Consider the following 72,089-nt stretch of genomic DNA (forward strand, 5'->3'; position numbering starts at 1 on the left):
GCCAGACCTAGCTATGCGACAGACTATGAAAGTTGTAGACTACCAAAAGCTCAACCAAGTAATAGTCCCAATCATGTCCACTCACCCTAACTCCCAATAATTCACTTGGGAAGCTTAATTTATGGTTTCTTTCTCTTCCAGTCCTTGAAAAGTTGCAGCAGGGAAAGGTCCTGATGCCCAAAGTACTAACACTTTAACAGAAAATAGCAAATATCTCATTGAATTTTAAGCTATAATTGGATCAAGGGCACTTTGACCTACTTGTATCCAGGAATTAAAAAGTAAGAAATAAGTCACAATCTTGGTAGAGGAACTTGACCCTGATCATCAGGAGAAAAACTGCTTTTACACAGGTGTCCCACTTCAATACTTCTTGGGACTCAGTTGCCCAATTATCACTATAAATGGAAAGATTCCTACAACCCTAGCCAGAGAAGGGCATGGTAACCATGGGCTCAGTCACTCCAGAGTAAGATCTCTGAGGAGCTTAATAGCTACCCCTGACTTAAATTGCTGCTTGATATGGTTTCTATGTATTCTAGAACCTAGAACATAGTTTATATTGGTTCCTGGGTATCTTTATTTTCCATGATATAATGGTAAAAGCATAAACATGGCTTTATTGATTTGCAAAATGTATGACTTTCCACAACACGGCACCTCATTCATAAAGGTAGCCTGTAGGATTTTGTTGTTTAGAAATACAGTCCCTCTGAAGTAGGGAGAACCAAAAAGTGAGCTTATGTACTTGGTTATTTCTGTCTCCTCTCTTTAAACACAACTGGAAACTCGAACTGTGATATCTGTATAAACACTGACCAGCAATTTATTTTCTCTCTAGGATCAGAAGCGGGAGGCAGTGCACCTTGAGGAAGAAGGTCTTTAAATAAACAGCATACATTCAAGTGAGGCCCCCTAGTGGCTGAGGAAATGTTAGTCAGATACTTTTCCAGACTAATTTCTACCAATTTCGATGGTGGAAACTCTTGGGGCAACCACCCGACATTTCGTTCCATAGATCTTTACCATTTGTTTTCTCATTTCTACCCTTGCAACGCAGATCTGCACATTTCTGGGGCATTACGTCTTAGACTTACTAAATATTGAGTCTAGGATCATCTCCCATTGGTACTGGAGGCAACACAAATAGTGTTCTCTCCACATTTATTTCCCCAGGCTCTTTCTACAGGTTTAATAGACAAGGATGATATACACATTTAATACTATTTAAAAATCACCTCCTGACCACACTTCTACGTACTTGAAAATGGATTCTCAACTTCTTTTGCATGATTTCTATTACATTTTTGTCATTCTGGGCTTCAATACACTCTATATATTCACTAGAGCATTGTAACACAGTAATTTTATCTTTAGTGTACTGTTTTGGACTTTAATAGCCAGATTTCTAGTTCAAACAAGAATTCGACAGAACTTGTGGTTCAAGTTGAATGGAGTTTGACTGAATAACCCTAGTTCACCATGCGGAAAAAATGTTGGTTACTATAGCTTCAAATGGTAGCATATGTAGACAATGAGATTTCTTGTGCAAATGGTTTGTCTCCAAAACTTCACCATCTTCTTAAGAGCAAAGTTCAAGGGACAAAGTAATTTTTAAGATGCTGATCTTTAAGAAACATTTCCTGTATTTTAAACTAAGCAAATATATAGTCTGAACATCTAAAATGTACATCCTATAAATACTAAGTTATTACGTTACAGCATGATTAAAGACACAATCCGTGTCAGTGATTTCTGGATTTTGCAAAGGCAGAGGGGGCCATAAGAGGGGAATGGAGCAATATAGACTCCTATATTCTAATACTTCTCAGATTCCTACCACACAGTAATCAACAGTAAGGATACCATGATAATGTTACCATGACAACCCTAGGAACAGACAGAATGGAAATGGAAGAGACTCTAGATACTGGTAATAGGTCAGCTATTACTCCCACAAGTCCTGTTTGATCAGCAAACCAGTAACCTCACGTCATTACCACATGTTTAGCATAATGGTTAGTACAGGTAAACATTGGTGAGTTATGATCCTTCTAAGTATTCATCAACGTCAACCAACTAAGAGCAACACTATAATACTTCAAATTTAGATGTGTTTTTTAAAATTAAGGAATAAAGTTTCAATCTGATGTTGTTTTGTAGATCAAGCTAAAATATAAGGATGTTGTAGGTTCTCTGAGAATTATCGTAAATGACTAACCTGTAAGTGTTTAACACCCTTTCCCTACCATTCTAAGCAAATATTTGAATCCTTATTAGCATATGTGAGTGACTGGTTAATAGCAGATAAAAAAGAACTTACTTTATTTATAATTTGTTAATGAATCCAAATCATTTTGAGCATCAATAGATGATTAGGAAAGTGCTCCTTCCTGAACTACAGGTATTTATTCACTCAACATTCAAATGTTATCAACCTTTTAGTATCGTTCAAAATCCATCTCAAAACTTGCCAAACCACCATAGCCCCTAGGGTTTATGCTCTCCCTGAACCATCACTTATGTGTCATGACAGAGTACATATTACAACTAAAGCTCCTTGTGGATCCCAGCATCTAAACTGTAAAGAAAAACAAATATCTAAGTGAAATTTGTCAATTAATATTTTTGGACTCACATAAAATCACATTATGTTAAACCTGAGTGGATCTGAGGTCATCTAGTTTTACCCTCTTCACATAAAGCTTCTTTGCATAGAAAGTGATTTTCCTGAAGTCAAAAGATCACTGCACAGCAAATGTATGCCAGAAATATAGACTCTTGGCCCTGAATAGATAGCAAATACTTTGTTGTTTCTGGATGAGATCTTCTGGAATCCTCTAAGACGATGCCCTCTGTGTTACCTGGTTTTTATAATCCATGACTATGTCAACATGCTACAGAGATGAAAAACAAATTGCTTTGATTTTATACACTATTTCTGGCACAGAGATCGGTCACCTGCTTTTCCCAGCCCAGTCTGTAATGCCAGATTTATGGCATTTTTAAATTCTGCCTGCTAATCCCTTGCTACTCTGCTTTTCCAAATCAAATTCAGTCAGACTTACCTAGCTCTGTCTGAATGTGTCCCTTGATTGAGTGATGTTAGTTCAAGAAAAAACACTCAAATCAATTTAATGCAAATTCCCATTCACAGCCTGGTTGACCCATCAGGATACTGACAATAATGGATTGGAGTACTTAATTCCTAAGGCATGTGACTCATCGAAGGCTTAGTAATCAATTTCCATTGCTGCGACTGCATAATGTGTCTTTGGTGCTCTTTAGCTCTGGAATACCAAGTGCCTGTTCATTTTCTTAAGGCCTACACATTCCTTTCCAAACAGAAAAGCCCTGTTCCTGTCTCTGCAATCATTTCCTTATCTCAATTTCCATATGCCACCCTGGCAAGGTGTCCCACCTATGAAGGCTTTAGATCAATAAAAATAATTGGCATGTTTTTTCTCCAGTTGCAGATGCCTGAAGTAGATTATGTGCTGCTCTGGCACACAACAGAAAGATGAAATGGAGGCTGGTCACTGCCTCTATCCACATTAGCTATTAACTCTCTATAGGACAGCCAATAGGCATTCTTATAGTTTGAACCCTGTTTCCCAAGATCCCCAATCTGTTTTATTCTCTAAGCATTAAACTGAATGGGAAGCATAAAGAAATAGGCAACAAGCAGATGTCCTTTCCATTTGAAGAAAGGCATACTGTGTTCCACCCAGACTGTGTCTGCATTTGCCATGTTTTGTGTCTCTTCTCCTGCGACCAAAGCCTTATGTTGAGATCAGATTATGCCCTGGGAATTTTCTTTGGCAAGCAGGTAAGGTTTTGTCTCAATTTTTAACTCTACAGGCATGAAAACTGGTAAGAAGTTAAGTCAAATAAGTCTGCAGAAGAGAAGCCATCGTTGTACTAACTTTTGTCTACAGGAGCCAAGTGCTTAACCATAACTTTGTTTTTCCTGAGGTAGGAAACTAAACAAGTCATATTTCCTCTATGTACTTGTATTCCCCAGGTGTGGAACACTGTATGTGTCACCAAGTCGTTCATGAGAGCTGCAGTGGGCATTCCATTCAGGATGGTGTTCCTGTCACTTTATGAACAATTAACGAAAGTATTAAAGGAGCTAATCATGCCTCTGAAAATATAATATTTCCCTTGTCTTTATCTCTTCTGATTTAAATTTGTGTCCTCTCATTTTATAGAGTTAAAAATCATTTATGAGAAAACAACGCCTAAACAAGAATTAGAGTAAGATAAGGATATTAGTAAATCTGTAAGGTTACACTCTATTCTGAGTCAGTCAGAATCTAAGAAGCTTGAAAAAAGTACTTGTAAAAGTGTAGGGAATAAAAGTACTTCCCAAAATTATGTGGATGCCATTAGCAGGAAATATTCTTGCAGTGGTAACCCAGTGTTGTCTTAAATTTATATATTTATATTAATATATATGTGTCCATAATATATAATATATACATTTATATATTTATATACAGATATATTTAAATATATTTTGTGTGTTAAATGTATGAGACATAATACTCTACAATTTAGCTAGGAGCAAACTCCTTCCTCATAAAGCTTACAATATAATGAGTATTCAGTGATAAAGCAGTCTCCTATACATATACATATACATATGTATATCCTACATATACATTATTAATTATATTAAAATGTTTCTCTTGCCTTTTTGGTTCTTTGGAATTGAGTATAATAGACCCTTTTTTCCATTTTTAAGGAAAAATAACAATACATGCATTTTAATACTACATATGGAGTACATTGTACACTCAGTACTTTAAAACAGGCGGCCCCAAACTACGGCCCGTGGGCCGCATGCAGCCCCCTGAGGCCATTTATCTGGCCCCCCTCCACACTTCAGGAAGGGGCACCTCTTTCATTGGTGGTCAGTGAGAGGAGCACAGTATGTGGTGGCCCTCCAACGGTCTGAGGGACAGTGAACTGGCCCCCTGTGTAAAAAGTTTGGGGACACCTGCTTTAAAACATCACAAGTTTGTACGTATAAACTTGTGGGGTTAACTTGTAAATGTAAGGTTAAACCAACAAGTTTGTAAATATAGGGTTGAACCAACATGTCTGTTTGAATATGACTGTATACACAGGTTCATTCTTTTGTGCATCAAAACTGATATTCTGTCCTGAAAATGTCTTTAATCTTAGCAAGGGAAAAGCACACATAGTCAGCTACCTTCTAAAATCAAAACTACAAAAGACTCAAAGTTCTATCACTAAACAACAGAGACTATATAAGCCCCTAAAATTTTCCAGAGGGGAGAAATAAGTCACCCAAAAAAAAAAAAAAAAAGGAATGAGAATCAGAATGTCTTTGGAACTCTTAACATCAACACTAGCCATTTGAAGGCTATATATAGCACAATGTCTTCAAAATTCTGACCAAAAAAAGGGCTGTTCTACCCACACACTTGATTGGTGGTTTACAGAAGCAGAGGAATCAAAGTTGAAAAAGACATTTTCAGACCTGAAACTAAAATATACCTCTCATGCACTTTGTCTCAGTTACTAATGAAGGATGCACTCCATCAAACCAAGTTTGCAAACAATGATGACAATAATAAAATATATGATTCATGAAAGAGGAGCTTGAACATTGGAGAGCAGAGAAATTAAGTCTCAGATGAGTAATAAGTCATGTCCAGAGAAAAATCAATCCTTACAATGCTACAGAATAGAAGGCTGCCAGGGGGGTGACTTATCTAAGAAATAAAAGGTGCAATAGATTTAAATTTTTGATTTAGAAAAATCAATTGGTGTTTCACAGCTCATCTGAAAATTTTAGAAAATAGGCACATGGAAAACTAAACATTGAACAATAAGAGAATCTTAATTATAGTATACTACCTGGCTCAGCAGAGAGCAATATTTCTATAGTCAAACTGCAAATGCCAACTACATTTGAGAAAAATAAATTATAATAAAGATGTTGAAAAACTTATACGATTGTGTAGACCAAGGTCAGGGATAGGCAGTTGGACTAATTCATCAACATCCACAATAGGATGTAATATCCCAACTAAAAAAATCAAGAAATAAAACACATATTATTTACACACAAGGAGGTAAATTTCAGATGCAATGCCAAGAGTTGGAAGTGGTTTCCTCTAGGGTGCACTAGTAATGTGGGAGAGAGAGGGTAGAGAAAGGGTTCATTGTTTTTTCTTGAATCTTTTAGCACTACTTGACTTTTTAACTCCATGAATGTATTACTTCGGTTAATGCTTCATTAATTAATTTTAAGACATTTTGATTGAAAGGATCCCCCAAGTACTGAGTAGGAAGAAAAAATTTTTACTCATACTTACACCAAAAACTTTATCATTGTTGGAATTTCTTAATTATACCAACTTTCAAAAAGAAATTTCTTAAGTAATAATCCTACTTAATGTCAGATTTTTTGCAACAATGCTTCTCCATTGTATTTTGTCTTGTTGCTGTCTCTGCATTCAGTGCATCAAGTTCTGAGAGAAAATTTTGAACTGATGATACCTTCACATGTGAGTGATAGTTTGGCTGTACATATGTGGATGTATATAGTAGGTGTATATATTTATGGTGTACATGAGATGTTTTGATACAGGCATGCAATGTGAAATAAGCACATCATGGAGAATAGGGTATTCATCCCCTCAAGAATTTATCCTCTGATTACAAACAATCCAATTAAACTCTAAGTTATTCTAAAATGTTCAATTCAGTTATTACTGACTATAGTCACCCTATTATACTATCAAATAGGTCTTATTCATTCTAACTATTTTTTGTGCCATTTATATTTCTACCTTTCACCTACCCCACTCTTCACTACCCTTCACAGCTTATGGTAATCATTTTTCTACTCTATATAGTCTGTCTGTTTACAGATTTGAAAGTCAAAGTCCTAATACAAAGAAGCTGGCACACCCAATGAGATATTTTATAAACAATCCCCTTTATTGGACTTTCCTTAAAATGTGAATGGGATATAATGGTGAAAATGCAGGGGAAGGGGCATGCAGTATTCTCTGGGTTTAACAACAGAGGAAAACATTCCACCCCCAGGCACAAAAAATCCTAGAAGAGGATAGTTATGAGAGCCCAGAAAAGTTAGACAGAAGAAAATTAATAGGCTGTATCAGATCTTAACACTTGGAAAATTCTCCTTTCAAGCAGCAATGTTTCAATAATCTAGGATTGTCTGCTCCTGAAAGAATCCATTCATATTAATTGATGTTAAAAGAGCATTTACATAATATGATAAATGTCATTCATTATCTATGGGTTGAATCTACAAACCAAAGCATGGAAGACTTAGTTGTAATTTATTTTTAAATCAAGTTTTGACATTTACAATCTTTTCTGTAACTATAATTAACAGATTAGTAGAAGAGGTAAGAGGTTGGGTAAATTTAGTAAATTCTTCATTTTTTTCCAGCAGAGACAATAAATTCTGTCTAAATTCTCACTCTTTTACTTCTTGACTTAGCAACTTTAAAATTATGATGCAAACAGAAAATCAGTATTACATGATTGCCTCTTGGTACTAGTACTGGAGCTGGGGAAGTCTTGAAATTCATATTTTATATATTTCTCTAGTGTTTGAATAGTAAGCCAATGTATACAACATGGTAAAAACAGTATGGAAATACCAGTAAGGACAGCATTGCAGTTGTCCAGGAAAAAGATATAGGAGGCAGAGGATTACTGTAGAGCAAGTGAGGCACAACTTCATCTGATGTCTCCCAGCACTGCTAGGTTTTTAAAGTTTTGTTAGTAACTTGGTCATCAGCATGAGAAATGTCAGGGAGTAGGAATAGAAAGAAGATAAAAATCCTAAATTTATCCTTGTTTAAGCCTGAAATGATCAATTTATTCAATGATTTCAGTTTGAAGTGTTTAGAATATTTTATATTCATACCTAATGGGGACTCATTAAGTTCAGTTCTAAAGAGAGAGAGAAAGAGAGAGAGAGAGAGAGAGAGAGTGTGTGTGTGTGTGTGTGTGTGTGTGTGTGTGTGTGTGTGTGTCTGTTTATGTATAACAGGTATGAATTCCACAGGCCACAACAAATGTGAAAACATGCAGTCATATATATACATGGTAGAAAGCACTGGATTTCAGTTCCAAAAGCACTGTGCTGGCAATGGAGAATAAACTGTGGCCTGAGAATGCGAATGCCTGTAAGTTACTATATTACCTAGAAATGCTTCCTGCTACAAGAAAATCCAATGTGGAGGTGACTTTTAAAATACAAGTTTATTTTTCTCACACAATAAAAATTCTAGAGCTTAGCTCAACATTGATGTTAGAAGCCCAGGAATTTTACTGATCCATCTTTAAAATGTTGGATTTTGTCCACAAGCTTTTCAAGGCGGTCTCCAAGCTTCCCATTTGAGTTCCAGACAGAGGAATGGGGAAGGAGCAAAAGATCTATTGCTCCTAAGGTTTTGCCAAGGATGGCATCTCTTTCTGAATGAAAAGAACAGTGTTTCCCTATAACTCATTTGCCCTGACTCATGTTCCCCATCCCACATGCCCACATTTATGTCAATCTGAGGAAGCAGATCAATGAGTGGTTTAGACAAATCATGATTTATCAGCTGAGTAAGCGCCTAACCTCCCCAAAGTCATAGAGGAGCCCCTACCTGCTCCTTAGAAACTAGGAGTTTCTTAGGCGTCAAAAAGACATTGGTATAGAAGCGATATATCCCCTATACCTATCTTTTCTAACTCAGGCCTACTGGAAAAAATACTTCATATTCTATTAAGGTGACTTAAATTTCTATGTAGGATTTTCCCCATTCAGTTTTCTTTTCCACTTATGGATCCCAAAATGAATCTCTAATCATAATTCATCTTAAGTTATTTATTGAAACAGAGTGACATCTGAGACAGCCAATCGTATGGTTGACAGCTAGATAAGAGTGATGTGGGTTCCTGGAGTGAAATGAGATGGTCTGAGGCAGAAAATCACAGGAAGGAGAGCTAGTGGAATCAATATAGGTAGATGCCAGGGAATCATCTTCTTTCCAAAGTCAGATGAACAGCTATTGTACCCTATCAATATTCCTTTATATACCCTGCAGGAAGGAGGGTAATGGTTATACCACGTAAAGCGCTAAAAACTAGTATTGCTTTGGCAAAGTTATACATTTTTTAAAAAGGTAAATATGGCCATTGATAGAACGTCCCAATATATCTACAGCTAAACCAATAGCATTTTGCTGACAGTGAATCTCTTTCAAAAAATCTAATAGCCACCTGCTATAACTTTATACACGATGTCAATGAGCTTCAGGATTTGAATTGTGAACTTTCAGAAACTCCATATGTACTATTTTTCATTACATTCAGTTGTATGCAGAGAGATATAGGAGTTTTTATAACGCTGCATAAGTGCAGTCTTGCTTTTTGATGGAGTTTCAACAAAAGAACTAGTTTATTACACCCTCGAGCTACATCCCTATTTGATATGGTACAGTAATGAGATTTTTAATACTTATTAACCTCATGAATTTTGCAAACTGCTAAAATTGAAGAAAGGAACATCTATTGCATTGCTGACACTTTATTCAATGACTCTGTCTAATGTGTTAATATTACTGTTATCTCCTTTTGAAAGCTAAAATAATATTGAGCTATTCTTGATTTTTTGACACAAATCCTTCTGACCATAAAGAATCATTATTTGCATTCAACTTGGATACAAGTCTTAAAACAAAGCCTCACATTCCTTCAGCTAAAATACACCTTCCTCTTTTCATGACTAACAAATTCCTAGCTGGTGCCAAAATAACGGCTTTTAAAAAAGTATTTTATATAAAATATTTTGCATAAAATATTAACTTGATCTTCTCCTTCCATATCCCAATTAAAACTTTTACAATTAAAGAAACAAGACTTAGACTAGATAACATCCAATATTTAAGTACTTATGATATACCAAAGTCGTAAGTGATTTACATAAACAAAATGTTCACAGTGATCCTAACATGCAGATATTTTTTAACTCTTAAGCTTCAGTTTCTGTATCTGTAAAATGAAAACAGGTAATATTACCATATCATACAGTACCACATAATAAATGACGGAGCTTTCCTTGTTCAAAAGCTCAGCCTTCCCAAACTCTCCAATTGCTCTGGGCTCACACTGTGGAAAGAAGACCCTTCCCTCCATCTGTTCCTTCCTAAAGACTTAAAAATGGAACTTTGCTTCTTAGGTTTCAGAGTTACATCCAGGAAACCAAAAAATCTGTAAGCAATGAGAACCAGTACAAATTTATTTGGCCTGGGGTAATCAAGAAAGGAGTCACAGAGAGTACCACACTAAAAGAGCTTTAAAAACGAGTATGAGTACAAGTTAGTCTGAAATACTCTCCATACTACCTATGCTATTGAGATCCTGGCTGTGAAAACTGTTTATAATTTTTGTTCCAAGAAGTGTGAATTCTCTAAAGCAGCACTACCTAGTAGAACTTTCTGTGATAACAGAAATGCTCTATATTTGTCCTGTTCCAAAATGGCAGCCACTAGCCATATGTGGATTTTGAGTCCTGGAAATGTGGCTACTGACTGAGGAATTTTTAATTCTACTTAATATTAATTAATTTAAGCATAAATAACCATATGTGGCTAGCGGTTCCCGTGTTGGGCAGCACATATCTAGAGTTATTCAAATATGGCCTGTTTTAATGCCTTGAACCTTAGACTCTGTAGGAGAGACAGAGGGATACTCAGGTGGAAAATAATGTATATGAAGCAGAAGGCTTAAACAAAAAGATATTACATGCTTGCTATTATCCTCTAATTATTATCCTGAAGGCAGTAATGACTAGTAGAGAATATCATTATTCCTTTTGAGATCCCTTTAGAAACCTTCTGTGTATTATATGTGTAGATAGATGACAGACAGACACAAAGATAAAAAGAACTTGGTTTAAGCAACATGTTATGTTGGGAAGATGTTTCATTTATTCAACATTTGTATCAGAAGAGAGTGTTCCTCTATCTATTCTTGCTAAGTATTAAAGAAAAAAATTACTGACACTTGTTTAAACAGTACTATTGCAATAGGTGTCAAGATTATCCCAATGGAAGGGAAAAATTGGGCTCAATCTGAATATAGTAGACAACTGAGGACTTATAGCCAAGAAGCTGGGAGGAAGGGAGGCACAGGATGGAAAATAAAAGGACATGTCAAGGGTAAAAGATTCTTGCTAAACCAACTTAACAAGATTCTTGGCTTAAGGCAGGCCAGGATGATCAATTATCACCTAGGGGATGATGGGAGATGAAGAATTTGATCAGTTATCCAGGGTGATCAGTATCCTTATCCTCTCCATCAATGACTGATTGCCAGCTTGCTGACCGTTTTGTCACTAGAGCACCTAGCACATAGTGCTAATGAAAAATGCTGTGAGTGGTGAAAAGCTTATTTTTAAGAAAAGTTGAAACAAAGAACCTGTGATTCTCCACCCATGCTGTGTTGACATACCTACCTTTTAGGGTCGCCTGTGGAAAAGCAGCATTTTAAGAATGACTATCAGAAAGACCTATCCCCTTTTGCTCCAACCTCTGAGCAAACCTCCCATTTCTTTTTTGGGTTTTGTTTTTTGAGATAGGGTCTCACTCTGTCACCCGGGTTGGAGTGCAGTGGCGCCATCTCGGCTCGCTGCAACCTCTGCCTCCCCAGTTCAAGCAATTCTCCTGCCTCAGTCTCCTGAGTAGCTGGGATTACAGGCACACACCACCACATTCAGATATTTTTTGTATTTTTAGTAGAGATGGGGATTTCACCATGTTGGCCAGGCTGGTCACAAACTCCTGACCTCAGGTGATCTGCCAGTCTCAGCTTCCCAAAGTGCTGGGATTATGGGCATAAGCCACCGCACCTGGCCAAACTTCCCATATCTGATTCCTCCTCTGTTACCAGCTCAGCAACTATAGACTTTATTAGTGACTGCTCATCTCAGCTGCTATGTTGTCTCTAATATTAAGTTCCCAAAAACTTCCTGGCCACTAGAATTGGCTCATTTTAAAGAAGGAAACAGGCTATTTTTATTTTGCATTCCCTTGCAGAATCAGCTGAGTGTACAAGGTAAGAAATTAATGGATGAAATATTCATTTTCTATAGCAGATATTCATAAACATGAACTCTCATAGGATACACAGGGCTTTTCAGAAGCTGTTGAGAACACTTTGTGGTAAATAGTTTACACCGAAGCCAAGCTGTTGAGGATAAATAAAATATTTGAGGTCACATTAAAACCTAAAATCTTCAGAGGGTGATACATAAACTTACAGTGGATTTAAAAAAATAGCTTGGCTTAATCGTGAATAATGGCTTGGTAGTATTGTAATTTGGAGTAAGGGAGGAAACGGCTGTAGTTTAGAACCAGACCTATAATGAAATATCTCTGTATCCTCCTTTTGCTCAAACACTAAAACGTGCGGTGAGAAAAAATGCAGAAGCCCTGAGCAAGATAATGGGATTTCTCTTAATTTGATTTGCTATGGAGAATGCTGGCCTATTTAATAGATCCATGTGGAGTTGCTGTTTATATTTCAGTTTCTAATTAGCATAGTCATTCTGAAGCCTCTAGCTGACTTCCCCTTCCATCTAAATCTAATTTGGCCTTGAGGAGGGTTATTAGAGCAGCACAAGGAGCACAAACAAAGGAAAATGTCTGCCAAACAGCAGGCAGGCTTAATGCATCCGGGGCCAGCGCTGAGGCCAGCAGCCAGAGTGGCGTGCAGGACTGCGAACAGCAGGAGGCGTAGTGCCTGGACAACAAATCAATCACCAGTCTCCCCTCGACCCGGCCAAGCCTGTCTCACCCCAGCCTGTGCTGCCTGGCCAAGGCAATTTCATAATGAAAAAGGGATGATACTGAGGGATGTGAAAGCTATAAAGAAAAGATTTAAAATTGATTTGAAAGTTTCTAAACTAGGCCACAGAATGGATGGTCTGTATTGAAGTAAATGCTTAGTCTCTCTCCTAAAACTCCTTGTAAAGAGTGACATTTCAATTTTCCCTGGCTTTGGGTAGCTTGATTTTTTTTTTTTTTTAGCTCTACAACTCAGCCTTTGAGAAGCACCTTCTAGCATTGATAATAAAGTATACTGAGTGGGGATATGGACAACATTGATAAAGAGGCACTAATCCTAATACTCTGTGAAAAATAGTCTGAAAGCAGATTCTGTCCCAAAGGGGAAGAAAGAAGAATGCTAAACATGACTAGCAGTGACCTATTTTTCACCAAGCAATTGGACCTGACGTACATTTTGACTAACACGTTGTTCATGGAAAAGAGCAAAGGACTTCAACTCTTTCCAAAGGACTTCAACTCTTGAACTCTTCACAAACTTACAGTTCTATGATGATTCCAAAGAAGAGAGACATAAAGTTATTTGGAGAAGATTTAGGGGGCCAAATGGCACTGATCTGGCAGGTCCCCTATAGGATCTACTGTTATAGTTAGTGATTTATCTTAACAGGTTTCTACAACCTTTATAAAGTTGGTGGAAGTAGTGTTTAAGGGCTTAGAGAGCCTTGTTCATAAAGGTCTACAGGAGCTCTGATGAGCCTAACATATTGCAAAACTTTCCCCTACTGTGAGGAACAGAATGCTAATGTTCTGAATCCGTCCTTTAGCCAGAACAGTGAGAATTACAGCTCACCCTAAAACACATGGAAAAGCCTCTAGGATGAAAGTCTGAAAAATGTATCTTCTCTTTAAATACATGTCCATCAAGAATTTACTGCATTCTGACACTGTTAAGAGCTGCAGACACATGAGCTTCACATATCCCTGTGAAAAAGAGAAATCAGATAATTTTTCATATAAAAGAAGGTTTGCAACTCATCGGAAAACTTCTGCAGTCACGAGAGAGCAGAGGGGAGGTTGGTTAAAAAAAAAACCAGATGGAAGCATCTTTTCTAGACATTTATTAGTGAAGGTAGACGTAGACTTCAGATAGAAGGTGAAAACGTTCAAGATCCTTTGTTCACAACAATAGTGGTGATATGAACTAAGCACTCTACTTAACGTTCAAAAACCTCTTCTACTTTTGAACTGTTTACTCTTTCTACTCTCCCCTACTTCAAAAAGACTTTGCTTCAATCTCATGACCCAGCTGCCCAAAAGAAAACGTCGGTTTCCTCACTACCCTCAGCACCCGTTTCTTCATCAGTCAAAAATTGATTGAATGAATGTCTAAGTGACTTGTGGTGATTTCTTTTCCTCTTGATCTCTGTGAGGAGTTAAAATATATCAGGAGTCAGGCCTAGGCTCTCATCTGCTTGCCTGCTTCTCACACATTTGCTTACAAGATCTCTCCAGCAAGTTCAAATACTATCTACTAAGCTTTGAGATGCCTGTAACTATGCGTAGAAATGCCAAGTAGATGATTAGATAAATAGGTCTGTCAGAAGGCGCCTCTATACCTAAAGAAAGTAAATCTAAAATGGAAACCATAATTGGCTCTGCCATCTCCAAGGGTCAATACCCATAACCTACTCCTCTAGATTCCCAGGCTCAGCAAGACAGCAGCAGCCACTGTTGCTTATGTCAGGAATCTCCACTTGCTCTCTGAGAGAAAGTCTTGACAGTTTACCCCAGCACATCTGTTCTTGATTATGGAGGCTTTCTAAACACCGCCTTCCCCCACCCTACCTCACCAATCCTAGCTACCTCACCTCCCAACCAGACCACTGCACTGGGCTCTAAAATTGCCATTTCCCAGCCCATTCTCTGCACAAAATCAGAGAGGCCTGTGTACATGAATCATCACTCTTCTGTTTTAAGACTTTCAGTGACTCTTGGGGATGAGAGCCTTTATCCTACTTGGTCCTCATTGGACCTTATTTTGTCCTGTCAATGCTTTTCTTCCTTTTCCATCTTCCCTTGCCTCAGTATGCTTTTTTCACAGCAGCCTTCTTTCAACTCCTCCAACAAGCAAAGGTCTTTTCCACATTGTTCAGTTGTTTGTCTCTAAGGAAGTTCCCAACATACCCCCAAGTCCTTCCACCTTTCATTAATGCAACAATTAGCACCCAGTATATAATAGTTGCTCAATAAAGGTCTGTTTATGAATTTTTAATAAATGCAAGTTCTTACTTTCATTGCACTTAGAATAACAAATTAAGTGAAAGCTTTGTCAGATGTGACAAGTTCTATATAAAATATTAACCCAGTCTGAGAGAGACAAGGAATGACTGAGAGGAGGGTGTTGTCATTTTACACTGGGTGATTGGAGAAGGCCTTGCAAAGGTCTCTGACAGAGACGTAGAAAGCATGACAGTGAGCCAATCAGCCATCTTGGTAAAACATTTCAGACAGAGGGAACAGGAAATGTAAAGATTCGCAGTGGATATGCAACACAGCAAGGCGGCCACTGTGGTGGAACAGAGGCAGAAGGCAGCAGGAGACAAGGTCAGCAAGGTGGCGTATTGATCAAGTCGGGAACAATGATGGCTGCAGAACTCTGAAAAGCAGGTCTCTTGCCTCCAAGTTAGGACAAACCCTGAGTAATAATTTATATTCCAAGCACTTACTAAGCAGAACACCTCATAAGGGAAAGGGAGTAAACTCTCAGGCACTTTTGGCTTTCTACACCCGCATTCTGAGCATCAGCAAATAGCTATTTCTGAATGAGAATTGCAGGCACAGGCTGTTAGAAGAGCACACCAAAGCTAATCAAGAGGTGCACAGAAACAGCAAACTATAGTAAAATGAATCCAAGGGGACCCAGGTGGAGCACTAACAGTTTCCACTACAGATACGGTTTCTTTGCTTGCTGGTGTGACAAGAGGTTTCTCACTTAAAGAACCAAGGTTCTGGACAGAAATCACTGAATGCATTTCTTTGACAGAAACTCAAGCTTTTCTTGGGGTATGAAAAAGGACCCAAAATACTTAGTTGCCATAGTCCAGGCAATGGGGATGCTTATTACTACTGTACTGTCAATGTGCAGTCATTTTAGAGGTAGGGAACAATTTTAAGAGACAATACATTCTGTTTCCAATTCAACTGCTAGGAGAGACACATCATCACACCCAAAATTGCAAGGTGCCTCTAGTCTGACATTCCATATCAAAGTCTACCCATCTCCCTCAGTGAAGCTGCTTTTTCACTGCCTCTCTTTTCTAGGCCCTCAAACAAAAAAGAGCCCATTATGCACTCTCTTCTCTGCAAGTAAACAGAATTTAACTATATCTCAAAGGTCTGGGTCCTCATAGAAGGAAATGCCTTCCATGCCTCAAACTTTCCTGATTCTCCCAAGGGAGACTGAGGTGACCTTGGCCTGCTCTCATGATCTCAAGGTGAAGTAGTCACAGGTGGATCAGGACCTCAAAGATGATGAAGTCTGCTTTGCTGAGATGAAATATTTAAGATTTAGCATTGGGCTTAAATGCACAATAGTCACAAAATCTGGGTCAAGGGGAAAGAAGACTAATTAAATGATTCATAGTTTCTCCTGGAATTTCCCTCTGGAGAGAAGTTACGAAAAGAGTTATATGTTGTCTTTGTGGATGTGTGTCACCATGCAACTTCATTCAGTAAACGGGCTTGAGACAAAAAGATAACCAACTGTTCTCTACTTACAGTCAGTATAAAGCTGAATGTTCTTCTTGCTTCAGTGTGGGTTGAAACCTGGGGATGAAAACAGGTATTCATAAGCTTTGAAAGTTGAAGGAGAAAAGAGTTTCATATAAGCAGCATTTCAACATGAATGAGATTGTCCTGAGAAATGCCTCAGTTCCATTACCAGGAAATGAGTGTTAGTCTGTTTCCCGTAGCCAGTCAAAGGGGAACTAGACCCGTAGAGGAAGAAAAACTATTCTACTCACACTGACATCCCTGGAATTAGCCAACTCACTCTGAGCAAGTTTACATGTTGGAAAACACCACAATCCTAAAGGTTATCTTTCAGAGGGCCCCAGTTTTCTAAATTAGACTCAGAAGTCATATGTTGCCTTACAGTCTGCCTCCCAGGGAATGTAACCTGCAACAAAGATTAGCAGGCAGCAGGCCTATTAGTGAGTGCTGTTGGGACCCACGCCCATGGGAAAAAATAAACAGATTGAGCTAAAGTAGAAGTTGACCAGCAATGCCAGGAAATGAAGCCTGGCCTAAAACTGTGGGGCTTTCTGAAATTGGCATGATATTTCAAGGCTTTCCTGAATTGGATAGAGCAGTCCAGGCCTTTATAGCTCTACACTGGTAAACTGTTGGATACAAGCAACTTCAGGAAGAGAGAATGAGCTTCAATAAAGAGGCTGTCTTCAGCTAAGAAAATTCTGATGGGGTCGACAGTTGAAGACTGTGTTTTCACAACACTTCCAGCAGCTGGAAGTTTTTTGCTCCTACATGGGAATTTGGATCCATTTTCCCCCTTATTAACTAGTCTCATAACCATGGCTGGTCTCCAGGGCACCCAGCCTCTTATTTAAGATTTAGCTTATGGGAATACTTTAGGTATAAGGTGTGAACAAGCCAGATTAGTCACTTCCAAAGACAGGTTAGATTTACATGGTTGATTTAGGAAGCCTCCTAAGTCCTACATCATGCCTAGCCCTTTCAGCCTGAGTCTTAACCTGACAAATCCTTCCTCTAAATATGTGAATGTCAACTGCATGGATGACCACACAGAAAAACTGCTTTTTTCATAGTGCTGATATCTGCTGTACTCTGCTTCCCCGCTTCTCATTCTGCTCTTTGTCCCTTCCTAGATCCCCTTTTAGAACCCCCTCCCTGCATAAAGAAACTCAGTAAACCTGAAAAATTTATAAGGAGTAAACCTAATTCTCAAAAGTAACCTAATTTCTTATTTAATTAGAGTATTTTAGGAAGGATATTACCCTGACCCAGTTTCTAACAAAGCCACAACAATGAGAAATTAGCAGATTCAGAGTAGGTGGGAAGAACACTAAATCCTATTCAATTTTATTCATCAGATAAAGAATGATGAGACACAGAATAAAAGGGAGAAGCCCTTGGCACATTTCTCCAGCCTCCCTGCTACCCTCAGGTCCACATTTGCTGTTTGCTGTCATGTCCTCCTGGGTTCGTGGTACACTCTAGTGATAATTTGTTTGCATCCTAAGAGGATGGTTTCCAGAACCTGGCTAAGTAATTGGATATGACACTCCAGCAGCATCATATGGAAAAGTAGACTAAGTACTTATCTTTTCAAACATTAATTAGGTGTCCTTAAGGGATCTCAAGGAGAACAAGAACCTCCCTGGGCAGAAAAGCAAAGGTTGAAGACTTGCAGAGTTAATTTTTATTTTTTTAGCTATATTAAGGTTTACTTAAATAAAAATTATATGTATTTATATAGAGTACAAGACAATGTTTGGTGTATGTATATATTGAGCAACAATTAAATCAAGTTAATCAACATATCCATGATCTCACGTATTTATTTTTTTCCACGGTGAGAATGTTAAAGACCTATTATCTTTAGTTTTCAAATATACATTACATTATTAACTACAGTCACTATCCTGCACAACAGATCGGCAGAACTTATTATCCTGTCTAACTGAAACTTACATCATGTGGCCAACATCTCCCCATTTCTCTTTCCTTCTCCCGCCCTGGTATCCACCATTCTATCACCTGCTCATATGAATTCAGCATTTTTGGATTCCACATCTAAGTGGAATCATGCAGTATCTGCCTTACTGTGTCTCGCTTATTTTACTTAGCATAATGTCCTTCAGGTTCATCTGTGTTACTGTAAATTACAGGATTTCCTTTTTTAATGCTGATTGGTGATCCATTCTATTCTCATAGTATATGTACAATACGGATAATGCAATGTACTTCTATAAACTCAACTAAATTTCTCCTGAGAATGCCTTCATATTCAAATTCTTACATAACAAACTGCAACCTTAGTACATAAACTGAAAATCTAACATAGAAGTATACTCTTACAACCAACAGCTTAGTGTCAGTCACAGCAGCCAGACATCAATCACATATGGCCAACTGATTTAAATAAGGCAAAATGCCAAGCTGTAACCAGTTAAGCTGTCTCCATATCTCACTTCTGTTTTCCTCCTATAAATGCTACTTAATCATGTTACAGGCTAGAATTCTTAGAAACTTGTTCTGGTTCTAAGGGCTTCCCAATTCACTAATTGGTCTTTGCTGAATTAAACCATTAAATTTAACCTTTCTAAGACTTCTTTTAACCGACTGGCAACCCAGAGAGGACCCAAATCAAAACTCCAACGACCTCCAGGAGCACCCAGTGACGCAGTGAAGGTACCCACTGGGACCCATTATGTTCATTTATCCTTTGCAGCAACTGGAGGTCATGGGTGAGCTTTCTCTTGGATTTCGGGCTCTACTAATTTGTGTTTTAAGCTGAGTATTTTTTTCTTACTTCACTGCACAGGGTCTAGGATTGTATCAAATTTGATAATTAATTTGATTTCATCTAGTTAGGAGGTCTTAGGCAGGTGTTTTTGATAATGGGTTTGTCAAAATCCAAGGAGTCTGGGACTCCACCTTCTGGGACTTCAGCTAATTTTTTATAAATATATTTAAGTTATTAGTCCAAAATCTGCATAGTTTTTAATAAATGGGCTAGCCTTACTAAGAACAACTTAGAACTACAGTGGCCACAGTGGTAAAGTCTTAATTTGTATAAAATTGTTTACTTGTGGGGCACATTAGAAAGCATCAGAAACCCTGAAAAAAAAATGGTATGCATTTCTTAAACAGTGAGCAAAGGTATCTAAAAATTATGTAATTCAAAAATTACCTCCCTAAAGGTTTTCTCTCAGAAAGCCAATGAAAAGCTTAAGCAACAAACTGAGACCATGCCAAAAGAGAACTGTACTCTGACGGAATTAACCCCAACTACTCCATATTGCAATAGCCTACGTCCACAACCTTTTTGCTGAATTACCCTTTTATCTTGAGAAAAAAAAAGAGGGGGAAGTTAGACAAGTGCCTTACAAAGTGAAACCTTCTTATCAACCGTAATGACTTCTACCCGATGGAAGGCTGAGCTAAGAATCATCATAAGACATTTTCTTAATGCAAAAGAAAATCCTTAAAAATTTACTGACGACTTTAGGATCCTCATAGGAGCTCATGATCCAGGACTCTCGGACCTTTACTTCTTTATTCACTGATACTGGGACTTGGTTAAGCTCAAAAATGGATGGCAGCAGCAGAAGGGAAGAAGCTGAGGATATTAAAGATCCTTTCAAAACCTCCTCAAGAGATGGCCCAGGGCCAGATGCGGTGGCTCGTGCCTGTCATCCCAGCACTTTGGGATGCCAGTTGATCACCTGAGGTCAAGAATTCGAGAACAGCCTAGCCAACATGGCTAAATCCCATCTCTACTAAAAATAAAAATACAAAATTAGCCAGGCGTGGTAGCATGTGTCTGTAATTCCAGCTACTCAGGAGGCTAAGGCACAAGAACTGCTTGAACCTAGGAGGAAGAAGTTGCAGTGAGCCAAGACTGTGCTGCTGCACTCCAGCCTGGGTTACAAAGCAAGACTGTCTTAAAAAAAAGAGAAGGCCTAAAAGCAGCTAGAAGACTTGCTGAAACCTTTTGAATTCAATCCCTAAGGTTTTCCACACACACACAAAAAATGGATTGTCCCATCATACAAGCTGACAGACAGAAAGAGATGACAAACCAGTTGCTTAAAAAAACTGACAGTTCATCTGTATTATAATACTACAGGGGTTTATGGAAGCCCCTTCTTATTTTTCTCAGCATTACATCAGGACTCGACAACCATGCAAGTTTCCAGAAAGTCTACCCTTATTCAGTACGTAGATGATCTGTAGCTATGCTGTCCCACTGAAGAATATTCTGAAATTCACTTGACTTCTTACAGCAATTCACACATAAAGCTTACAAAGTTTTGACAGAAAAACTATCCTTTTCAAGGGAAATAGTCCACTGTTTAGGACATGATCTACCTGCTGAAGGAATTTTTCTCTCACCTGAGAGAATACAATCTATTCAGGTTTCTTCCAGGCCTACACCTACAAGACAGTTCAAGTGGTTTTATCAGACTTGCAGCATACCACAAATCTGGAGTCCCAAATTATTCCCTGATAGCCTCACCAGTGCATGAGCTCACTGAGAATGCAGTACAAGAGGCTTTACCTTGGGAATGTAAGTCATTAGCAGACTTTTGGCCAAATAAAACTGGCCTTACAACAGCTCCCAATTTTAGGACTTCTAAATTATACTAAATCTTTCATCTTGATCGTTCACGAGTGTACCAATCAGGCATTAGGAGTTCTTATCCAACAATGTGGGGGAAAACACAAACCTATCACACATCATAGCCTGCAGTTAAACCCAGTAGGCATATTCTAAAAGTTTAAAAGCAGCAATACAGCCAGGTCTCCTCTGGGCTGGTTTTAAGGGGAATAAACGTTCTTCACAAGTTCCACGTGCTATGGAAAGTTTATTTAATTCCAGTCAAATTGAACATCTTTTAGTAAGGAGGCTAACATCTTATGAAATTCTTTTGTCTCCTAATCATTATCTAAAATGCTGCAACTTGCTTACTCCTGCTACTCTACTACCTCTACCTGAAGACAGGAAAGACCACAATTGTGTGAGTGATATAGTATCAGAATTAATGGCCCTTCATATTTATTTATAAAATATACCATTAGACAATCCTGTGGGAATACTGTTTGTTGATGGGTCTTCTGCCAAAAACTCAGAAGAAAAATATAAAGCAGCTGATGCTGTTACAACCCAAAATGAATTAACAGTGAAAAGAACTCCTCAATTTAACTGAGTCCAACTTGCAGAGCTTTTTGTACTTATCCAATCTTATCATATAGTTAAATTAGTAAATATTTAAGCTTTGAAGTAGGTCGTGTTTTAGCATGTTACGGAAACAGAGAGATTTCCACTTATAATGGGATCCCACACACACAAAGTGGACTCTAAAAAGATGAACTCCTTTCTGCTATCCTGTTTCCTTCACAAAATGCCCTTATTAAGATTAAATCCCCTATCTCTAAAACCAAACCTGAGTATCAAGGGAATGCCCTAACAGGTTTTTATGCTAAATCATCTAGTGCTGAAATGGTTATGATGTACAATAAACTGTCTAAGACTGATCCAAGTCAACTTCCCTATGACTCATTTAATAAACAGTGCAGCACATCAGATTTGGAAAAATAAAATTGCTATCTCAAAGGAGGCAAATTCAATGTCAACTGTGAACTCACAGACGGCCCAGATGGTTGCCTGGTCCTCCCCAAGTCCCTAAAACTTTCATTCTTAAGAGCTTTGCACTCCACAACTAATCATGGATCAGACAACATAACCCAAATTATTTAAAAATACTTGCGTGGTGATCATTCTAAAATTGCAAAATGGTTTACAACCAATGTCTGGCTTGCCAAACCCATAATCCTGGAAAAACAATAAAAACTTCAGGTGGTGTATTTCTAGCACCTGATAAATGATTTAAACATTTATAGATGATCATTTGATTGCACCACAAATGGGATAACAGTATTTTTTCATAGTGAGTTACGTGTTTCTGGTTTGATAAATGCTTTCCCATGTAGGAAAGCTCATGCTATGATAGTAGCTAAGAACTTATTAGAAAATGAGAACTGGTTTCTTTTATTGGAATCCCTAAAGAAATCTCCAGCAACAGAAGAACCCATTTTTATTGGATAAATTATTGTTGGATACAGTGAGTTCTAAAACCTTATACCCTTTACAAAATTAATTCAAAGTGGATCACAGATCTAAGTGCAAAATGCAAAACTATGAAACTCCTAAAAGAGTTTAGGATAAAATGTAGATGACCTTAGGTTTAACAATGACTTTTTAGATACATCAAAGGAATGATTCATTAAAGAAAGAATTGATAAGCTGGGCTTCATTAAAATTTAAAACTTCTGTTCTGTAAAATACATTGTGAAGAGAATAAAAACACAAGCCACAAAGTAGGACAAACTCTTTGCAGAAGACATGTCTGAATTAAAAACCAATTGTTATCCAAAATATACAAATAACTCTTTTTATAAATAGTACTTTAGGTTCTAGGGTACATGTGCAGATCATGCAGGATTGTTGCATAGGTACATATATGGCAAGGTGGTTTGCTGCCTCCATCCCCCCCAATCACCAATATCTGGCATTTCTCCCCATGTTATCCCTCCCTAACCTCCCTCCCCCTGCTGCCCCTCCCCTAGTTCCTCCTAACAGACCCCAGTGTGTGATGCTCCTCTCCGTGTCCATGTGTTATTGTTCAACACCCACCTATGAGTGAGAACATGTGGTGTTTGATTTTCTGTTCTTGTGCTAGTTTGCTGAGAATTATGTTTTTCAGATTCATCCATTTCCCTACAAAGGACATGAACTCATCATTTTTTTTGGCTGCATAGTAGTCCATGGTGTATATGTGCCACATTTTCCTTGTCCAGTCTGTCACTGATGGACATTTGGGTTGTTTCCAGGTCTTTGCTATTGTAAACAGTGCCGCAATGAACATGTGTGTGCATGTGTCTTTATAATACAACAATTTCCAATCCTTTCGGTATATACCCAGTAATGGGACAGCTGGGTCAAATGGAATTTCTATTTCTATATGCTTGAGGAATCGCCACACTATCTTCCACAATGGCAGAACTAATTTACCCTCCCACTAACTGTGTAAAAATGTTCCTATCTCTCCACATCCTCTCCAGCATCTGTTGACTCCAGATTGTTTAATAATCAGTTTGTCAAAGAGTATTTTATTCTCTTTGTAGCAACTGTGAATGGGAGTTTGCTTTTTATTTGGCTCTAAGTCTGTTATTCTAACTAGCCTGAGATGTATCACAATGTGTTTTTGATTTGCATTTCTCTAATGACCAGAGATGAACATTTTTTCATATGTTTTTTGACCTCATATCTTCTTTTGAAAAGTGTTCATATCCTTTGCCCACTTTTGAATGGGTTTGTTTTTTTCTTGTAAATCTGTTTTAGCACTTTGTAGGTTCTGGATATCAGCGCTTTGTCAGGTGGGTAGATTGCCAGTTCACTTTAATGATAGTTTCTTTTGCTGTACAGAAGCTCTAGAGTTTAATTAGATCCAATTTGTCTATTTTGGCTTTTGTTACCAATGCCTTTGGTGTGTTAGTCATGAAGTACTTGTCCATGCATATGTCCTGAATGGTTTTGCCTAGGTTTTCTTCTAGGGTTTTCATGATGTTAAGCCCTTAATCTATCTGGAGTTAATTTTAGCATAAGGTGTCAGGAAGGGGTCCAGTTTCTGCTTTCTGCACATGGTTAGCCAGTTTTCCCAACACCATTTATTAAACAAGGAATCCTTTCCCATTGCTTGTGTTTGTCAGATTTGTCAAAGATCAGGTGGTTGTAGATGTATGGTATTGCTTCCAAGGCTTCTGTTTGGTTCCATTGATCTATATCTCTGTTTTGATACCAGTACTGTGCTGTTTTGATTACTATAGCCTTGTAGTATAGTTTGAAGTCAGGTAGCGTGATGCCTCCAACTTTGTTCTTTTTGTTTAGGACTGTCTTGGCTATGCAGGCTCTCTTTTGGCTCCATATGAAGTTTAAGGTGTTTTTTTTTTCCAGTTCTGTGAAGAAGATCAAAGGTAGCTTGATGGGGATAGCATTGAGTCTATAAATTACTTTGGGCAGTATGGCCATTTTCATGATATTTATTCTACCTAACCACGAGCATGGAATGGTTTTCCATCTGTTTATGTTCTCTCTTATTTCCTTGAGCAGTGGTTTGCAGTTCTCCTTGAAGAGGTCCTTCACATCCTTTGTTAGTTGTATTCCTAGGTATTTTATTCTCTTTGTAGCAATTGTGAATGGGAGTTTGCTTTTTATTTGGCGCTAAGTCTGTTATTGATGTATAGGAATGCTTGTAATTTCTGCAAATTGATTTTGTATCCTGAGTCTTTGCTGAAGTTGCTTATCAGTTTAAAGAGATTTTGGGCTGAGATGATGGGGTCCTCTAAATATACAAAAGAGGCTGAACAGTCAAAGCAATCCTGACCAAAAAGCAGTTGAAGGCATCACACTACCCCACTTCAAACTAGATTATAAAGCTACAGTAAACAAAGCAGTATGGTACTTTTTTACAAACTCAGACACATAGACCAATGGAACAGAATCGAAAACTGAGACATAAACCCACACACTTACAATCCTCTGATCTTTGACAAGGTTGACAAAAGCAAGCAATAGGGCAAGGATTCTTTATTCAATAAATGCTGCTGGGATAATTGGCTATTCATATGCAGAAGAATGCCACTGGATTCTTACCTTGCTTTTCTCCATATACAAACATTAACTCAAGATGGATTAAAGATTTAAATGTAAGATCTCAAGCTATAAATATGCTAGAAGAAAACCTAGGAAACACCCTTCTTGACATTGGCTTTGGCAAAGAATTTTTGGCTAGGTCCCCAGAATCAGTTGCAATAAAAACAAAAATTGACAAGTGAGATCTATTTAAACTAATGAACTTTTGCACAGCAAAAGAAACTGTCAACAGGGAAAACAAACAACCTACAAAATGGGAGAAAATATTCATACACCTATACATCTCACAGAGATCTAATATCCAGAATCTGTAAGAAACTTAAACAAGCACAAAACAAATAATCCCACTAAAAACTGGGCAAAGGACATGAACAGGCACTTCTCAAAAGACATATAAGCAGCCAACAAACTTCTGAAAAACATGCTCAGTATCATTTATCATTAGGGGAATGCAAATCAAAACTACAATGAGATACTATCCCACACCAGTCAAAATGGCAATTGTTTAAAAAAGTTAAATAGAAACAACAGATGCTTGTGAGGCTGCAGAGAAAAAACAACTCTTATATTGCTGGTGGAAATGTAAATTAGTTCAGCCACTGTGGAAAGCAACTTGGAGATTTCTCAAAGAACTTAAAAGAGAGCTCTGATTTGACTGAGCAATCCCATTACTGAGTATATACCCAAAGACAAATAAATCATTCTACCAAAAAGACACATGTACTCTTATGTTCATCACCATCCTATGTATAATAGCAAAGACATGAAATCAGCCTTGGTGACTATCTGTGGTGGAGTGAATTGGGTAAAGAAAATGTAGTATGTACATACCATAGAATACTATGCAGCCATAAAAAAAGACAGAATCATGTCCTTTGCAGCAACATGGATGCAGCTGGATGCCACTACCTTAAGTGAATTAACAAAGGAACAGAAAACCAAATGCTGCATGTTCTCACTTGTAAGGAGGAAATGAACATTGAGCATATATGAACATAAACATGGGAATAATAGGCACTGCAGACTATCAACAGGGAGAGGAAGGAAGGGGCTCACACATGGAAAAGCTACCTATTGGGTACTATGCTCAATATCTCTGTGATGGGATTCATACCTCAAACCTTAGCATCATGCAATATACCCATATAACAAACATGCACTTGCACCCCCATATCTAAAATAAAAGATGAATTTTAGAAAAAAGAATCCAGCTGCAGCAACACACCAGGTCCCAAAAAATTCTTGAGTAGTCAAACATCAGAGTCAAACTGCAAAATACAAACATCCCTGAGTACAATATCCTTTACTACTATAGCTCAAACATGTCTAAAATCAAGCAATTTCTATTACTAATGTGGGTATTAACCATTATAGATAACTTTCTCTGACCTTCAGTCAGGAGCAGCCAAGGATCATAAAGTGTAGGTTATGTCAGATTACCATTGGTCACCCATGTCAACATGCATTCTCAAGTCTTTAGAATAACCTAAATGTGAAATCTAGCATTCCTCCACTCAGTTTCACCTAGATCTCCACCATTTTATAAAGCATTCATTACTCCCTATAATTGAGGTAATAACTGCCACTCTTCTGCGGCTATGGCTAATCTGAGCTACCACAAGTGAGGTTCTGCCCTTCTAGGCAACATTGCCATTTTATATATACTGACTGAATTACTACCTTGGGAATCTTATCTCATTTATTCACATCTAGAATAATTCAATATAGCACCAAGAAAAAATTCAAATACAAGGGATAAATTCTATTTTCACAGTGACATTAACAATAACGTTTATTGTTCCCATTGAATTTTACCGTAAAAAATGGGCTAGGTTTCAACATCAGAATTTCTGCCTGGACTTTAAACTATGTGAGTACCTTTAGTTAGGCTCATGCATACTCCATAATATAGCATCCTATTCGGACATGATATTAATTAAGAAGTTTTTTCTTGTTATTTTTGATTAGATGTTTCTTCTGAAAATTCTTATAAGAGTAATTCCTTCATAAAATTCTTATGAGAGTAAGCCCCAGGAGGGTAATCAATGCTTTCAGCAAGTGGATATTAAATATGTTTGGAATCCTTAGAAATGAATACACACTCATTATTGAATCCATAAGCGTTCATCTTTAACAACAACACAAAGTTTCTCATAATAGGCATTACCTACTTCCCCACATATTACATACTGGCCTTATGGGATACTGTGGCCACCTTAGAAATGTATTAACTTTCAATAGCTAAAAAATAAACTATTCTTAACATCAGAGACAGAACCTAATAGCAGGCCAGCAGTTACTCTTACATGAAGATGTTGGCAGAAACACTGCAATAAGCAGAATTCCAAGATGGGTCCCAAGATTCCCACCTCCTGAAGTACATACCCTGTAAAATCCCCACTCCTGGAGTGTGGGCAGAACTTGTGAATATGATATTTCACTTCCATGATTATATTAAATTATATGGTAGAGACGAATGGATTTAAACAGTTGTAATTAAGGTTCCTAATAAGTTGATTTTGAGTTAACTGAAAGGCAGACTATCTTGGGTATGCTTGTCCTAATCAAGTGAGAACTTTTTACAAAAAGTTCTAAAGGTCAGAGGTAGAAGAATCAGAGAGAATCAAAGCAGGAGAGATGCTCTCTTCCTGGCTATGAAGCAGCAAATTTCCATGGTGCAGAAAGGGCCACATGGTAGGGAAGAACCAACAGCCTCTAGAAAAGAAGGCCTTCAGGTCTTAGTCACAAGGAACTGAATTGTACCATCAACCAGTGATCCTGAAAGAGGATCCCATGCCTCAGATGAGATGATAGCCTTAGCCAACACCTTGATTTCAGCCTGGTCAGACCCTGAGCAGAACACCCATAAAACCTGTGGTAGACCCCTAACCTACAGAAACTACAAGATAATAAATCTGTGTTGCTTCAGGCCTCTAAGTTTGTTACTTTGTTGTGAAGCAATAGAAAACAAATGCCATAGTTCACATAGTGTTAACCTATAACTTCAGGATCACCCTCATCTTCAGTGTTTATACCTGGATCTATGGCACAGGCAATTTTGTCCTTTTTATGCTGACCCACATCCTCAGAGCTATCCAAGCTATCAGAAATGAGCGAGAAAGATTAATAATCAATAATGGTGAATGGTGACTGCACTGAAGTTACAATTCCTACCACAAGCTTTTGTTCAGATTCTACAGGAAAGAAGAGAAGATAATGAATGCCTTGCCTTCATTTGGTATCCACAAGCCACAGACTCAGGAATGGATTATAAGTACTTGGCAAGAAAGCAAACAGCAAATGGATTTAACAGTTGTTTCTTCAAAGGTGTTTGGAAGCTCCTCAGCCACAGTGAGAAAATTTTCCTACAGCTGGCTTATTTATCTGGAATTCTTGGCACAGAGATAGCTGGCAGAATGAGTTCCAAAAGGGAAGTCTTTGCAATGGCAAAAGCATAATTTCAAAATATAAAGGGAGAGTAGAGCCATCTGCTTGATGGGTCAAGCAGTGTATTAATTATCTATCACAGCATAACAAATTTCTCCAAAACTTAGCAGCTTAAAACAATAAAAATACATTATCTCTGAGGGTCATAAATCTAGAAGTCATTATGTGGGGTGGTTCTGGCTCTGGATCTTCTGCAAGATTGTAGTTAAGCTGCAGCAGAGCTACAGTGATTTGGAGGCTTGATTGAAACAGAAGGATTTGCATCCAAGCTTACTAACTTGGCTGGTGGCAAGAATGTTCTGTTTGGATCCTTCCATAATGCTATTCACTAAATGGTAGCTGGCTTTCCCAAGGTAAGTGACCTAAGAAAGGGGATCAGGAGAGAAGAGGAAGAGAGATACATAAAGATGAAACCACAGTATATTCTATAAACTAATCTTGGAAGTGACATACCATCACTCTTGCCCATATCCAGTTATCACAAAGACCAACCCTGGTGCAATACGGAAGGTTACTAACTACACAAGGGAGTAAACACCAGAAGGCAGGGTCATTGGGCTATCTTGGAGGTTGGCTACTACAAGTAGGGAATTTGGACCAAGATTGTTGTCTGGTTCATACACCTCATGACCTGGCACCCCCACCAAAAATTAGAATACAATCCACACGTGAGGCCGAAAGTATTTCACAGGGTTGCTACTTTGGAGATCCCACCACTCTGGGATAAAATGTCCAATGTATCAGCAAATACAGATTTCCAGTGCCTACTTTCTTCTACTATTGATTATCCCTCTGTAACAATCCTCTAATTATATTCTCATTTGGGTCTTCTCAGCTGGGAGATCGGATGTGAGCATCACAACTGATGGCTGCTTGAATATTTGTATTTTCCTTCTTCAATATGTGACTGATGAAAACTACATTGGATCAATTTTGCTGGCTTAGCTTGGGATTTCTACAAAAACAGAACCTGACAACGTGTATGGGAGACACAAAGCCATGGCCTCAAGGAAAAGAAGAAAGAGAAATGAGGCCTGAAAGGAGGTGAATCACTATCATGTTGCTGCTACTGCTGGACAGGTCACAGAAGATTGTTCATGAGGCAGGATCTGTTAGGAAAATATGCAGGCAGAAATCATACCTGAGCGGGGTCAGACTCAGCAGCAACCGAGGTGGAGGGAAAGGTTCTGAGAGATGGGAAGTACCAAGATAATCTGAGGAGGCACATAAGATTCATATCAATAATACCCAGTTCTGTCTTGTTTGTCCCTATAATAAGACTTGAAAGAAAATTCACCAACTAAGCAAATCTGTGCTTTGCACTCTAGCCCCTATCCTTAACTGTTCATAATGTGTGCCTAGATTCACCAGGACTATTCTCCTACCACTGCTCCTCTCTGACTTGTACTGGCCTCTGCTTTCATCACTGGGATAGGATGATCTTAATGGTGACTGTGATAGGGAAATGATTTGAGGGCAAAACCCAAACCCTAAATGAGATAGGCATGTGGTATCTCAGAGATAAAGGGGAGTGGTGTAAGGAAGTGATTATTCTTCCATTTAATCCCTCAAAGTTGGTTCAACACAGATTGAGCATTCTCAATTCAGACCTGGTAAGGTCCTTCCTCACCTATTAATGTGAAGATCTTGCCCAGGGGTTCTTTCTGCATGTTCTTGGTCTTACATACTTCTCTTAAGCACCAGCTTGAATGAGAACATTCTTCTATGAGAAGGATTTTACTGTTCTTGAAAGGTGGTATTAGCCTTTACAGAGACAGAAAACAATTCTCCAAAAAACAGAGTATAAATATTTATCCCTATATTAAAGACAAATTTGGGGGTTTCGGTTTTGTTTTGTTTTACTATAGTTCAGGTCTTTAAGAATAGTACTCAAATGTTTCTATTTCAGAGGTAGGTTTTCTAAAACAAAACGCTATTATTAAGTGGCATCCACAGTTCAATGGAAAAAAATCTACTCTATAAATATGTTTAGATAATAATCTCTTAAAATAGAGACGGATCAGCTGCTCTTGGCTTTGAAATAGCTTCCTACAGTTCATCCCACATTACATGCCTCCTTTCCAGAATAAAATAAACAAAGTCCTCGTTTATAGAGGTTGCCTACTTCGATAGACAGCCACACTGGGTCCAGATGCAAAACAACTGCTGTTTGTTCTCTTTCCCAAAATCAAAATGCAAGCTACATGATCACAATCTACCCAGTCTTTAGAACTGAAGGTAATGCATAGCATCCTGAATTGTTGTGACAGGAATAGACATACACAACTCAGATCCTCCTTCAAGAAAAGATTTGTTACCCAGCTATGAGGAGTATGGTTGGCCAATACCCTCCAGCTACTTACTTCTTTACATTTTTATCTTTGAGCTATCATAATTTTCTCAGGGTGGATCCAACCAATAACTAACTAAGACTGTGGTAAAATCAGAGGTAACTATTTCACTTCTAATGGAAAAGCTTTTCTCTGAAACTCTGAAACTTGCTGCTTGACTGGCAGAGATTTTCTCTGAGATGCATTATGGTCTGACCTCCTTCTGTCAATTCCTTACCCGGTTATTACTCCCCAATAAACCTTTTGCATTACTTAACACCATCCTAGTGTCTGCGCCACAGGGACTCAACTTACACAATAGTGTCAGATGTGATCTGAGAAACCAGGCAGGTACAAAATGTGATTTGGAGAGTGGGTCACTCACTCACTGGATGACAATGAAGACACAAATTCCAGTGATATGTGGAGCACAGGTAATCCCTGCAACCAGATGGCAGCACAAATGCTAAAATGTTCACTGGTAGTAACTTGAGAGAATGTTCTGGTAGAAAAGAATGTCCTGGAAGTTGCAATGATTTAAACATTCCAAAGTAGGAGGAAATAAAGTAATTCATACTAGTACAATAGAATTACCTCATTACTGGGCCTGGAACAGTGATGCACGCTTGTACTCCCAACACTTTGGAAGGCCAAGGCGGGTGGATCACTTGAGGTCAGGAGTTAGAAATTGGCCCAGCCAACACAGCGAAACCCCATCTCTACTAAGAATACAAAATTAAGCTGGGCATGCCAGCACATGCTTGTAATCCCAACTACTTAGGAGGCTGAGGCAGGAGAACTGCTTGAACCTGGGAGGCAGAAGTTAGTGAGCTGAGATGGCACCACTATACACCAGCTTGGGCAACACAACAAGACTCTGTCTCAAAAACAAAGAAAGAAATTAGCTCATCATTCAGTTACACTGATACCCTTAAAAGGTGTACTTTTATAAAATGAGAACATTGAAAAACAAGTGTGAGAAACGGAATCTTTTTTAGATCTAAAAGATGCCTTATCTCATACAATGGAAGAGCAAAAGATGATGAAGATCAAATTCTGGATTCAATATAAAAGTCACAGAACTTCAAAAGTTAATTAACGTTCAGCCAAGAAGTAGATCTGTTGGCAAAGCCTGAGACACAGGATGAGGACAGCTAAGTGGTTGTAAGTGAAGGTTTTCACAAACCAGGCTGCTCTGAATGCTTAGAACTTGCAGAGCTGCCTCTCTTCCCCGTTAAAAGTTAGTAATCTTTTTGTTTGTAAAGACACTTTAGAGACCTCTTACTCAGAAGGCAACAGGCACCCCTCTCAGGATTTATCATCACCTCTCTTCTAGATGCCAGATCAATAACTTAGGGTATAGTAACACATCCAGAGATGTGCACAGGAAAGAAATAATATTCCAAAGACGCTGCAAAAACATTCTGATAGCATCTAAGGACGTAGAAGTGGGTCTGGACTTTGAGAATGAGTGATCAGAAGGGCTGGAACATAAGACTAGATTGACTCAGGGAGCACTATCTCAGGATATTACATCTTCACCTTGACAAGAACTCTACTGGGTAATGTAAGTCACTACTAGAGTGACCCTAGAAGTCTGGAGAAAATGATGATGCAAGCTAAATGAAGTCATGATGTCCGAGTTTCCATGCAGATTGTAGAGAAAAGAAGAAGGTGACTGAGATATGGTATACAATACTGTGTTTATAGTTAACAATACTATAATGTGAAGTTAAACATTTGTTAAGAGGGTAAACATTAAGTGTTCTTACAACAATAAAAAAAATTAAAAAAAAATAAGTAGAAGCCTCAGGAAGGTGTATATTGCTGGAATTAACATATTAGAGGAGAACAAAAGGCCCACCAAAAATTAAATTGCATGAGAAGGCTGAAAAGATACACTATTCACAAAGGTCATCAGCAATGTGCTAGTAAGGAGAGAGCAGCATGCCTTAAAAAAAGTTCAGCGAGGGTTGACAAAAGGAGAGGTTGTTGTAGAGCTTGGCTTACTGACAGTAACATGAGGAAGGAGCCCCAAAGCAATACAGGCTAGTTGGCAGCACACTTAACTTCCAGAAACCAGGGCATCTCAATGACCACAACAGTAAGTAACTTCAATATGTTTCAGCTCTACCCCCCACCCAAATTCAACTTGAATTGTAGTTCCTATAATCCCCACAATGTTGCGGGAGGTAACTTAATCATGGGGTCAGTTACCTCCATGTTGCTGCTCTCATAATAGTGAGTGAGCTCTCATAAGATCTGTTTTATAAGGGTTTTTTTCCCCATTTTTCTTAGCAGTTCTTGTTGCCCCCATGTGAAGGACATACTTGCTTCTCCTTCCACCATGATTGTAAGTTTCCTGAGGCCTCGCCGGCCATGCTTAACTGTGAGTCAGTTAAATTCTTCCCTTTATAAACTACTCAGCCTCTGGTATGTCTTTATTAGCAGTGTGATAATAAACCAATACACTCATGGTGACAGCCAATGAGGTTTGACTCATACAGTGGTGGAGATAGTTAATAGAACATGGTTCCCTATGGGAAAAATGGGTGGGAAACCAGTGAGAATAATGAGTGAAAATACAAAATCAAAAGAAAGAAGTAATGAATGACTAGAAAGCGAAAATTATCACCAAATTAAAAATTAAAATCCCTTAAGTTTCTAGATTTAAGCCAGTTTTCAAACAAACCTGTAACTTGGTAACTAAAATGACAGCCAGATCACCAGGACAAAGGACTCTGAAGCATCACAACAAACATATACTGAAATTATTCCCCTGGTCTTTTCCAAAATAGAGCAATGCTATTTACTCACATAACTGCACACTGGGGAAAAGAAAACACTCAGACAACTCAGGCCTTGAGTGTCCTAGGGCCTTCAGATAGTCTTTGATACTCAGAGACCTGAAGCACTGTCATGGCCCCCATTTAGAATGAGGGAATAAAGAGGACAGGTAGCAAGTGAAGTCCTGACAAAAGTTCAGATTATGGTGAATCCACTGGATCCCTGGACACACTCAGCGACCATTCCTCCAGTTACCTACTGTGTAACTGGAATTGTATAGTTGCCACTTGAAGTAACCCTCACTTGGTCTTTGGTCTTTTCCACAATCATAGCTATTCCCCCATACGCCAACTGGAAGCTTCTGAAACTACCACCTCCCAACTGCCTAACCAAGACAGTAAATCAAGAACAGTACCATATTTCATAGATAGAGGTGTGGCAACAACTACTATCAGAATTAAAAATATAAAGGATGCAAGGTGGTGGTTCCTATCATAGCTTCCTTATATTCCTGAGCTGACCCCTGCAGATACCAGATTGAATCCAGAAAATGACTACAGACTATCTCAATTTCAACCAAGTGATAGTCTCAATCATAATCTTCATGCTGGTCATGGTGTCACTATTAGAGCATTTATGTGATATTCAACTACTGATTTGGAAATGAATTATTTTATAACCCTAACAACAAAGAACGTCAGACACAGTTTGCCTTCATGTGAATAGACAACCACATACATTCACAACAGAAGAACCAGTGTTACTAAAACAAGGACACACCATCTGCCTCAAAGAACTACCCACTGTTTGATAAATAGCTGATGGCATGTTTCTGAGCTTCGGTATAAATGGAGTGATTGAACATGGGATACCAAGAGCCCATGCATCCAGAAATGCCCATAAATCTGGATCCTTCTGGCATCCTCAAAGTCATAAAACTTGGTCAGCTCAGCAGGAGTACATAGTAATATACAAATGACACATTCACGACCAAGAACGAGCAGGACCAACAGCACGTGCAATCACCATGAGCAGATAGCCCAGACCCCCATGTCACTCACCACTACTGTATCCCTCCTGCAGCTTGCTCTAATCATTTCAAGGATATCCTGTATAACAAGATATATAAGGATGGAAGATTATGAACTTGATTTATATTTGGGTTAGCTCAGTGTATGGTTGCAAGCCAAAAACAGACAGCTGTCTCACACAGGAATGGTCTGGCAAGACAGTGCAGATAGAAAATCCTCCTAATGGGCAACGGTTTTAAAGTACACCTGGCATCTATTTTGCATGGAAGGTAAAGAGGTCCAAGGTTATAATATATGTAGGGAAAAAATGGGAAGATCAAAGAAAAGGAAATCTAAGATAGAGGCATGTGGACAGAGATACAGCAATGGGCACAAAGAGTACAATTTTCATATAACATATACACCTACCAAAAAGGATTCACCTTGGAAGAGGCACTAAACAATCAAATAGGCAAAACGACTCAGCCAGTTGGTATTACTTAGCTTTTGTCAGCAGCTACCCAATGCTGGCATAATAGAAACATGAATGAAATGACTGTGGTAGCAATGAAAGAATTTATGTTTGGACCCATTAGCGCAGATGTCTATTTACCAGAGTTGATCTTGCCTCTGCCAGCTCTGATGTCCCACATGCCAGTAACAGAAAACAAACTGAGACCCCATATGGCACCATTCCCCTGAGGAAACAATTGACCACTGGATAATGAGCTGACTAAAGTGGGCCACTGCCATCCTGAAAATGCCATTGAATTGCTCTCACAGAAACAGACTTATTCCAATTGGATTTGCCCTTCCAACCTATGGAGCCCCAGCCAGCACCAGATTCTGGGGATTTATAAAGTGCCTGATCCATAGGCATGGAATTCGGTGGAGCACAGCATTTGGCCAATGAGCTTACTTGACAGCAAAATGTGTGTGGAGGCGGGGGACCATGTTCACAAGATCCACTGATTATATTACATCCTGTACCACAAATCATCTGGCTTCAGAAAGTATAGGAATGGTTTGCTGAAGGTTCAGCTGCAGCACAAGCTCGGAACAAATACTCTGACAGCACTGAATGCCTCTTTCTGGCACTGTGTCCCAAACATAAAGGATATATGGACCCTGGATCCTAAAGGTGCAAACAGGAATGGTTCAATTTATAATGACTCCATTGAACCACCGGAGGACTTTGCGCTTTTTATCTCCATAATTTTCAGCTCTGCAGAGTTAGATTTTCTGCTCACCAAAAAAGATACAGTCTTGCTGGGGGACAAAGAATCTTATTATACCACAAGACATAGCTGACTCCTGAGAACTTTGAACTTTTTGTGCCTACGAATGACCGTACAAGAAGAGGAGTCACCATCTTGGTAGTGAGTGATCCTGAGAAGCAGGATTAGGCCCGATTGCATTACTCAATAAAAGAAATAGAGAAGAATGAAAGGCAGGGAGGAATACATACTTGGGCACCTCTTGGTATTCCCTTGCTGAATTAGCTCAAGCTGCCACAACAAAGTACCGTAGACTAGATGACTTAAACAACAGACATCTATTTTTCACAGTTCTGGAGGCTGGGAAGTCCAAGATTGAAGAACCAACAGATTAGATACCTGGTGAGGACCCTCTTCCTGGATTGCAAACAGCACCTTCTTGCTGCGTCCTCATATAGCAGAGACAGACAGAGAAAGAAAACACTCTGATTTCCCTTTTCACAAAGCCACTAAACCTAACAAGAGGGCTGCACCTTTGTGACCTCATGTAAACCTAATTACCTCTCAAAGTGCTCACCTCCAAATACCACCACATTAGGAGTTAGGGCTTCAACATATGACCTGGGGGAGGGGTAGTGAGTACACAAACGTTTAGTCCATCACACCTGCCTAATTATGACAGTGAAGGAATGAATATAGCAATCCTAGCCTGAAAAGAATATTGGTTACCAAGCGCCCAGGGCCCTCAGGAATGAAAGTTTGGCCATATCAACAGGTAAACCACTGTCTTAGTCCATTTCATGTTAGTACAAAGAATACCTGAGGCTGGAAAGTTTATATAGAAAAAGGTTTATTTAGCCCACGATTCTGCAGGCTATAGAAGCAGCACGGTGCCAGCATCTGCTTGGCTTCTAGCAAGGGCTTTTGTGTGAGAAAGTCAAAGGGAAAATAGGCACTGCGTGAAGAGGGACCAAACCTGATGGGAAACTGGCTTTACAAAAACCTATGCTCTTGGAAAGTAATCTGCTCCTAAGAAAACAAATTCCATCTGGCCAAAATAAGAATTCGCTCACTACTGCCAGAAGAGCACCATGCTATTCATGTGGAATCTGTTCCCATGACCCAAATACCTTCCAACATCATCACATTGAGGATTACATTTCAACAGGATACTTGGTGGGGATAAACAAATCATATCTAAATCATAACAATCACCAATCCCAGCAGCGACAATAACTAACCTTCAAGAGAATTTACGATGGTTGGTTGAGGAGGGAGACAATGACTATCAGTTGCAATCCTGAGACCAACTGCAGTAAGAGGAGCTATACTATGGTCCACCAATCTCCTTCTTCTTCTTTCTCAGTGTGAGTGGTTCACTGGAATCCTGGATAGGTTACTCCAAACAGGCATGGAGAAGTAACTCTATGGCCTAAGTGTGAAATGTGGCTGTGCTCTGCATATTTTTCTTCAGGAAATTCCTCTACCCAGATGCAAGACGCATAGCTAGCTGACAGCCTCTTTCACAACCACCTCAGATTTGGGGTTGAGATCACACTCTTCTCAGGTGTTGGCCCCAGGCAAGTGACTGAACAAGACCATGATAACAGAACCTCCCCTATCCAACAGAGGACTCTTCAAATGGGCAACCTTTGCTCAGAAGCTCACCATTGGGCTTGCAAAGACTGTCAGAAATTCATCTTGGTTCAAGTTGAATGGACGATGGGATTGGACTTCCTCTGCCCAATCCTATCTCTTCCCTTTTCCTTTCATGGACATGACTGCCTAATACATGTTTTTCACTCCTGTAATTTCTCTTCCTCTGCTGACCAAACTAACACATTTGCAAAGTTGCTTAAGTTATACACAATTCTGATTTATTACCCAGTTCCACTGATCATCCAGTCTCTTCTGTTTTTGCTTGTGTCCAGGGGTCCAGGGCCCACCTATCATCATAAAATTAACCCTGGGGCCAACATGTCTAAACGTGCCCTTGAAAAGAGCAAGAACAATTGGTATCCCTGGACTCTAGATACCCTAACTTATACCTAGGATATGAAGGCTTTTAACCCTTCATATCCTAGGGTTTCTCCTTTACTACAGATGTTATACTCTATCTTCCTATAGAATTGTCAAACCTAAGTAATCTACTTTGTCTCTCCAAATCAGTATTATTTTCAGAAGCATGAACTTAACCATTTCTGCTAGCTCTTCCTCAATTCTTCTGCATACTGTCAGGGCTTACACGATTTTAGGTCAAATTCTCATCTACCCCAGTCATCAGAACAGTAGTTAGTATCCTGGAAATTGCCATTTTCTCTGTTGCTTTCTCATTATCTATGCCCTGAGCGGCATCATTCTTCTTTCTTGTTTTGATTTGGTTACTTAGGTGATCCATCGGGTCTTACCTTAATTTAGTAATAAAAGCTTCAGCTAAACCTTATTATATGTAGCCCCATCTACCATTTCTTCACAATGAATCCCTTATATCTCTTTGATGTACTGTCCACTTATATCTCTCTTTATTTGTGCTAGAAGTTATTTCATAAGATGAGATCTTTTCAGCCCTCTGACACATAGTTGAAAATCTCAAGACTCCATGCAGCTATTTTCAAATGTTTTTATTGTAACTAAATGCTTTAGATTAGTCAGGCCAAAATTCTGACATATTCAGTTTAATAATACTGAGATGCTGAATAAATGCTCATAAACTGATATGGAAAATTAGAAGTCGATAATGATGGACATTAGTATTAAAGGTCCCATCTGCCCTTAGCTACAGGTTTAAATGATAAAAAAAATTGCACATCTGTATAGGGCTCTTACCATGAATATTTCCTTGAGCTTAGTAAAAGTACATCTTATTTTGGGATACCACATGATTTCTGCAACACACAGAACAGCTTTCCCTGCTGGTTGGCCAAACATTTGGGCCCATCTCTCTGAAGATACACTCACGTTTGGAACTGTAGAAGTGCTTTCCTAGCCAAGGTTTGTGATCTTCTTAAGATAGACTTGCCGTGTCTCTCACTGCAGTAAAATTTTTGAGGGAAAAAAATGAACTTGGAGATCAGCTTCCAGATTGCCAGACTTTTCTAAATTAATCTTAGATTTGAAGGTTTGCAGAATAATCAGTTTTTTCTGAAACTACTACAAAGCCTACATTGATGTTTCTTTCACATTTTGCCTAGGCATCTATACAATTTAGAGTTCATATTCAATTTCATCATGTTCATAGCTCATTAGCATGCCTCAAAACCAACAAGGATTTTGATACCCATAACCACTTCTTTAACAAAATCATGTACCTTCTTTGGCCCCAAAGTTAACGTGTTCTGCATCTAGGGGCAGTAACTTTTCTATACACAAGATTTATAATGTGCTAAACACAGACAACATTATACCTAATGGCATAAAATTGAAAGCATTTCCTCTAAGGTCAGGAACAAGACAAGGATATCCACTTTTTCTGTTCCTATTCTACATCATACTGGAAGTTTGCGTGAGAGCAAAAGAAAAAATAAAGGTATCTAAATCAGAAAAGAAGTCCTTTGATTGCTGACGACATGAACTTACATCTTACATATAGAAAACTCTGTAAAGACTCCACTAATAAAACTGTTAGAACTAAATAAATGAATATAGCAATGTTTTAGAATACAAAACCAATACACAAAAATCAGTAGTTTACATAGACCAACAACCAGCTATCTGAAAAAAAAAAAAAAAAAAACAAGAAAATAATCCCATTAACAATAGGTACCAAAAAATTAAAGTACTTATGGAATTAATTTAATAACGGACGTAAAAGAAGTATAATATAAAAACTGTAAAACACTGATGAAAGAAATTAAAGAAAAAATAAATACAGCCATGAGTTGCTTAACAACAAATATACATTGAGAAATGCATTAAGTAAATCTGTTATTGTGGAAACATCATACAGTGTACTTAGACAAACCTAGATGGTATAACCTACTACATACCAAGGCTATATGATATAGCCTATTACTCCTAGGCTACAAATCTGAATAGCATATTGCTATACTGTACGCAATTATAACACAATGTTAAGTACCTGTGTTTCTAAACATGAAAAAGTACAGTAAAAACATAGTATAGAAGATTTTAAAAATGGTATACCTGTATAGGGCATAAATGGAGGCCACAGAACTGGGAATTTTTCTGGGTGAGTCAATGAGTAAGTGGAGAGTGAATGTAAACGCCTGGGACATTACCGTATACTACTGTAGACTTTCTAAAGACTCTACACTTAGACTCTACTAAGTTTAGAGAAAATATTTTTCTTTCTGCAATAATAAACCAATCTTAGATTAGGTTTACTAAAACCAGTATCACACAAACACCTGAGTAATGAATGCACTGTGCAATGATGTTACCATGGCTACAATGTGACTAGGCAATACAAATTTTTCAGCTCCATTATAATCTTATGAGACCACTGTTACATATGTGGTTCATCATTGACCAAAACATCATTATATAGTGCATGATTGGAAATGGAAAGATATTTCATGTTCATGGATTAAAAGATTATCAAAATGTCCATGCCATCCAAAGCAATATATAGATTCAAGACAATTTCTATCAAAATTCCAATGACATTTTTCAAAGAAACAGGAAATAATTCTAAAATGTGTATGGAACTACAAAAGATCCCAAATAACTAAAGCAATCCTGAGCAGAAACAAAGCAGTAGGCATTACACTATCTAATTTCAAACTATATTACAAACCTATAGTAATTAAAACAGCATGATATTGTCAAAAGAAATAGACGTATCAACCAATAAAACAGAATAGAGAGCCCAGAAACAAACCCACATATTTACAGTCAACTGATTTTCAACAAAAGTACCAAGAATACACAATGGGAAAAGGACAGTCTCTTCAAAAAGGTGCTGAGAAAACTGGGTATCTACTTGCAGAACAATGAAACTAGATCCTTATTTCACACTGTATACAAAAATCAACTTAAAGCAGATTATAGATTTAAACATTATATCCAAAACTGTCAAACTACAACAAAACAACATAAGAGGAAATATTCTTGACATCAATCTTGGCAACGGTATCTTTTATTTGACTCCAAAAGCATAGTCGACAAGAGTAAAAATATACAAATGGAATTACACCAAACTAAAAATCTTCTATACAGCAAAGAAAACAGTTAACAGACTGAAGAGACAACCTAAAAATTGGGATAAAATATTTATAATCCATTTTGATTATAAGAGGTTAGTATTCAAAATATATAAGGTATTCAAACAACTCAACCACAAGAGAACAAATAATCCAATTTATAAAATGGGAAAAGGCAGCAACAGTAGATTGGATAAATAAAATGTGATATACACCATGGAATACCACACAGCCATAAAAAGAACAAGATTATGTTCTTTGCAGCAATATAGGTGTGCCTGGAGGCCATAATCCTACGAAAATTAGCACAGGAACAGAAAACCAAACACTACATTTTCTCACATAAATGGGAGCTAAGCAATCTATACTCACGGACATAAAGACAGCAGTAACAGACACTGGGGACTACTTGGGAGAGAGAGTAAGAGTACAAAAATAATTGGGTATTATGCTCAGTAACCGGGTGATTTGATCAATCTTACTCCAAACCTATGCTCAAGTAACAAACCCACACATGGGTCCCCTGAAACTGAAATAAAAGTTGATATTCTTATTTTTTTAAAAAGGGCAAAGGACAAAGGATGTAAATAGAGTTAGCTAGGAAATAACTAAGATCAGAGCAAAACTAAAGGACACAGAGACACAAAAACCCTTCAAGAAATCAGTAAATCCAGGAGCTGGTTTTTTGAAAAGATCAACAACATAGACCACTAGCCAGACTAATAAAAAACAAAAGAGAGAAGAATCAAATAGATGCAATAAAAAATAATAAAGGGGATATCACCACAGATCCCACAGAAATACAAACTACCATCAAAGATTACAACAAACACCTCTATGCACATAAACCAGTAAACCTGGAAGAAATGGATAATTCCTGGACACTTGCACCCCCCCAGGCCTAAACCAGGAAGAAGTCAAAACCCTGAATAGGCCAATAACAAGGGCTGAAATTGAGACAGCAATCAATAGCCTACCAATCAAAAAAGGCCCAGGTCCAGATCACAGCTGAATTCTACCAGACATACAAAGAGGAGCTGGTACCACTTCTTCTGAAACTGTTCCAAACAATCCAAAAAGAGGAAATCCTTCCCAAATCATTTTATAAGACCAACATCATCCTGATACCAAAAGCCAGCAGAGACTCAACAAGAAAAGAAAACTTCAGTCCAATATCCATGATGGACACAGATGCAAAACTCTTCAATAAAATACTGGCAAAACGAATGCAACAGCAAATCAAAAAGCTTATCCATCACGATCAATTAGGCTTCAACCTGGGGATGCAAGGCTGATTCAACATACACAAGTCTAAACATAATTCACCACATAAACAGAATCAAAGACAAAAAGCATATGATTATCTCAATAGATGTAGAGAATGCCTTCTACAAAATTCCACAGCCCTTTATGCTAAAAACTCACAATAAACTAGGTTATCAGCAGAACGTACCTCAAAATAATAAAAGCTATGTATGACAAACCCACAGCCAATCTCATACTGAATGGGCAAAACCTGGAAGCATTCCCTTTGAAATCTGGCACTAGGCAGGGATGCCCTCTCTCACCACTCCTATTCAACGTAGTATTGGAATTTCTAGCAAGAGCCATCAGGCAAGTAAAAGAAATAAAGGGTATTCAGTTAGGAAAGAAGGAAGTCAAATTGCCTCTATTTGCAGATGACATGATTGTATATTTGGAAGACCCCATTGTCTCAGCACAAAAGCTCATTAAACTGATAAGCAACTTCAGCAAAGTCTCAGGAAATAAAAATCGATGTGCAGAAATCACAGGTATTCCTATACACAAATAACAGACTTAAAGAAAGCCAAATCAAGAACAAATTGCCATTCACAATTGCTACAAAGAGACTAAAACACCTAGGAATACAACTAACAAAGGATGTAAATGACCTCTTCAAGGAGAACTACAAATCACTGCTTAAGGAAATAAGAGAGGACACAAACAGATGGAAAAACATGGTTAGGAAGAATCAATATTGTGAAAATGGCCATAGTGGCCCAAGTAATTTACAGATTCAATGCTATCCCCATCAAGTTACCTATGACCTTCTTCACAGAACTGTAAAGAACCACCTTAAACTTCATATGGAACCAAAAGAGAGCCCGCATAACCAAGACAATTCGAAGCAAAAAGAACAAAGCTAGAGGCATCACGCTACCTGACTTCAAACTATACTACAAGTAATCCAAACAGCATGGTACCGTTACCAAAACAGAGATATAGACTAATGGAACAGAACAGAGGCCTCGGGGGCAATGCCACACATCTACAACCATCTAATTTTTGACAAACCTCACAAAAATAAGCAATGGGGAAAGGATTCCCTGTTTAATAAATAGTGTTGGGAAAACTGGCTAGCCATGTGCAGAAAGCAGAAACTGGATCCCTTTCTGACACCTTACACTAAAATTAACTCCAGATGGATTAAAGACTTAATCATAAGACCTAACACCATAAAATCCCTAGAAGAAAACCTAGACAAAACCATTCAGGACATGGGCATAGGCAAGGACTTCATGACTAAAACACCAAAAGCATTGGCAACATAAGCCAAAATAGACAAATGGGACCTAATCAAACTCCACAGCTTCTGCGTAGCAAAAGAAAATCATTAGAATGAACTGGCAACCAACCGAATGGGAAAAAATTTTAGCGATCTACCCATTGACAAAGGGCTAATATCCCAAATCTACAAAGAACTAAAACAGATTTATAAGAAAAAAAAAAAAAAAAAAAAAAAAAAAACACAAATCCATTCAAAAGTGGGCAAAGAATATTAACAGACACTTTACAAAAGAAGGCATATATGGGGCCAAGAAACATAGAAAAAATGCTCATCATCAGTGGTCATTAGAGAAATGCAAATCAAAACTACACTGAGATACCATCTCTCCACCAGTTAGAATGGCAATCATTAAAAAATCTGGAGACAACAGATGCTGGAGAGGATGTGGAAAAATAGAAACACTTTCACACTGTTGGTGGGAGAGTAAATTAGTTCTGCCATTGTGGAAGACAGTGTGGCGATTCCTCAAGGACCTAGAAATAGAAATTCCATTTGACCCAGCAATCCCATTACTGGGTATATATCCAAAGGATTAGAAATCGTTCTATTATAAAGATACATGCACACATATGTTCACTGCAGCACTGTTTACAATAGCAAAGACCTGGAACCAACCCAAATGCCCATCAGTGATAGACTGGACAGGGAAAATGTGGCCCATATACACCATGGAATACTATGCAGCCATCAAAAACGATGAGTTCATGGCCTTTGTAGGGAAATGGATTAATCTGGAAACCATCATTCTCAGCAAACTGACACAAGAACAGAAAATCAAACACCACATGCTCTCACTTATAGGTGGGTGTTGAACAATGAGAACACATGGACACAGGGAGGGGAGCATCACACACTGGAGTCTGTTGCAGGAGGAGTAGGAGTAGGGGAGGGACAGCAGGGGTTAGGGAGTTGGGGAAGGATAACATGGGGAGAAATGCCAGATATTGGTGATGGGGGGATGGAGGCAGCAAACCACATTGCCATGTGGGTACCTATGCAACAATCCTGCATGTTCTGCACATGTACCCCAGAACCTAAAGTGCAATAAAATATATTTTTAAAAATAGTAATAACAGTATGAAAATATAACTGGATTGTTTGTAACACAAAGGATTACATGTTGCATGCCTATATCAAAGTATCCATATACCCCTTAAATATATACACCCACTATTTAACCACACACACACAAAAAAACAGAAATTAAAATGAAACAATGGTATGTGGGACAGATAATGATTGTTTTAATTTATTTTATCTTCCCAAACCATTTTTTAACCTCTATTTACATTGTCTTTGATTTGATTCAGGCTCTAAGCATTGGATTATTACAGCTATCATCAGACTAGTCTGTTACCCTTCACACTGGTCTGGTACATTCTCTAGACTTTCCAGACCAGCCTCCTCACTGACACAGTGAGACAGTATCTTTCTAAACTTAATTCACTATTACCTTGCTTAGCAAAAACAGTTTCTGTTGTTTGTTGAAATAAATAATGGCATTCTCTGTGAAATACTTGTGAGCCACTTTTGTGGAACTGAATCAGACAGTCTCTAATCCCTCGTTCTTAACTTTTTGTACAATAATGAGCTCTACTTTAAGTATTTGATAGCAAAAACAGAATGCTACTTTAAGAGTAAACCATGTGTTGTTTACTTTATCTTTCTCACTGAGAACGTCAGGAATCTTAGTTTTATGTCCAACAAGTTCCTTACATAATTGTTATTTTTGGTCACAGTTGTGCATACTGAGACAATTTTCACTGTATTTTAGCTATAAACCCAGCTTGGCATTGAACATTTGCATAGAGACCCAGGGTTATTGATTCTGACTCCTTTGGCCTTTCCATGGTCTACAGAACTAGGATGCTTTATACTTACTGGGGGAGTGGGGAGAAGAGATAGTTGGGCAATGTACTTTACCTACCTAAAAAAAGAGAGGCAAATTAATTTTTATATATTTATGAATGGGCAATGCATTTAATGGTTAAAGAAGACAGTCACAGAATGCAAACCTTTGAGCTATGACAAGCTCAAAGTTTCAATGACAAGTGAAGACTCTGTAACTGCTCAATGTATAGTTGGAAAAAAAAAAAGCAAAAAGCAAAAGCAGTGATAGCATCTGTGAAAGTCTATATGATATGAGAGATTGCTAACTAGATATAATGCAGAAATATTGATAAAGCTGAAGATTCAGCTTCTGTCCAAAGGTTAACTGTCAGTGTAAATACAATAAAATAAATATGAAGGGTGTACCAGCATCCAGTTGTATAAAGCTCAGATAATATATTACAGTAAAGATGATATCTGAATGAGTATTGAAGAATGAACAACAATTTATAAGGTAAAGAAAGTGGAAGCCATTCTAGATGTGTCAACTGGTATTAGTTCTATAAAAACACCTAATACTTTCCATGGAGGTGCAAGCAAACTGGACCAGAGCAACAGTTTCAATATAAAAGTACCACAAAAAGATTCCCTTAGCCTACCCTTCCACTGTTATACAAGATACTGAATACAAGAGTAAAAAGTTTACCCAGTGCCTAGATAAATATAATCTCTGAAGGTTTTGAAAAAAGAGGTGATCAGAATTGCACTTCCGAGAGACTAACTTGAGCAATAATGGAAGTGTTCTGTAGGGGTGAGTGAAAGAATAAAGAATAAGCAGTTTTAATGGTAATAAGAAACTTAAGATGATTTCTGGCAGTCTCTGAGGTTGTTCTTCTCAATTTCCCAATTAAAAAAACCTAGAAATGCACAAAGTCTACTTAGAGACAAAATCTGCCAGCATGGAAGTAGATTTATGCCTCAACCCTCCCCCACAGTCTGCCCCTAGAGTATAGATAAAAGGTTTATATACAAGATTATTAAACAGTCAACTATTTGCCACAAAAAGCACTACCTATGAGTACTATGACCCTCTTGGCCCTCATCAGTATTTCTTTCTATGAATACTCAAAAGCTGTAACTCCAAGAAAATGATAGAACAGAAAATGGAAGTATTGGAACCCAATTACACAACTGTAATCCCAGCATTTTCCACCAGCTGAATTTTTCACCTCTCTTGCCTACAGTGTTCTGATAGAAGTGATATTTCCCTGAATATAAAAAGGCCCAGAACCATGAAGTGAAGGTAGAATAAGACATTTCTATCACTGCTGAACTGAGGTAAAGACACAATTTTGAAACACTAATAATTGGATAGGGAGCTATGAAGGCTGCTACACTTCCAGCTGTAGATTTGACACGGGGATTTCAGTGAGGCCAACACATTTAAATGCATCTTTAGACAAGAAAGTTCTCCTATCAGTTTTCTTCTGTCTAGCCACTGGAAAGCATACACAGAAAAGACATATCATTATAAGCTTAAGAGAAATAAATTTCCTAAAAATTACTTTCTACCAAACTTAGAAAATTATTTTAGATAAAAAAATACTGTCATATTCACTAAAATTCATGAAAACGTGGTCCCCAAGGAATGACAAAATTTATGAGAAACACATCAGGTGAAATGAGAAAAAAAAATGGAGAAAAAAACCTTAAAATGCAGAATAAATTGAAACTACCTTAGGAGGAGAAAAGAGTATCATTCAAACTGAAGGTAATAGAATCAGCGATACAGAAGACACACTTGATAAGTTCTCCCTGAATGCAGCAGTAAAGAGTCAAAGTAAATTATCAAAGTGAGGTGAAAAATTAGATATCCATCTTATATTTACCACTTCTATAAGTACAGATCTTCAGGAATAATAGGACAGTAAGAACAATAGCAAAATAAATAAATAAATAAAATTTTCCTGAAATGAAAAACCTTCACATGGGATTAAAAATTTTCTCTAAGGTCCAAGTAAAATTATAGGACCAATGCTTATATATATTCTAGCAAGGTTTTAAATTGTAAATTCTTAGACAACTATGAGACAAAGGAAAACATAAAATAAATTCTGGTTCTATCTACTTCTTACTGGTATAATTCAACTTAAATTTGAGGATCTTTTGGTGCTGGGTAGTGAAATTGCTTAATACATTTTTTAATTGGGGAATGATTGATAGGCTTCTCTGATTCCCTTTCAAAGTCACACATATATGGGATAAACTCTAGACACAATACAATTGAACAGAGAATTATTCCTGATAAATCCACCCCAAAAAACAGTCCCAGAAGTAATATAGAAAGTACGTGAAAGAGAAGTTAGAACATTAAAGCAGCCCCAACATATGTCTAACAGAATAGGACAGGATATTGTCTCTTCTCATATCCTAGAATGAAGAGCAATGCTCTTCCTTTAAATATTCATAACTAGAGATATGAGAAGAGAAACAATACCCAACTGTAAGGCCAGAAGGAGAACAAAGTTGGAGGTCACAAACTACTGAATATCAAGATTTACTATAAAGCTATGGTAATCAAGACAGGGTGATACTGATGAAAAATTAGAAACATAAGTCAATAAAACAAAATAAAGAGCCCAGAAATAGACTGACATCAATATAGTCAACTGATCTTTAACAAAGGAGCAAAGACAGTACAATGGAGAAAAGATGGCCTTTTCAACAAATGGTGCTGGAACAAATGAACATCCACATGCCAAAAATCTAGACACTATTTTACACTCTTTATTAAAAAGTCAACTCAAAATGGATCGCAGACCTAAATGCAAAATGCAAAACTAAAAAACTTCTACAGGAAAACATAGGAGAAAGTCTAGATGACCTTGGGTTTGGTGACGGCTTTTTAGATATGCCAGCAAAGGCATAATCCTTGAAAGAAACAATGCATCAGATGGATTTCATTAAATTTTTAAATTTTGGCTCTGTAGAAGACAGTCAAGAGAATAAAAAGACAAGCCACAGAGTGGAAGAAAATATTTGCAAAGGACATATCTGCTAAAGTACTAATATCCAAAATATGCAAATAATTCTTAAAACTCAACAGAAAGAAAACAACCTGTTTAAAAAATTATACTATAATCAAAGTAAATAGGCAACCTACAGAGTGGGAGAAAATTTTTACAATCCACCCACCCAACAAAGACCTAATATCCAGAATCTACAAGGAATTCAAACAAATTTACAGAAAACTAACAACCACCTTAAAAAGTGGGTAAAGGACACGAACAGAAACTTCTGAAAATCAGACATTCACATGAAAAAAAAAAACCACATGAAAATATGTGAAACATATGAAAAAATATGAAGTAAAAACTCAACATCACTGATAATTAGAGAAATGCAAATCAAAACCACAATGAGTTACCAATAAGGGTCCCACACCAATTTTACCAGAAGCCCAAGCATAAAGCAAGAGATTCACAGCACAGCTGCAAAGAGGCGATGTCGACGCAAAGCAGATCAGTCAGTGAAATTGCTGGCCACAGACATTGCTGGAATCAGAAGTGAGGCAGAGATTATGTGAGACTTTACCTGAGAGGGGTCTGATATAGGAATTCTTGCAAATTTCTTGGCTCTGTATGAACAATATTTAAGTAGTCATTATATGAAATCTATTGAACCTACACAGAAGACAATGACGTTGTGATCAGTTGGCTCCTACTAAGTCAGGTTCAGTAAAGTCTATCGAACCTATACAAAGAAGTGAAGATGAAGACGTTGTGATGAGTTGGCTCCTATTAAGTAAGACCTAGAGTTGGTCCTTTACAGTTCCCTAGTGCATATTTTAAAATAGTTCCTTTGTGGATAAACCTTCCTTGAATTATTCTATTTTGACTGTGCCATCTGATTCTTGTGAGGACTCTGACTTTATAAAAGGCAGAGTATTGCTCTAATGAAATAATGGAGAATATCCTTGATCATACTGACCCACAACTGTTTCTACAAATAGTGTATGGAGCTGATTCAAATGCAAATTTGTTTGTGCAGCAATGCTTTTCTTTTGTATACTCATAACTAGTGTTCTGACAATACTAATTCCAGTACACCTTCTTTAAACTTAGTTATTATTGAAAAGATTTCTCCTTAATACCACAGCTCACAAAGTGAGTTTTTAGTTACAAACAAGACAAAAAGCAGCACCTGGCATTTCTTCCTCATGTGCCACACACAAGCTGAATCAGTTTTGTCCAACTGTAAAAGCAAATTACCTGCAAGCACAGAAGGGACAGTAGCTTCTTTTCCTCATTGTATGCCATTGATATAAGGCAACACTAAAAATGTCTTTTTAATTTTAAAAAAATGTGCCTATAGCTTGTCCTTTTTCTATGAGCTGTATTTGTCAACTTTATGGGTGGTTTTACAAGCTTCTTAGCTCTAGTGGGTAATCTATTTGTATTTTCTGTCACTATTATAACTTTGAATGATACTTCTGATGTTTTGATCTCTTTTCTGCCTTAGTAGCAATTAATCAATTTTGTACTAAAAGCATTATTTTATGCTTTTCTTTTAAAAAGGAGGGGGCAGGGCATTTGTTTACTAGAGTAGTCGTTTTTTTGCTTAGAAAACCATGTAAAAGCTTTGAGTTTTATGAGAATTTCATAATACTGCACTGTAGCACCATCCATTAAAATCAGTATTTGAATTCTTTCTCATCTTTCCTCCATTTTTATGTAATATCATTGCACTAGCCAAATCACTTTAAGTAGATGCTCATATTTTATATGCAAGGCAGTACTATTTAGTATTAACATGTTCAGCATTATTTTAAGTTGTGGTATTTGTTATTTTATCACTACTTCATTTTGCTTTAATTCCTTTACGAATTTTAAAAATTATTGTGAAATTGCAAACTTTAGTGAATTATATCTATAACAGTCAAAAGAAATTACCATTTGTCACAGATAAGTACTTCATAATTGTGTCCTTAAATGCAGTCCACCTTAGCACATGTGCAATTTATTAGTTACTGTCACCTATGTAAATGATATGCATTTCATATTAAATTTTTGTAATAATCTTTTATGTAAAATTTGTGAAATGTATGAGATAACTAATTAAAAATAAAAAACTTTCTCATGGACCCTTGAGGACACCGGGGAGCTCCAATATTCTCCCACTACACCAAGAAACATGGCACTAGAGAAATACGTTAGAAATACGGTTCTGAAGTTTGACTCCTAGCTTTTCCACTTATTAGCTGGGTGAATTTGGGCAAGTTATGTCTTTAAACCTTACATACTATTACAATCTCCATTTTACAGTTAAGAAGATGACTTCATTGGATGCTATGTTATTGTTATATTTTTATTATTTTGTTTTGTTTTTACCCTTACAATAATGCTTGGTACATATGCATGTCTATTTATATGCCCATACATGTAATACAAAATTGAATAACCCAGCACATCCGGACTTGTAAACCACAGTAAACAACTGAAAAATCTCAATGGTCTGACACAACAAAGTTTGTTTCTTGCTAATGTCCTATGTCCAGTGCAGATCAAAAGGTACAATCTGCTCATCACTGTCACTCTAAAATATAGGTTGATGAAAAAAATATCTCAATACTTTACAATCAACATGGGAAGAGGGTAAAAATATAGAAAATCATGGCTTGGCTCATAAAATTTGTGCCTGATCCTTCTCACTTTTATACACATTTCATTAAGTAAAGCAAATCTTATGGCCATGCCTAATTCCAAATTTTAAGAGAAGTCCAATTCTACCAAGTCCCAGAAAGACAGCCCGAGTATCTATGAACCTTAGGGTAAATTGCTCAAATGATAACTGTGTATGGATACATAAATAAAATGTTAATGATAGAGAAATAGTTATACAAAGATTTGTCTCAATATATTTCATTTTTTCACTTTTCTAAATATCCATTTTCTATAAATATTATACCAATAGCATAGTGATAGTCATAAAAATTAAAGTTACGCTACCCTTACACTAAGCTTTCTTTGCCTTAAGACTTGGCCTGAGTTGCCCTGAAAACAATGTGAGTTTAGGACATTAATTAGGGAGTATAATCCCAGAGAGTGGAATTTTAGGAAAAAAGAATGAAATAAGAAATTAGCCTATTTTCACACTACCATAAATAAATACCTGAGACTGGGTAATTTATAAATTTATAATTTTTAATTGGCTCACAGTTCCACGGGCTGTAAAGAAAGCATGATGCTGGCTTTTGCTTCTGGGGAAGCTTCAGGAATTTTACTCAGAGCAGAAGGTAAAGCAAGAGCAGACATCTTACATGGCAGAAGCATGACCAAGAGAGTGAGAAGGGTGGTGCTGTACACTTTTGAACAACCATATTCATAACTCACTCACTCACCATCAGTAGGAACAGTACTGAGGGGATGGTGCTAACCCATTCTTGAGAACTCTACCCCCATGATCCAATCAACTCCCACCAGGCCCCCCATCTCCAACACTGAAAATTACAATTCAGCATGAGATTTGGGCAGGCACACAGATCCAAAACATATCATATCATTCATAGCCCATCCCAAATCTGATGTCCTTCTCACATTTTAAAATACAATCATGCCTTCCCAACAGTTCACCAGAGTCTTAATTCATTCTAGCATTAACTCAAAAATCCAAGTCCCAAATCTCATCTGAGACAGTCTCTTCCACTTATGCGCCTATAAAATCAAAAAAGAAGTTAGTTACTTCCAAGATACAATGAGGGTATAGGCACTGGGTATATACTCCCATTCCAAAAGGGATAAATCAGCCAAAAGAAACAGTCCAAAACCCAACAGGGCAGTTATTAACTCCTAAAGCTTCAAAATTGTCTCCTTTGATTCCATGTCTCACATCCAGGGCACACTGATGCAAAGGATGAACTCCCAATGCCTCAGGCAGCTCAACCACTGTGTCTTTCCAGGGTCCAGCCTTCCGTGACTGCTCTCATTGGCTGGTGTTGAGTTTTCTGCAGCATTTTCAAGCACAGGGTGCAAGCTGTCAGTATATCTACCATTCTGGGGTCTAGAGGAGAGTGGTCCCTCTTCTCATAACGCCCTAGTGGGGACTCCATGTGGGGGTTCTAACCCCATATTTCCCCTCTGCATTGCCCTAGTAAAGGACCTCCATGACGGCTGCATCTCTACAGCAGGCTTCTGGCTAGATATCCAGGGTTTTCCATACATCTTCTGAAATCTAGGCAGAGGCTTCCAAGCCTCAAATCCTGCATTCTGTACACCTTCGGGCTTAACACCACATGGAAGACACCAAATTTATGGCTTGCACCCTCTGAAGCAGCAGTCCAAGCTATACATAGGCCCCATTTAGCCACAACTGGAGTTGAAGCTGCCAGGATGCAGGGAGCAGTGGCTCAAGACTTAGCCTGGCCCATTAAACCATTCAGTCCTCCTAGGCCTCCAGGCTCATGATGGGAGGGGCTTCCCTGAAAGTCTCTGAAATGCCTTGAAGGCCTTTTCCACCTTGTCTCTGCTATTATCATTTGGTCCCTTTTTACTTATGCAAATTTCTGCAGCCTGCTTGAATTTTTTTCTCCTGAAAATTGGGTTTTCTTTTCTACCACATGTCCAGGCTGCAAACTGTCCAAAGTTTTATGCTCTGCTTCCCTTTAAAATATAAATTCTAAGCCGGGCGCGGTGGCTCAAGCCTGTAATCCCAGCACTTTGGGAGGCCGAGGCGGGTGGATCACGAGGTCGAGAGATCGAGACCAACCTGGTCAACATGGTGAAACCCCGTCTCTACTAAAAATACAAAAAATTAGCTGGGCATGGTGGCGCATGCCTGTAATCCCAGCTACTCAGGAGGCTGAGGCAGGAGAATTGCCTGAACCCAGGAGGCGGAGGTTGCGGTGAGCCGAGATCGCGCCATTGCACTCCAGCCTGGGTAACAAGAGCGAAACTCCGTCTCAAAAAAAAAAAAAAATAAAAAAAAATAAAAAAATAAAATAAAATATAAATTCTAGTTTCAGGTTATTTCTTTGTTCATGCATATGAGTACAGACTGTTAGAAGCAGCCAGTTCATATCTTGAACACTTTGCTGTTTAGAAATATTTCCTGCCAGATACCCTAAATCAGGTGTCCCTAAACTATGGCCCGTGGGCCGCATGCGGCCCCCTGAGGCCATTTATCTGGCCCCCCTCTGCACTTCAGGAAGGAGCACCTCTTTCATTGGTGGTCAGTGAGAGGAGCACAGTATGTGGCGGCCCTCCAACGGTCTGAGGAACAGTGAACTGGCCCCCTGTGTAAAAAGTCTGGGGACGACTGCCCTAAATCATCACTCTCAGGTTCAAAGTTTCACAGATTCTAGAGCAGGCCACAATGCAGACAAGCTTTTCACTAAAGCATACCAAAAGTGACTGCTCCAGTTCCCAGTAAGTTCCTTATTTCCATCTGAGACCTTCTCAGCCTGGCCTTCACTGTCAGTATCACTACCAGCATATCAGTTATAACCATTTAACCAGTCTCTAAAAAGTTCCAAACTTTTTCTCTTATTTCTGTCTTCTACTGAACCATCCATACTCTTCTGACCTCTGCCCATTACCCAATTCCAAGTTGCTTCCACATTTTCAGGTATTTTTATAGCAAGCTCCCACTTCTTGGTACAATTTTCTGTATTAGTCCATTCTCACACTGCTATAAAGACATACTTGAGACTGCATATTTATAATGAAAAAATGTATAATTGGCTCATGGTACCACAGGGTTTACAGGAAGCATGATGTTGGGTTATGCTTCTGAGGAAGCCTCAGGGAAATTTCACTCATGGAGGAAGCCAAATCAGGAACAGACATCTTACATGGCAGGACAGGACCAAGAGAGCAATGGTGGGGAGCTATATACTTTTAAACAACCGTATCTCGTAACTCACTATCACAACAACAGCACTGAGGAGTTGGTGCTAATCCATTCCTGAGAACTCCACCTTCATGGTCCAATGACCTCCCAACAGATCCCACCTCAAACAGTAGGGATGATGATTCAACATGAGATTTAGGAAGCAAAGCAGATCCAAATCATATCCACTGGGAAATACAAGAATATATTATCTAGCACTAAAGGCAACTGGTGATTGCACTCAGGCAACTTTCAGAACTAACCACTCAGTGGACAAAAGAGATGGCATTTATCAGTCAAGTGCTTTCTCTATTGCTCAAGGTAGCACCCCAGATCAACTGTCCTGTACTTCTGTTGAAAAAGAGATCCATTCACGAAGAAGATATTTAAAGTCCTAAATATACATGCAGATAACACTGAAGAAAACATATGAAAGCATATATTATTAGATACAAAGAGACTCCAATTCCACAATAGTGGGGGACTTCAATGTCCCACTCTCAGCATTAGACAGTTTATGTAGATAGAAAATAAAGAAACACTAGATTACAACTGTACTTTATACCAAATGGACCTATCACACATCTACAGAATATTTCAGCCAACAGCTACAGTATACACATTCTTCTCCTTAGCACATGAAACATTCTCAAAAACAGACTTCATGTTAGGCCACAAAACCAGTCTCGGTAAATGTTTTAAAATCTAAATTATACCAAGTATGTTTTCTGTCCATAATGAAAAAAAACTACAAATTAACAGAAGGAAATTGAAATTATATAAATAATAAAAATTAAACAGACTCCTGAATGACAATTGCATCAATGAAGAATTTTTTTAAAAAATTATAAAATTTCTTGTAACAAACGAAAATGAAAACACAGCATACCAAAATCAATGTTAAGAAGAAAGCAAAAGCAATGTTAAGAGGTAAGTTTACAGTGATAAATGCCTACATCAGAAAAATACAGAGATCTCAAACAAACATAATGATGCACCTAAATGAACTAGAAAAGCAAGAACAAACTAAGCTCTAAATTAGAAAAAAATAAATAATAAAGATTAAAGCATAAATAGAGGCTAAAAAATTATAAAGGGTCAACAAAATGAAAAGTTGATTGTGGGAAAGAAATAAAATTGAAAAATCAATAACTAGACTAACTAGAAGGAAAAAAGAGAGAAGACTCAAATGAAATCAGAAATGAAAACTAAGATGTTAAAACAGACACCACAGAAATACTTAAGGCCATTAGAGACTACTGTGAACAACTAAATGCTAACAAACTGGAAAATCTACAGGAAATACTTCAATTCCTACACAAGCAAACCTTACAAAGTTTTAATTAAGAAGATATAGAAAACTTGAACAAACCAATAACAAGTAACAAGATTAAATCAGTAATAAAAAGTTTTCCAACAAAGAAAAGCTCAGTATGGGGCCGAGCATGGTGACTCACACCTTTAATCTCAGCACCTTGGGCAGTCAAGGTGGGTAGATTACTTGAGCCCAGGATTTCAAGACCAATCTGGCCAATATGGTGAAACCCCACCTCTAATAAAAACACAGAAATTAGTCTGGTGCAATGGCATGCACCTGTAGTCCCAGCCACTCAGAAGGCTGAAGTGGAGAATCGCTTGAACCCCGGTGATGGCAGCAGTGAGCCAAGAATGTGCCACTGCATTCCAGCCTGGATGACAAAATGTGACTCTGTCTCAAAAATAAATAAATAAATAAAGGAAGAAGAGAGAAGAAAGGCAGGGAGGAGGAGGAGGGAAGTAGAAGAAAAGAAGAAAGAAGAAGAAAGAGAAGAAAAGGAAGAAAGAAAGAGAGAGAGATAGAAAAAGGCAGGAAGCAGGCCCAGGATGGGATGGCTTCACTGCCAAATTCTATGTGACTAATAAAGAAGAAATAACTAATTTTCTTCAAACTATTCCAAAAAAATTAACAAGGAGGGAATTCTCCTTAACTCATTCTATATGGCCAACACTAGCCTAGTATCAAAATCATACAAAAACATAACAAAAAAGAAAAATACAAACCAATATCCCTCCTGAACACAGATGCAAAATTTCTCAACAAAATACCAGCAAACTGAATACCACAAAACATCAAAATGATAATACACCGTGATCAAGTTGGATCTAACCCAGGATACAAGATTGTTCAAAATACACAAATCAATAAGCAAGACACATTACATCAACAGAATGAAAGAAAAAAATTATATGATCATTTCAATGGATGCAGAAAAGGCATCTGATAAAATTCAACATCACTTCATGATTAAAAACATTCAGCAAACTCAGCATAAAAAAATACCTCTGTATAACAAAGCCATATATGACAACCCCACAGCTAACATAATGCTGAATTGGGAAAGCTGAAAGTCTTTTCTGTAAGAACTGGAAAAACACAAGGATTCCCACTCCTATTCACCACTTTTATTCAACAAGTCCTGAGTAACAAGGCAAGAAAAAAACTAAAATGCATCCAAACTAGAAAAAAGGAAGTCAAATTTTTTTCTTTACAGATAACATAATCTTATATTTAGGAAAATCTAAATACATCATTAAACTCTCCATCTATAAATAAATTCAGTAAAGCTACAGAATATAAAATCAACACATAAAAATCAGAATTTCTATACACCACTAATGAACTAGCTGAAAAAGAAATCCAGAAGGCTTTCCATTTACAATAGCTACAAAATAAATGAAATATTTAAGAATAAATTCAACCAAGAAGGCGAAAAACTTCTACAAGGAAAACTCTAAAGCACTGATGAGAGAAATGGAATAGGACACAATCAAACAGAAAGGTATCCCACACCCCTGGATCAGAAGAATTAATATTGTCAAAATGACTATACTGCTCAAAGTGATCTACAGATTCAATGCAATTCCTATCGAAATATCAGTTATTTTTCAATTACATTTTTAAAAATTCTAGAATGTGTATGGAAACAAAAAAAGAAAAGAAAAGCCCAACTAGCCAAAGCACCTTGAGCAAAAAAAAAAAAAAAAAAAAAAAAAATGCTGGGAGGGAGGATTGAAGATGGTAGATTAGACACAACTCCAGCACACAACACCCAGTGAGAGAGATGCAGAAACCCAGAGATCTCCTAGCTCCAACCAAGGTACCAAGTGCATTTCAACAGGTCTTGTCCAAGGGTGACCAAAGCCCACTCAGGGCAGACCGAGGCAGGGAGAGGTGCTGCTTCACCCAGAAAGTGCATCTGACCGGCGAGTCAGAGGCTCCACCTCTGGTGCTCCAGTCTAGATATAGTGCTTCCCCCAAAGCCTCAGCAGTACACAGAACAGGGGATCTTTGCCAGTCAAGTGCAGAGTTTAATAAGAATCTGCAGACTGAGCTAGCGCTGCCCCCTCCCCCCGCCTAGAGAGAGAGGGAGCTGTAAGTGGGAGCAGCTTGGTGGCCTCTACCCCATGACTAGAGAGAACGCTGAAAGTGGGAGACTGCCGGGTCCCTACCCTCCCTCACAAACTCCAGAGGGCTAAAGCTCTGACTCTAGTGTGTTGCGTAGCCACAGTCTGAGATGAACCCTGAATGATCCAGCCCAGTGGAGGAACGGCACAACCCACCACTACCCACCACCAGAGGGGTGGGACTGGGCTACACGTCTTAATAAAAAAATACAGGAAGCCTATGTAGCAACGGAGGGCATTCTTGACAAGCCAGCAGCACCTACAGGTCAGCAGAAGAGGCGGGCCTAATCTCCCAGCATAAACAAAAAAGACACAGGAAGCTTCCCTAGTAACCTGAAGGAGTCCTAGAAACCCAGTAGCGCCCGCAAAGGCAGACAAGCGACCTCATCAAGAAGCTCCCTGACGCCACAGCCAGGTAAATCCACAAAGATGGGGGAAAAAAAAAAAACAGAGCAAAAAAGGTGAAACCATGAAAGACCAGAACACCTCTTCTTCTTCAAAGGATCAAAACTTGACCAAGAAGGAGTGCAAAGAATTGATGAAAATAGGATTCAGAAGGTGGATAATAACAAACTTTTCAGAGCTAAAGGAACACGTTCTAACTCAATGCAAAGAAACTAAAAACCTTGAAAAAAGGTTAGACGAAATGTTAACTAGAATAACCAGCTTAGAGAAGAACATAAACAACTTCATGAAGTTGAAGAACACAGCACAAGAACTACATGAAGCAAACACAAGTTTTAATAGCTGAATTGTTCAAGCAGAATAAAGGATATCAGAGATTGAATATAAACTCAATGAAATAAAAAGAGAAGGCAAGAATAGAGAAAAAAGAGTGAAAAGAAATGAATGAAGCCTCCAAGAAATATGGGATTATGTGAAAAGACCTAATCTACGCTTGCTTGGTGTACCTGACTACGATGGGGAGAATGAATCCAAGCTGGAAAACACACTCCAGGATATTATCCAGGAGAACTTCTCAAGCCTGGCAAGGCAGTCCAAATTTCAAATTCAAGAAATACAGAGAACTCCACAAAGATATTCCTCAAGAAGAGCAACACCAAGGCACATAATCGTCAGATTCACCAGGTCAAAATGAAGGAAAAAATGCTAAGGGCAGCCAGAGAGAAAGGTCAGGTCACCCACAGAGGGAAGCCAATGAGACTCACAGATATCTCCGCAGAAACTCTACAAGCCAGAAGAGAGTAGGGGCCAATATTCAACAACCTTAAAGAAAAGAACTTTCAACCGAGAATCTCATATCCAGCCAAACTAAGCTTCCTAAGTGAAGGAGAAATAAAATCCTCTACGGACAAGCAATTACTGAGAGATTTTGTCACCACCAGACCTGCCCTACTAGAGCTCCTAAAAGAAACACTAAGCATGGAAAGGAACAAGTACCAGGCACTGCAAAAGCAAACCAGTTAACAAATACCAAAAATGCAATGAAGAAAATGAGTTAACTAATGAGAAAGAAAACCAGCCACTAACAAAATGGCAGGATCAAATTCACACATAACAATATTAACATTGAAAGTAAATGGCCTAAATGCCCCAATCAAAAGACACAGACCAGCAAACTGAATAAAAAGTCAGAACCCATCAGTGTGCTGTATTCAAGAAACCCATCTCACATACAAAGACACACATAGACTCCAAGGGATGGAAGAAGATTTACCAAGCAAATGGAAAACAAAAAAAAAGCAGGGGTTGCAATTCTAGTCTCTGATAAAATGGACTTCAAACCAACAAAGATCAAAAGAGACAAAGAAGGGCATTACATAATGGCAAAAGGATCAATCCAACAGGAAGAGCTAACTATCCTAAATATATATGCCCCCAACACAGGAGTACCCAGATAGATAAAACAAGTTTTTAATGACCTAAACCAAGATTTAGACTCCCACACAATAATAGTGGGAAACTTCAATACTCCACTGTCAATATTAGACAGATCGATGAGACAGAAAATTAACAAGGATATCCAGGACTTGAATGCAGAGCTGAATGAAGCAGATCTAATAGACATATACAGAACATTCCACCCCAAATTCAAAGAATACACACTTTTCTCAGCACCACATTGCACTTACTCTAAATTTGACCACATCATTGGAAGCAAATCACGCCTCAGCAAATGCAAAAAAACAGAAATCATAACAAACAGTCTATCAGACCACCGCAAAATCAGACTAGAACTGAGGATCAAGAAACACACTCAAACCTGCACAACTGCTTGGAAACTGAACAACTTGCTTCTGAATGTTGACTGGATAAAAAATGAAATGAAGGCAGAAATAAAGATCTTCTTTGAAACCAACCAGAATGAAGACACAACTTACCAGAATCTCTGGGACACCTTTAAAGCAGTATCGAGTCAGAAATTTATAGCAATAAATGCCCACCAGAGAAGAGAGGAAAGATCTAAAATCGACACCCTATCATCAAAATTGAAAAAACTAGAGGAGCAAGATCAAAAAAAACTCAAAAGCTAGCAGAAGACAAGAGATAACTAAGATCAGAGCAGAACTGAAGGAGATGGAGACACAAAAAACTCTTCAAAAAAATTAATAAATCCAGGAGCTGGTTTTTTTAAAAGATCAACAAAATAGACTGCTAGCCAGATTAATAAAAAAGAAAAGGGAGAAAAATCAAATAGATGCAATAAAAAACGATAAAGGGGATATCGCCACTAATTGATCCCACAGAAATACAAACTACCATCAGAGATTCCTACAAACAGCTCTACTCACATAAACTAGTATATCAGGAAGAAATGGATATATTCCTAGACACTTGTACTCTACCAAAACTAAACCAGGAGGAAGCCGAAACCCTGAATAGATCAATAACAAGGGCTGAAGTAGAGGCAGCAATCAATAGTCTACTAACCAAAAAAAGTCCAGGTCCAGACGGGTTCACAGCCGAATTCTACCAGGCGTACAAAGAGGAGCTGGTTCCATTCCTTCTGAAACTGTATCAAACAATACAAAAGGAGGGAATCCTCCCTAACACATTTTATGAGACCAACATCATCCTGATACCCAAACTAGGAAGAGAATCAACTAAAAAGAAAACTTCAGGCCAGTATCCACGATGAACATCAATGCAAAAATCTTCAATAAAATACTGGCAAACAGATTGTAACAGCACATCAAGAAGCTTATCCATCACAACCAAGTAAGCTTCATCCCGGGGATGCAAGGCTGGTTCAACATACACAAATCCATAAATGTAGTCCATCACATAAATGGAATCAAAGACAAAAACCACCTGATTATCTCAATAGATGCAGAGAAGGCCTTCAATAAAATTCAACAGCCTTTCATGTTAAACTCTCTCAATAAACTAGGTATCGATGGAATGTATCATAAAATGATAAAAGCTATATATGAGAAACCTACAGCCAATATCACACTGAATGGGCAAAAGCTGGAAGCATTCCCTTTGTAATCAGGCACTAGACAAGGATGCCCTCTCTCACCACTCCTATTCAACATAGTATTAGAAGTTCTAGCCAGAGCAATCAGGCAAGAAAAAGAAATAAAGGGTATTCAATTGGGAAAGGAGGAAGTCAAACTGTCTCTATTTACAGATGACATGATTGTTTATCTAGAAGACCCCATCGTCTTAGCCCGAAATCTTCTCAAACTGATAAGCAACTTCAGCAAAGTCTCAGGATACAAAATCAATATGCAAAAATCACTAGCATTGCTGTATACCAACAACAGACAGAGAGCCAAATCCAGAGTGAACACCCATTCACAATTGCTACAAAGAGAATAAAATACCTAGTAATACAACTAACAAAGGATGCAAAGGACCTCTTCAAGGAGAACCACAAACCACTGCTCAACAAAATAAGACAGGACACAAACAGATGGAGAAACATTCCATACTCATGGTTAGAAAGAATCAACCATGAAAATGGCCATACTGCCCAAAGTAATCTATAGATTCAATGCTCTCCCCGTCAAGCTACCAATGACCTTCTTCACAGAACTGGAAAAAAACACTTTAAACTTCATATAGAATCACAAGAAACCCCGAATAGCCAAGACAATCCTAAGCAAAAAGAACAAAGCTGGAGGCATCACACTGCCAGACTTTAAACTATACTACAAGGCTACAGTAATCAAAACATCATGGTACTGGTAACAAAACAGACACATAGACCAATGGAACAGAACAGAGACCCCAGAAGAAACACCACACAGCTACAACCATCTGATCTTTGATGAACCAAGCAAAAACAAGCAATGGAGAAAGGATTCCGTGTTTGATAAATGGTGCTGGGAAAACTGGCTAGCAATGTGCAGAAAGCAGAAACTGGACCCCTACCTGTCACCTTACACTAAAATTAACTCCAGATGGATCAAAGATTTAAACATAAAACCTAACACCATAAAAACACTAGGAGAAAACGCAGGCAAAACAATCCAGGCCATAGGCATAGGCAAGGACTTCATGACTAAAACACCAAAAGCAATGGCACTAAAAGCCAGGATAGACAAATGGGAGCTAATTAAACTCCAGAGCTTCTGTACAAAAAAAAGGAACCATCATTAGAGTGAATCGGCAACCACCAGAATGGGAAAAAATTTGTGCAATCTGCCCATCTGACAAAGGGCTAATATCCAGAATCTACAAAGAACTAAAACAGATATACAAGAAAAAAGCAAACAACCCCATTCAAAACTGGGCAAAGGATATGAACAGACATTTTTCAAAAGAGGACATACATGAGGCCAACAAACATATGAAAAAATGCTCATCATCACTGGTCATTAGAGAAATGCAAATCAAAACCACACTGAGATACCATCTCACACCAGTTAGAATGGCGATCATTAAAAAATTGGGAGACAACAGATGCTGGAGAGGATGTGGAGAAATAGAAACACTCTTACACAGTTGGTGGGAGTGTACACTAGTTCAACCGTTGTGGAAGACAGTGTGGTAATTTCTCAAGGATCTAGAAATAGAAATTCCATTTGACCCAGCAATCCCACTATTGAGTATATGCCCAAAGAACTATAAATCATTCTACTATAAAGACACATGCACACATATGTTCATTGCAGCCCTGTGTACAATATCAAAGACCTGGAACCAACCCAAATGCCCATCAATGATAGACTGGACAAAGAAAGTGTGGTACATAAACACCATGGAATACTACGCAGCCATAAAAAAAATGAGTTCATATCCTTTGTAGGGTCTTGGATGAATCTGGAAACCATCATTCTCAGCAAACTGACCCAAGAACAAAAAGCCAAGCACCATATGTTCTCACTCATAGGTGGTTGTTGAACAATGAGAACATGTGGACTCAGGGAGAGGAGCATCACACACAGGGGACAGTTGGTGGAGGTAGGGGAGAGACAATGAGGGGTGGGAAGGGAGGGGAGAGTGGGGAGGGATAACATGGGGAGAAATGCCAGATATAGTATGCACCTAAAGTAAAATAAATAAATTTTTTAAAAAAGCTGAAGGTATCACACTACCTGATGTCCAAATGTATTACAAAACTACAGTAACAAAAACAGCATGGTACTAGCATGAAAACAAACACAGAACAGAATATAGCACTCAGAAATACAGTCATGTATTTAAGGCCAACTGTTTTTCAGAAAAGGTGCTAAGAACACATGTTATGAAACAAACATCTTCTTTAATAAATGGTATTAGGAAAACTAAATACTCACATGAAGAATAAAACCAGACCCTTATTTTACACCTTATATGAAAACCAATTCAAGATGGATTAAAGGCTTAAATGTAAGATCCAAAACTATAAAACTACCGGAACAAAACATAGAAGAAAAACTCTAATACATTAGTCTAGGCAAATATTTCATGGTTAAGACCGTAAAAACACAGATAACAAAATCAAAACTAGACATATGAGACATAGTCAACTAAAAAGCTTCTGCAGAGCAAAGAAAACAACAGAGTAAAGAAGCAACCTACAGAATTAAAGTGAATATTTACTAATTATTCATCTGGAAAGGTATTCATATTCAGAATAAAGAAAAATCCAATCAACTCAACAGCAAAAATAATAATCCCATTAAAAAGTGGAAAAAGGACATGAATAGATGGTTCTCAAAATAAGACATACAAATAACCAACAGATGTATATAAAATTCTCAACAGCACTAATCATCAGGCAAATACAAATTCAAATCACAATGAGATAACATCTTACACCCGTCAGAACAGCTATTAATAAAGAGACAAAAAAAATAACAGGTGTTATCAAGGATGCAGAGAAAAAGGAACTTTTATACACTACTGATGGGAATGTAAACTAGTAGAGACACTATGAAAAACAGTAAGATGAATTTTCAAAAAACTAAAAATAGAACTACCATATAATTCTATTACTGAGTATTTATCCAAAGAAAAGGAAATTGACATATCAAAGGAGTACTTACACTCTATTTATTGCAGTACTATTCCAATAGCAAAGATATGGATCAATTTAACTGTCCATCAACAGATGGATAAAGAAAATGTAGTATATGGTCTAGGAAGAAAATTCTCGGGAAAAAAAGAAAATATGGTATATACACACAATGAAATATTTTTCAGCCAAAAATAAAAATGAAATCTTGTCATATGCAGCAACATGGATAGAACTGAACATCATTATGTTAAGTGAAATAAGTCATACACATAAAGAAAAACATCTCATATTCTCACTAATAGGTGAGAGCTAAAAAGGTTGACCTCATTAAGGTAAGTAGAATGATAGTTACCAGAGGCTGGGAAGAATTTGAGGACAGAGGGTAAAGAGAGGTTACTTAGGTGGTACAAGCATACAGTTAGATAAAAAGAATAAGTTCTAATGTTCAATAACGTATTAAGATGACTACAGTTCACAATGTATTGTCTATTTCAAAATAGTAACAAGAGAAGATTTGAAGTATTCCTAACACATAGAAATGATAAACGCTTGGTGTGATGAATATCCTAACTATCCTGTCTTGACCATTACATATTCTACGCATGTAGCAAAACATCACATGCCCCTAAAATGTGTACAAATATTGTGTCAGTAAAATAAAATAAAAAATAAATTAACTCTAAATAAAGTCCACAGACTTAATGTAAGAGTTAAAATTATAAGACTCCTAGCAGAAAACGGAGAAGCAAATACATATGACCTTGGATTAGGCAATGTTAGATGACATATGATACCAGGAAGTCATAGACAAGCACAAGTAACAAAATTAAAATTATATAAAATGAACTATATCAAAATAAAAAACTTTTTAAGTTATACCATCAAACTAATCAAATAATATCAAAATAATCAAATAATATCAAAATTAAAAACTATACCATCAAAAATGTGAAAAATCAATCTATAAAATGGGAGGAGATATTTAAAAATCATTTATCTAATAAGTGTATCCAGAATACACAAAGACTCTTACAACTCAATATTAATAAAATAAATAACTCGATTTAAAAATGGGAAAGAGTTGATAGATATTTCTTCAAAGATAATATACGATGTCTAATAAGCATATGAAAAGATGCTCAGCATCATTAGTTATTTGAGTAATACAAATCAAAACCACAACAAGAAACCACTTCACATGATCTAAGAGGGCTAATTAAAAAAAAAGGTGGGGGAACAATAACAAGTATTGATGAGAATGTGGAGAAACTGGAACCATTCCTTAATTTCTGGCAGTAATATAAAATGGTGTGACAGTTTAGCCAATAGTTCAGCAGTTCCTTAAATGTTAACCTAGTGCTACTACATAATCCAGTAGTTCTACTCCTAGGCACATACCCTACAGAAATGAAGATATGACCACACAACAACTTAAACACAAATGCTCACAGCAACATGATTCATAATAGCCAAAATGTTAAATATTCATCAACTGAAGAGTAGATTTTTAAAATCTGACATAAGGTTTATTTTTAGGATGAAAATATTTTAAACTTAGATTGTGGTAATGGTTGCACAACTGTTAATATACTAAAACCCATTGAATTGTACACTGTAAATGGGTGAATTTAATGGCAAGTGAATTTTATCTCCATAAAGATTTTTTTTAAAAAAAGATGACCCTATATTAACAAATGATTAGTGATGGACATTGTAATTACCCCTATCTGATTATTATACTATGCATACATCTACAGAAATATCACATTATATCTCATGAACATGTATAATTCTTACCAACTATAAATTTAAAAATTTTTAAGAAGGCCATGCATGAAAGCAATTTTAAATTTTCACAGATTACATAAAGCAAAGGTTTATTCTTAATCCTCTCTGCCCTAGAATGATCTCTCAGGAATTCTCCTGAGAGGGTGATTAGAACACTCTCTGCTTGTAGATACCGTTTCACTAATTATATATTCAATCATTATTATATTTTAAGCCAATAGTATCCCTTAGCAATGCTCCAAGTTCAATAAAACCGGGCATAATTGTTTCTGTTTAGGGGCATTCTGCCAGTGATGTTCTGAAAAATGTATTTGGCATTCAAACTCATTTCCTGGCACAGAACTCTTAAAACCCTTGGAATCCCTGAAGAGATGAGTGTTTTTTACATGCTACTGAGAAGACTGGTAGCTGAAGATAGCTTCAGGATGTGCTCTAGTCACCAGGAGGACCAAGGAATGATTAGAGGTTTGGGACTTTCAGCCTGACCCCACAACCTCTTGAGAGAGGAGAGGGGCTGAAGGTTGAGTCAGTCACCAATGTCCTGTGATGTAATCAATCGTGTCTACATAATAAAGCCTCCATAAAAACCCGAAAGGACAGGATTCAGAGAGCTTCTAGGTTGATAAAAACATCAGCATGCTGGGAGGTGACACACTGCAACCCCAGGGGTACAGAGGCTCCTGCTTTCACAACCCTTCCAGGTCTTGATTTATTTTCATCTGGCTGTTTATCTACATATATACTGGTAACAAAAGCACTGTAAAGTGTTTCCCTGAGTTTTCTGTGACTCATTCTAGCAAATTAATTGAACCTGAAGAAAGGGCCATGGGAACCAACAATATATAGCCAGTTGGTCAGAAATATAGGTGACAGCCTACTACTTGTGACTGACATCTAAAGTAGGGGACAACCTTACAGAACTGAACCCTCAACCTGTGGAATCAAACCCTCAACCTGTGGAACCTGACACTATCTCCAGGTAAATACTGGCAGAATTGAACTGAATAAGAGGACACCCAGCTGATGTCCACTGGAGAACTGGTTGGTATGCAGGGTTTTCTCCCATCTATCTGGGGTCAAAACTGTTGTGTTAGGTGGTGTGTGAGTAGCAAACCCACTTTGGTTTTTCCTAACTTTAAGACTAGTCTTTCAGGCTCCATAAGGCTTCAAAGTTGAGGGTTTGTTTTTTTAATAAAATTATTTTCTCACAAAAAGAAATTGGTTATAATTATACTAAACAAAGACCTACCAGCCTGGACTTCAGGAAATCATACCTGTGGTGGAGGCAATCTGTCCTTGAAAAGCAGCTATGTAAATGTGTAGTTTCATCTACTTTTTCACAGATGCAGTGCTAGTGTTGCAAAAATTACTCTTCTAGCTCTTTGATGGTTTTCTATAGTGGGAAGAACATGGGTTTTGAAGTCACACTTGGTTTCAGATCCTTGTGTTGTCACTTACTAGTTGTGACCTTGGGAAAGTTATGTAACTTCTCAAAACCTCTGTCCATCATGTCTGCTATTTAATACTGGAGATAAGAGGAAGTCAAGTTTGAAGACATATATAAGGCAGGGGACACAGAGGTGCTCAATAACTATTACATGTGCTACAAATCCTCTCTTTCCATTTCAAAAGAACAGTAAATTTCTGAGATAAAGCAACAATGTTTCCTTTCCTGTCCCCTCCAATCCAACACACATATCCCAGAAATACCTAGAACTCAGTAAATACTGTTGATGTGATTTTCATTCACTAATATTCAGTGGAAAGACAGACTCTGAGGGTACATTCAAAGAAATATTGCAGTAATATCACCTTCAACTGTGAGTGTCCCTAGGTTTACTTTCCAGTCCCACGTCTTACTTCCAAGCAGGTTTCTTCTCTGAACTCAGAGATAGAGCTTTGAATAGAATTACTGCTTAAGTGTTTGCCTCTTCCTTGAATTCTAACATGAGTAGGGTAAATCTGTGCATGTCTAAACCTCCAATTTATCTTGCCCCTGCAGCAAAAGAAATTGAGCATGAGACCAACTCAAAATCCCTTTACTGAATTTCTCTATGGCTCATCTTAATTATAGTTGCACAAAGCTGATTTGCCAGGCATAGAAGAACAAATAATAGTACATCATTTCCACCTGTTTAGATTCTGGTTAAAGTAGAATCATGGATGGAATAATGCTTTCTTCCTTAACTATTTCTTCCTGGTTGCAAATGTTAGAGTCTAAAAATACCTTTTACATTCCTAATTCATATTAGCATTCTGACCCAATCACATAAAATCTGAAGTTCTGAGTTAGGTAGCTGTGAGTTATTGATGATCCCATGATCCCTTTTAATGTTCAGAGTGCTGAGACATCATAATGATTTGTTTACAGCTGTAGAATCCTTATAGATAAATAAGAATTCCTGGCAAATACCTGTTATTTTAGCATGAGAATAAGCCCCCTGGCCTGGCAGAGAACCATGTAGTGTTAAGAACTCAGTCAACTGAGAGAAGTTATAAAACCTAAGTGTTCCTTAATAGACCACATTCAGCCAAACACACCTCAACTTGATTATTTATTCAGGAAATAAGCTTAATTAGCATAACAGCTTGAAAGGCATTTTGAATAAATTTTACTTTTGAATGGTATTACTACTGTCTCTCTAGGCATATCAAAATCACGTATGCAAGAAAGAAAAGTAATGGCAAACAGGCATATGAAAAGGTGCTCAGTATCATGGATCATCAGAAAAATACAAATCAAAAACATGAGATATCATCTCACCCCAAAAGAAATGGCTTTTATCCAAAAGACAGGCAATAACAAATGCTGGTGATGATGTGGAGAAAAGGGAACCTTTGAACACTGTTGGTGGGGATGTAAATTAGAACAACCACTATGGAGTGGAGCTTGAAGTTTCCTTAAAAAAATGAAAATTGAGCTACCATAAGATCCAGCAATCTTGCTGCTGGGTATATACCGATTTCCTTTTTTTTTTTTTGGATATATCAAAGAGATATCTGTACCCCTATGTTTGTTGTAGCACTGTTTATAATAGCTAAAAATTAGAAGCAGCCCAAGTGTCCATCAATAGATAAATGGATAAACTATGGTACATATACACAAGGAGTACTATTCATCCATAAGAAAAAATAAAATCTAGTCCTTTGCAACAACGTAAATGAAACTGGAGATTATGTTAAGTGAAATAAACCAGGCACAGAAAGATGAACATCACATGTTCTCATCTAAAACTCAAAGCAATAGAACTGATCTAAAACTCAAAGCAATAGAACTCATAGACAAAGAAAGTAAAAGGATGGTTACCAGAGGCAGGGAAAGGTAAGGAGATAGAGGAGAGGTAGGAATGGTTAATGGGTACAAAGGAAAAACAATTAGAAAGAACGCCCACTGTTTAGCACAATAGGGTGATTAAAGTCAGTAATAACTTAACTGTGTATTTTTAAATAACTTAAAAAGTGTAATTGGAATATTTCTAACTCAAAAGATAAATGCTTCAGGGGAAGGAAAAAAAGCATTTGCTATAAAAAAGGAGACATTGGTTCCCCCATAAAAGAAAGAAAAAGTATTATTATTAAATAATTTTTTACTTGTACCTTTTCATCTTGTTTTCACGGCTAACTTATTTTAAAGATATTATTTCCACTTACTTTTTAAAAGGTTAATGTCTTACTGACTTGTTTCTCCTGTTGCAGTTAGACTGTTCACTATTTGTGGTAATGTTACCATCAAGAACTTGGGTCATGTACTCATCAGACTCTTTTTTTCACCCCCTTGGAAAAGCAGACTCTTATTTGCCAAGGATGAAAATACTTTTCAATTACAAAAGTTGATTTCAACATAACAAACTTTAAACATGTTATGAGTAGGTATTGCTGTGTAACAAACCATCCATAAATGTAGCTTACAAGTATATTTTATATTGCTCATATGTTTATAGGTGCAATCATTTTTTTTCTGGTTTCTGGTGTATTCGTTAATGTGTACATATTCAGCTGTGATTTAAGTAGCAGGGAGTTCTGCTCATCTTGGCTTGAACTTCTCACTGGTGTTGGGGTCCACTGGCTGCCAGCTTATTCAGAATTGCCTCAGCTCCTCTCTGCATGGTCTCTCGGTGGACTCTCTTCCTAGCAATACTGTGAAAACATGCCCAGGCTAATCTGATGGAAAATGAAAGCAGAAGTATACAAAGCCCCTTGAAGCCTGGATTTAGAATTAACATTGTGTCACTTTTGTTTTGACCAGTGCATGTGGCAAGCCACAAGTCAGCCTGTTTCAAGAGGCAGGAAAATTGCCACCCCTCTCACCAATAAGTAGATTAAGTAATGTTGCAAAGGGTATGGATACAAGGAAGAAGAATCTACTTCAAGCACTGACTTCACACTTGCTCCTTAAAAGTACCAAGATAAGTAAGACACTATACTGTGGCATCCTTGAAATCATAGATTTTAAGGAAATTAGGAACATAACTATAATGATGTGGGTCATGGTAAGAGGGAAGGATAGTGAGAGAAGAGGAACCATAGAAAACTTCAAAACCTAGTCCTAATGCCTCTTCTCATGTAAGAATTAGCATTTTATCAGACTGGAGAGCAAAGGTACAAGGCAAGAACTATGTGATGTACTTAGAAAATTCCAGGAGCAGCAAGTATGTGGAGCATGGGAATGTGAGGGGGCATATCATTTCACTGGAAGGCCTTAATTTATGCCGTAGTTTCTTCTCCAGCTTTTTCTCTCACTGAAAAGGATAGGTTTTGGATCTCTATTGACTATCACTCCTGCCCTCCCAAAAAAAAAAAAAAAAAAAACACCTAGAGAAATTGAGTTAATACAACTAATTATTAGGAAAAATTTTAGGATATACTAGAGAGATAAATATAAAGGACAGGTTTTGTTTCTTGCTTTGTTTTTAACATTAGATTATTTAAAATTTCAAATATCCTTCAACTCTTATGAAAACCATCTGTAAAATCAAATGCTCTAATGAAATTTTTCCATTCCAACAAGTAAACACTCCTATAGGAAACACCTTTGGTTGTCTATGCTATGGCTATTCTTTAATAGAAGACAAAACCCACAAAAAGAATTTGGGTGATGAAGTCAAAAGATACGCATTTTACCACTCACCTGTTCACTAATACGTGGGCATGTAGGCTGGGTGCAGTAGCTCACACCTGTTATCCCAGCACTTTGGGAGGCCGAGGCAGGCAGATCACGAGGTCAGGAGATCAAGACCATCCCAGCTAATATGGTGAAACCCCATCTCTACTAAAAATACAAAACATTAGCAATGCGTGGTGGCACATGCCTGTACTCCCAGCTACTCAGGAGGCTGAGGCAGGAGAATCACTTGAACCTAGGAGGTGGATGTTGTAACGAGCCAAGATCCATGCCACTGCACTTCAGGCTGAGAGACTCGTCTCAGAAACAAGGGGAAAAAAAGAAAAAAACATGGGCATGTGATCCATTTTGGTCGAGATTTCCCTGAGGAGGAGAATTTACAGGAGGCTTTTGGGAAAGTTTTTCTTCATAGTTCAAAATTAAAGACTCTATCATGGAAGAAAATGCTTTTTTATTTGACCAAATGTTGTCTATATTCACTACCTGGAATCATTAAAGCCATCTTAGAGACATAAGTGAGAATTAAACCTTAAAGAGATTAAGCCTCAATGCTAACAATCATCACGAGAAAATATTAAATATTTTCATAAGCTAAGCCAGGGATCAATAAATGAAAAGTTGGGTGAAGGGTTTTAGATATGTAGTTCACAGATATCATTTACTTTGTGTGTGAAGTTCATCATTGAAAATCCCATGTCTTGAAATCTTTACATGAGTGAATTCCAAGCT

Source organism: Saimiri boliviensis, chromosome 2, assembly GCF_048565385.1.
Source record: "Saimiri boliviensis isolate mSaiBol1 chromosome 2, mSaiBol1.pri, whole genome shotgun sequence".
Taxonomy (NCBI): domain Eukaryota; kingdom Metazoa; phylum Chordata; class Mammalia; order Primates; family Cebidae; genus Saimiri; species Saimiri boliviensis.